General features: G+C 39.5%; 2 protein-coding genes across 2 annotated transcripts; both read right to left on the bottom strand.

Annotated features, from left to right (window-relative positions):
- Nucleotides 1–8818: 8818 nt before the first annotated feature.
- LOC139744935 (uncharacterized) lies at nucleotides 8819–10192 on the bottom strand. Its single transcript, XM_071655349.1, has one exon. The coding sequence runs from the start codon at nucleotides 10015–10017 to the stop codon at nucleotides 8905–8907; it is 1113 nt and encodes a 370-aa protein (XP_071511450.1). The 5' UTR covers nucleotides 10018–10192; the 3' UTR covers nucleotides 8819–8904.
- Nucleotides 10193–24310: 14118 nt separating this feature from the next.
- On the bottom strand, nucleotides 24311–71735 carry LOC139744917 (uncharacterized). The gene is made up of 11 exons (XM_071655333.1): nucleotides 71618–71735; nucleotides 68189–69862; nucleotides 67384–67558; nucleotides 66751–66965; nucleotides 65576–65846; nucleotides 62921–63079; nucleotides 60801–60870; nucleotides 49597–49728; nucleotides 48597–48766; nucleotides 41184–41413; nucleotides 24311–24378 (listed from the first exon to the last, which is right to left on the bottom strand). Exons 1-11 carry the CDS (start codon nucleotides 71733–71735, stop codon nucleotides 24311–24313), a joined length of 3282 nt encoding a protein of 1093 aa, XP_071511434.1.
- Between the last annotated feature and the right edge of the window lie 354 nt (nucleotides 71736–72089).

Here is a 72089-nt window from a genome sequence, read left to right as displayed (position 1 = left end):
GGAGCTAACCAGTTACAATTTCATCATTTCTACTGACCTTTGCTGTTTAGTGGTGGCATTATTCGATGATAACGGTAACATACAAAAAAAAAAGAAAAAGAAAATAAGCCCTCATTAACCTATCACTTCCAGTGATGTGTATCCCTTCAATGGTATCTATCTCTCTTGTTATCATTATTTCACTTTCCGTAAGTGATTATACGAAATGTGATTATAAAGAGGAAACACACACACAAACATAAACACACACACACACACATCCACACACACACACACACAAACACACACACACACACACACACACACACACATATATATATATATATATATATATATATATATATATATATATATATATATATTGATATATATTGCAGTTGTTCCGCGTATTGGCAGTACTAGAAATAGCAATAATAAAGTCACAACTGAGGAATGCAGGGAATGCATTAATAGCCAATCTTGATTTTAATGAATAATCCGAATTTTCGAGGATCCTTCCTCTTCATCAGGGATGAAGAGGAAGGATCATCCCTGATGATCATCCCTGATGAAGAGGAAGGATCCTCGAAAATTCGGATTATTCATTAAAATCAAGATTGGCTATTAACGCATTCCCTGCATTCCTCTGTTGTGACTTTATCATTGCTATATATATATATATATATATATATATATATATATATAATATATATAATATATCTACATTATATACATTTCACTTGTTTCTGTCACCACAATGATATTGTTCCCCTCCCGCATTTTTTTTCAAGTAAACCAAGCATGTATTCACTTTTTTTCCTGTAAATATTTTTTTCTTTTATTTTGTTCCTTTTGCTCTGATTTGATTCATATAATAGTATGTTTTATATATTTTATGTTTCATGTATCCACATGTGTATATGTTTTGAAATAACTTTATGTAATTTTTACCTCATGATGCACGGACATGAAGAAGAACAGCCGTCTGGCTGAATCATGTGCCGTGCTGAAATAAATAAATGAAATGGAATTTAATATAATTATAATGCATACATATATGTACCCGAGTATGACCCGTAGGAATTTGATTTAATACGCATGCATTAAATTGAATGTGCTGTTTCTTTCAAATTTAAATGTATTTCATATTCACTCTCACTTGTCTTTCCCTTGTTTCTACCTGTGCCAAATGATCTCTCCTCCTTTCTTTGTTTCTCACATCGTCTCTCTCTCCTTCTTCTCAAGTCACACTCTAGACCCTGTTGGCTACCACGAAACTTCTCAACAGACATCACGTGAGACGTTGATAAATGGATTACAGTTCACATCTGACAGTTAGGCATACATATGAAAATAAATTTTATTAACAATCCCAAAATACAAAACTCAATCCACGGACAGAATAGAAGAAGGCGGAATGAACTGGCAAAATTTTGACTGTACCTCCTTAAAAAAGTGAAAATGTCAAAAATAATCATCTGTATGCTTTGCTTCAATACTCTCATCCTAAAATATTGACATGACTACAAGATGGGCACACGAGGCATCTTTGCCATTTTTGTGATGTTGACCTTCATTGTTAAAAATACAACGTTTATACAGCACGTCATGATTCTCTACAGTGTTGGTACTTGGATCTTACAAATTAACATATTGTGGAAAACGCAGCAATAGGAAGACCTCATTATAGTATTTGACATGTTGACGTCATAAAATGCCATTCATGAAGAGTTTATTCTCGCATAACCGTTCCTGTTAGTGTCACATGGGCCTTCATAGTTTCAATATGGCGTCGTATGAGTTCAGAATATAGTCACGTAACTCCTCAAAGACATGCCTTGATTTCTCTTGCTTCCCTGCCCTACGTGCACACGGTTTGGGTCATGTTTGAATCAATGACAGGCCCGGGATTTATCTCATATCATGCCTAAGCCTATGCCATCGCCGACTGATACAGATTCTTTAACTGATTGCTGTATAACATGAAACCCTGCTGTTCAATTTGAGTACGGGGGCATGATGCCAAGACTGAGACATGTACAGCAAAAAAAAGGCACGGTTTGATTTAGAGGACAGGAGTGGAATTTCTAACGTCTGAAAACCACAAACCAGTCAAACACACATGTACCCAACGTGCACAGCAGACTGTTTTTGAGTCTGAGGAACATATTTCACATGGAATTAGAAAGTATACACAAACAAACAACAAGCTGTCACGTAAAGTTGCACACACGAGCGTGGAAGTAAGCCTAGTTTCGAGACAGAGCAAAATGCAACATTGAGCGGCGGGCCCACTCGCCACATTAATGTCGGAATGTTGGCTGACGGAAATAAAGAAAGGTAACATTAGCACGAAATCAACATGTTTGAAAGATTTTCGAGGCTGCAGCATTGACGACTATTCAAACAAAACCATAGCTTCATGACAAAACCAACCTAGCATGCCGAATGCTTCCTAGATATCGATGGAAATTTTGATGTAAATGAGTCTGGACAAACAGTAACGTCCTCAGACGACACGTGTTTTCCATTGTGCTACCAGATGACGTTTAGTGTTCTGTCTGAGGCACCTATAATATACGGTACACGTCTAGGAACATTCAGGCACAATCACGACAAGATACAGGAGGTAGGGAGACTACTCCTCCGTCTGTTGTTGAGATTTATACATTCCTTGTATCAACGTTCCTACAAAAGTTAACTGTACATGTAACCAAGCTTGCATAACAACCCCTGATCTTACAATGAGCGAAAACATTGTACGTAGTATAATGTTGGGGGGGGGGGGTGGGAGGTGTGAAGGGACATGTTCTGAAAGAAGTTCGAGAACGGAGACTATACCGAGGTTCGCACAGTAGTTGTTGGGACATACACACTTGAATTACTCTCTGAAACATCTCGGTGGACCTAGCATTCTTTGTTAACAGAACCTGCAAGCAACATCATTGTGTAATTGTCATCATTATGAATAAAGTTGTACACAGCTATGACGCACGAGGACGAAAATATCGAAATTTAATCTGTGCGAAGCGATCCCTTCCCTTTTCCAAGGCATTATGATAACCCTACATTCTTCCCTCTTTCTTCCGTCACAATAAACGAACGATCCAGCCATTACGAGTGCATCTCACAGAGATTTATCCGCTAACATTTTAACAACTTGAGCTACCATATTTGTGCATTATGATTGGCATTATTGTTTGAAAATAATCAAACACTGAGATAATGACAATACAATAAAAATGAAGAGAATGAGCAGAGATGTGATGTATCAGAAGTTGGATTCAAGACATGCTCATGACATGTCCTTGACCAAATGGCGCCACAGCCTGACTAACAACGCGACTGGACATGTGTCATTTGTATGCCGGTCCAGAAGGATTAGGCCTACCTCTATACCAATTACGTTTTGGTGTTTGTAAACATACTAGTATCATAATCAGACGAAGTGACATGAGATAGTATTGTACACCATTACTACAAATCATTACCAATTCAAAAAAAAGGGGGGGAGGGGTCTGCGAGTATGAATTTCTGTTAATACCGATCTGGACATTGTGAGAACAACAACATGTTTGCTTATTTTCAGTTTAAATTTTTGTTCATTTGTACGCCACATTGAAATAGGGTGCTCATGTAGGCCTATTTCAGAACCATATGGAAAGTAAAACTGTGTTGTAGGTCCATGGAAATATCACGCTTTTAACCTCAGAGAAACTCGTGGATGGATTACAGAAATATCGCTTGGTGATGAAATTTAAGTGCATATAGTGAGTCTTTCATGCATTTCATTAACAACGTACTTGGGTGAAAAAGTCACAGAAATACAATTTAAGACAAACTCTTACACTCCTCAGCCTCTAAATACATTGCACGAACTTATTTCTCCTTTTGATCAAAATATCAGCGCGGACTGGACTTCCCACGGAAAAAAATGCCTGTTAACTTCAACGAAGATCCCGCATGAACTCTACATGAATAAAATAATGCATTTTTTTTTTTTCTAGAAATCTTACCAATTTAGTCCTCGGCATTACCCTCAAACAATGATTTCCCTCCCCCACCCAAACAGAGGAACAGTTGGTTCATATTTCTCCGACACCAACGCCTTAATCTAATTTGTCAGAAGTTGGGGCGATGTGACCTCTCGTGGGAGGTCACGCGGTGTCGCCAGCCAATCAGAGCGCACGGCAGTTGCTCCAGCACAGCGGTGCGATGGGCGGAGTAAGTAGCCTCTGGTGGAAAGATGCATTTATCCCAGCTCATAGTGGAGGCCGCGAAGAGAACACACATCTGGGTTTGACGCTCGGATTCTCCCGACCGTTTTTGCATTTCTCTATACAACCTTATTCATGGCCAAAGATACGATGTAACGGTTAATTAGTCTAGTCATGTCCTCACCACACCTACGGTTTTCAGAACTTTTTATTCTTCAGAAATCAAGAACGTTTCATGTTCTCCTACGTAATAACATTCCTCTCCCTTCCCTGATTTATTAACGCCAACACCAGGTGACTGAAAGCAATTTCCACACATGTGCTTATAATTGGCTTCAGAATGCAGAGCAGCAGGCCCACCTCTCCGGCTTCTCGCCTCTCTCGATCCGTTGTTGACATTAACCGTCCTCTTTCGCTGGGCAGCCATCTTTTGTTGACGTCAAGAAACCAGTGGCATTTTGACTCGAGATTGAACTCGATACTTCCAGAAACACCTTCACATAATTACAGGCCAACATTCAAAACAAAAGCAGACATTTGGCTTCCCGTGATCCGTTTGGCAAGCCGACTTCCGAGCTAAATTCCCAAACAACCACTTGTAGTCAAGTGTACAATAGACCTGGAGGATCATTGTATTTTGACCGAGCACTGACGGAGGAACGTAATCACAGAAAACCGCGACATTTCTTTTTTTTTTTTCCTCCTTTCCTTCTCTCATGTGTATTCCTCGTGGGAACTAGAGCAAATTGAACCGGGAAGTAATAGAGGAAGTTCAACGGGACGCAACCACATAGTGTACACTCTCGGTTCTAATTTGGGGGAGGGCAAATAGTAGAATGATTTTTACCCAGTATATGCTTTGAATATTGACAGGAAGTCGAAAGGTTTAGCGCAGAATAGACTTACGTATTATTCAGCTAGGTATTTATTCACAACAGTGCACTGTATATCACATGTTATGCTCCATACCTAGTTTTGTAGCCATGCCTTTGGCAAACCAGGGAGGCGAGACGAAAACTTCTCACCTCCCTGGGCAAACTTTCAAAGCGTTTGTTTCCGGCAACCAACACAGTCCGTGCTGTTATCAATCGATAAAACAAGCACAGCGACCATCGTTTCCCCTTATTTCGCCAACAAAAGTTTTGCCAGGAAAGCGTTCGGTCAAGAGCGATAGATAGGCAGATCATCAGTAATCGGTAGAAATGTCACTCCATTTTTGTGACCAACACTCCGAATACTATGATGCCTGGTGAAACCAACAGCGATTTAAATCATGACACACCATGTCGTTAATCCCCCCCCCCCTTCTACTTTTCTCGTATTGCTACACTACCAGAACATAATAGGGTCGAAATACTATGCTGTCCAATTAGCTGATCACTTTGAATGCCTCGCCAAACGTTTGCTTCATTACCATTCAATGTAATACGAAACATCGCTCTGACACCGGATATCAGCTTTACAATTTTACATCTAAATATCCCTAATGACATGACCGTACTTTTAATTCTATGTTTCATTCTATTTAATCAGACTTCGGTGTAAAATACTCTCTCAGCCACAAGGGACTCGGGCACAGGATCAACTTATAAACAACGAAGGCACTAAAAGGTCAAAGGCGATGTTCTTAACTTTCAACTGAAAGAGTTATCACTTCACGAAACTGGAAGACTTTGATCTAAGAATTCAAATTGCTACTAACGTGAATGACAACCACTATGAACTGGAAATCCTTCTGTTGCATAGTGTTTTGACCTAACTCGTCATTTCTTAGTACTGATGAATCAAAAAGGGAAGATAATAGCGGCAGCTTCTCAAACGTATAGAATCATTCTTGACTAAAATTCCTTCTTCATATGATAATCGACTGATACAAGAAATACAGAAAATGAATGATAATGCAGACATCAAATCAAATCTCAACGACCACAGCGAAATAAACCTCTGCATTCATCTTGCAAAGACAACTCTTCTGATTAGCTTTCAATAACGAATTCTAAACAATCTGTCATAATTCAAAACTCATATCACGAACACACAAGACTCTATCTATCCTAGCTTAACACTGTCTTAGATTATTTTGAAGTTACTCACTACGCAACACTAAACTCTACTTCATTCTGAAAAGTACGGCTCAAAAGAAAAGTATATCAGAAAACACAAAGAAAACGTGGTTACTGTGGAATCTTAAATTCTGATACAATTGATAAAAACGCAAATCTCAATATCTACCTTCTGACAACAACTTTCTTTTTCTGCAAATAAATCTAGACTAAACATACTTTGCTTGCGTTGTTTTCTACTCTTGTGAGTCTGTCTGGTCATTGTTTATTGCTATTGTCAAGAAGGAGTAACTTATACAAGATGATGTAAAATTCGACGAGCTCACATTTCGAACCAGGCTAGTAATAAATACAAAGAGATAAACAGTATTTTCTTTCTTCCTCCATTTCTGCCCCCCCCCCCCCCCAAAAAAAGAAAGTTGTTTCTTTTGAGAAGACTCTGTGTATTAAACTCTATAGAACACTTCGTGATCTCTATGATTTCATATGGATTCGATTGATTCACAGATTTAAGACATGCGTGGTAAGTGTAACTGAATGAAGATTGTTTTCTTTGTCTTTTTTTTTCAATATAAAAATCTGGTAACCAATGCAGAACTTGGTTATGTCAAGATGAATTGACCAACATACACGACGTTGGGAGCTTACCCCTATCAGTGAAGATGTCCTGCCAGTTAACATTCATATCATTTTGACATTCCTGCCTCATGGTAAAATTTTGATATGAACTTCTGGGACCAGGACGAGGGAAGACACGTTAAGTAGGTCACTGAAACCTCACGCAGAGCACTGAAGTCTATGTATCAGACGACAGCAGACATTCACAACATAAGTATGTTCGTGCACACATACCTGAACTAATAAACAACATTTTTGGTGGGTTCTGTTTTAAGAGAAGTTCTTATGTTCGCTTGGCTTCTCACAATTCTACAGTGGGTGTGAGATGAGAGTCAAACCAGCCAGCTTTTAACAGTCCTTCACTGCGATGTGGCCTTGCCACCATCAAAATAAACCGTCGCATGTGAAAGTTGCACTATTCATTTCTTTTTTTAAAAAACTCGATGCAAGCTCTCCATCTCAGTGTGAAAACTGGTTTCTTCCCTCCCGATAAAGTTCAGATTGCGGGAAGACAGGGAAACACGGGAGGTGGTGGTGCGGACGTGACAAAGACAAGACGGGAAAGCCCCCTGCCCTCTTCGTGAAGATTGATTAACTCTTCGAGTGCCTCGTTTCGGTTTATTTCCTATCCTTAGGTTTGTGTGGAATTTGTGCACATTTGACTCACTGACACAAAAAAGGGTTGAAAACAGAAACGTCGCGCGGACTGTGAATTGGTTTAGACAGACTATGCACTGATTATCGGCGTACATTGACTTTCAGAAGTCTATTTCCTTTCCACCGGATGCAGTTTTGTGATTGCAATGTTGACGGGGGTGATACACTAAAGCGACATGTGATCAGAGGAGAGCGCAAACGACACAAGTACTATTGTTTTGGCAAATTTACCATCATGAGAATGTGTCTGTACGTGTGCCTGAAACATCCTTACTGTCTTTCGACCCGTCGGTGAAGGTTTCTCTCAAATATTTCTCTTTTGTGTGTGTGAAGATGAATGAATACGCATAACAGACGCCTCATAACCTCCTCACGCTAATCAATCATGAAAACGTCTGTACATAAATCCTTGCACCTTGGTCCCTTCTCTTCCTCCTCGTTTTGACAAGTACAGGACAGTTTAAGCCGGATTAAGGCAGGCAACGACCAAGGTTTTGTTTGCTTTCTCGCTCAGGTCGTAAAGTTACGAAGTCGCATCAGTATTTTCGTCTTTCTTCATGTCAATTTTGACCTTGCAAATGAACTGAACTCCTATATACATAGTATAATGGCTCGTTTAGAAATAAAAACAGTGATGAAACACATACTATACACCTCTAATGTTATGGCATTAAAAGTAAAAACACAACTCTTAAAAACAATAGAAGAGACAATCAGAACAATTCGTGCACAAGGGGTATTTCAAATCACCTTTCTGGACATTCATTGAGAAAATTCTCCACAAAGCAGCGCAAAACAAACCTCATTATTGACATCATAAAAAAACAACAACACATGAAATCAGTAGAGACGAGGCGAGATTGGTCTCTTCTTTGGAGTAAAACGTTCTGTAAACATTGCGTATCATTTCGCGTACATTCAATAACAAAAATCTTAACATGATCAAAATTTATCGCCACACGCAGTTGAAAATCAACTGAAAACTGAGAGGTGGAACAAATTAACTGAGAGCGTGTGGTGCTCCCTGACGCGGTTTGATTTCCCATGGATCACTGCTAAAAGTTAATTTGTAAGGGATGCTCTTGCGCTCTCACGCTGCAACTTCACAGCCATAGCGTTCCCCGGTAGGTGGGTGCGATTTTTCACGTCGGTCAGACGTGTTTACCGTTCAGCCATTTGCAGAGTCACTGCCTTTTGGCATCCTTAATTCGTTTGATCAATCATTCATGGGGAAATTTCAAACGAAGTTGTCGATGAACCACGCTACGCGCCGAAGAGGTCGCAGTACAACTTAAAGGATGCTGTCAAAGCTCTCTGGTGATGTCTCTCTGGTAGGCACGGTAACCATGTGTCGAGCGTGACGTCTGTCATCACAGGTAGAACTCCGCCGAGTCGGGGCTCTCCGGCACGACGACCCCCTGCATGCTCGCTCGAAAACTCTCCAGCTGACGACGGTAGTGGTCTCGCTCTTGGGTGGCGATGGATAGCTGGCTCTTGAGTCTGGCTAGCTCTGTTCTCAGGTAGAGTTGTTCGTTCTCCAGGTCCATGCGCTGCTTGAGGCGCTTGGTGCGACAGCTTTGAGCGTAACCTCGATTTTTCAGCGTGCGTCGCTTCTGCTTCAACCTGACCACATCCTCCTTTCTGTAGCCGCGAAGTCGCCGGTTGAGTTCGCGCACGCTTAGGTGAACGAGCTCTTCGTCGGAGAAAATCCCAAAAATGTCTTCCTTTGGCATGTCGAGCATGTCGGCGTCACCCGCCGTACTACTCCCGCTTGAACTACTGTCATCCCCGTCGTCACTATCGTCATCCTCATCGTCGTCATCCTCATCGCTGTCTTCGTCGTCTTGTTCTGATATGGTAGAATTCAACCGCAATTTTCGCGGTTCCCTTTTTCTTCTCTGGCTGGAAGTTTTCTTAGGGCTAGTTTTTTTCGAGATGGTTTTCGTGTTCGCGTTCGTTGGCACCCAGTGTATTTCTAGAGGTTTTAATTCGACGGGGCTGGCGGGCACGCTGCTGGCAAGACAGGGCGAAGCAGGTAGTGTCGATGTGGTGTTGGCAGTCGACACGGCGGCGCTGGGGCAAGGTGGTTGGACGAGCTCCCCCATGGGAGCCATGGTGTTGGTGTAGTTCTCTGGTGAACACAGACCCGACGACGGGAGCTTGGTATTACTCCAGTCATCACTGCTTGCACTACTTATGCTGCTGCTACTACTCATGCTGCGTGGGCCATGGCTGTGTTGCATGATGAAGTCCTGCTCGGCAGGGCCAAGCTCGGGGTAGGTGGAACCACGCTGCAGCTGGCCCTGAGCCTGAGCCAGGGCAAACACCTCACACATGGTTTGATCGCCATCGCAGTCGATGTCGGGCTCACGTTTCAGTGCGGCCCCAAGCTGCCATAGACTGAGATCAAAGTTTCTAATATACTCCATAGCAAGAGCATCGACATCGTTGAAGGTAGCCGAACCGTCGGCAGACTCCCCCATCGCGTTCCGGTAGCCTTGTGGCCAGATCACAGGTGTGAAGATGAAACAGTATCGAGTGAGGTCCACTTAATCACTTTCTTTGAAAAGTTTTAACATGAAGAACGGCGCTCGCAGCTAAACATGTCAGTTGACAGCTTGAATTCGAGGCGTAGGAATGGAAACAGTGAGATTTACGACGAATGTCAACATACAAAAAGAGTTTCCACTCTGACACTGAGATCACACGACCAGCTGGTGTCTGCTTGCTCACGATGAACGAAGTGCAAAGTTAACCATCTATGTTAATAAACTTGTAAGCGCTCAAGAGGCGGGCAACAGTGAGGCACGAAGAGCGTATAGCTTTAGTCCACCATCCTCACACGAGATGATACGCACACACTGGTGTCATCTCATCGCAACAGACTAGGGAGTAACAAGTGGATCCCGTCTCTTCTTCAGAGTGCGCTTTCGGAAGAGACGAATGAAGTTGTAATGTCATCACCCTGTGTTTTTAGTTACTCCAAGCCCAGATGTTGACTGCGTGTTGTGACGTGAAATACGCATGACCCTGGCATGCAGCGACTTCTATAGGCTCTCCTCCACCGGTCTCCTCACATCACAACGAGAGTACGCACCACCAGTGGGTGTACCATCCACCATCCACCACTCTCCAGATCACATTACTCTCACAGACTGGTATCTTTCCCAGAGGGTTAGAGCCATGGTCTGTATTGAACGGTCTAATGTAACGATTCTCCGCCGCGGCATGCCCGCCTACCGCGACCGGGACGAGCCACACACACACACACACACACACACACACACACACACAACCACACACACAACCATACACACGCCGCAGCGCAGTTACATATGCAACAGAACAGCTGGTAAAGGAATCGACCGCAGGCCACGCCTCCTTTTTAGTTCTTGATTAACCTTGGCATCTACTTTCAGCCAACCAGAGACCAGTGATGGTAATACAGTGGTGTCGTTATCGTGCTAAATGTATGACCCTGTTCACATAAGAGCTACCCTGGATGCGGTCAGTGTTACGTAACTACGTTTTCCTATCCCAGTCTGCCTCTGGCGTTGTGGAGCGTATATACTTTATACATGTGACGTCACTGCAAGTTTGGTAAATGAATAGGTCAAGATTGCAGGGGATAATTATTTTATTTTCAGTGCATGTTCGTCCAATCTCAGTGCTGAAACTTCATATTCACACAATTCTCGAATTGTTGGCCGGTAGTCGTGATAATGATTGCTTTCGTGGATATCACAGTGCGTGCTCTCCTCAATTTCCTCTCTTCCCTTAGCAACGGTAATCAAAACAACTGCCAAAACTGAAGTGAGTGAATGATTATGTTTGCAGTCTAATTTCGTGCGATGGAGACACAGCCTCATAGATATTGTCGCAGGATTGAGACCACCACGGACGGGGACCCCTTTGCCACTGACTCCTGTTTAAACACGCGACCGTAACCTGCGAGACATCCACACCCCTCTCTCACTTTTTTTTTTTTTTTTTTTTTTTTTTGGGGGGGGGGGTCCCTTTGCTGTACTTCTTTTGTATTTCTTTATTCATTTCATTCTCAGGTAAGTGTCACTGGTGGTGTGCGAGATGAGCACTGCGCGTACTGCGCGCTGAGTTAACGGAAGGTGGCGCTAGTGGTCTTATTCCTGCAGAATTCCAGTTCACACCACCATCCGTCTGGAAACTGACTCCTGAAGGCGCTCGACAATGTGATCGACGCTAACGTCTGGAAAAGATATCAGAAATATTTCATAATATCAGGAATCGTGACTAATATTGTCAAAGAGGGAGAATACGATAGATCATGAGAATGACCAGGAATCTTGTTTTTTATGTTTACTGTTTAGTATTTTGTTAGGTAGTTGACGTTTGTCTTTGTGGAGAATTGGACACTAGTATAGATTTATCAACGGAAGAAAGTTACTCAGTATCGACAACGAGCTTGCAAAATATCACCCATAACCTCATTTAGTTATGCAGCAGTGCTACGATTACCTGTAATTAGGATTGTATTCAGTATTAGTTTCCTAAATCCACCCTCTCTGCCCCTGACATTCTTTTTAAGTGACGCACAAAAAAAAACCCATGAAAATGTTATTTCAATTTTGTTCTAACTTAGAATGAGATAAAGTCGATGATTTACTTTATATTACAGAAAAATTAAGATAATCGTGTGAATTTCACATCGCTTGGTATTCGTTCTTATGAAGATAGGAGAAAGGGAAATCAGCCTTACTAGAAATCATTCCTGAAGAATTTAATGAATATGACAGCCACAGAGTAATAGTGTTGTGGTCACAATATCCTCTTCGAAATGGACGTTATGAACGTTTTAACAGTACGAGAGAAAGCCCTTTGGCCGCCAATCCATGTATGCATTTTCTCATAATTCGTACACTAAAGGGCAATCTTTTCGTATGTTTTCTTGTCGGAACTGGGGCTTGCTCTATTGCTTAGAATGTGATGGGAAAAAAAGACACACCATTGGGTAACTATGGGAAAAAACAGTGGTACTAAATTAATTTCAAGGAAATCTTTAATTTTTTACTTTTACCGCGAAAATAATAAAGCCAAATATTACTAAACTGACATGCGATCGATACGGCTACATGGCTGAGGTAAGCCTAACACGAATGAGATTTCCCCGAATATCAAGGAGTTGTTAAAGTTTTGTGATTCATGATTGGCATAATTCAGATACCCATTGCAGTGAAACGCCATTCCATTTTCAAATTGACATGGAAATTCAATTTAAAAACTGTTCCGGAGTTTGATTGATTAAATCAATCAAACCCCTTCTCCTTTCCAATCTTTCATAACCAAATTTTGGTCATGAAAGGTGAGCTTTATACAGTCGCTACATTGCCTGATATATATTGAAAAAGAGAGAAGATAAAAGTAAATCATTTCTAACAAGATATAGAGGTGCCTTTTTATTGTCATGTCGATTTTCCCCGTATCATATGGCGTGGCTGGTGTAATTTCGATTGAATCCAACTGAATTAAATACACTGATATTGCTGTGAGAATTATACTTTTGCTTCTGGGAAAGGATAGACTATAGGGCTCATTTAAAAACGAGGAGAAGCTCAAAGGAACTATCATAAGAAACTGGTGAGATGGAACGATCAACCGTGTCGATTACCAAAGAACATGCATGAAAGCAGATGTTTTCATAGACTAAATTCATAACGCATAACAAAAAATTTCTCCGCTCCGTTTTGTGTATTTGCCACATTTTCCTCGCAGTCAACATTTCTACCACACAAACGAAGTTTCCCCTATCTACACCTGTCAAACATCTCCGATCCAAACTATCACATCGCTTCCAATTCGGCTTCGCCCTTCATCATAATTTTTCCGCACTTGGCACTGGCAAATTTTTGAATAGGTTTACGAAAACTGCGATAGGGGACAAATGCCATGGAGCTGTTTAGCTCCATGCCCATTCTTATAGCTTGGGCAATAGCGCGACAGTACTTATCAGAGTCAAAGCGGGGAAGTGCTCAGCGGTCCATGTTGATCGCCCACGATAAGGCGAGCGAAGGATAGACCAGGTCTGAATCCTTGGGCTTGATGCGAGGGACTGGTCACAGAACATGAGGTGGACCACCTGTCAAACATCAATCAATCAGTTCATGTCACTTACGACTCACTGCTCGACCTCCCTTCGACAGCTGACATTTGTTGACACCAATTTTCACGTACTTTACTTGCCTGTCTCTGTGTAAAAAAGACCATTACCCACCGTAACTTTATCACTGAATTACCACTACCAACTCTCCTCTTGTGGTTGTGGTGGTGGTGGTGGTGGTGGTAGTAGTAGTAGTAGAAGTAGTAGTAGTGGTAGTAGTAGTCATAAAAGTAATTACATGTACACCCCCTCACAAAAAAGAAGTCCGAACAAACTAATAATGATAATGTACGTGTTGCCACCTCTAAACAGAACCGTCATGTCTAGGACCCTACCAAATTCTGCAAGAGGCTCCGAAGAAAAGAAAATGAATGGAAACTTAGATACCAGCTTCTCAATCTCATCCTGACAAAAGAACTAGAAAGTCTCCGTAATCTCGGCATGATGGCAGCTTTATTGAATCTCCCCGAGTTCGCCTACGATAATGTGGGAGATCGATTAGAGTGACAATTTCTCGGATGTAATAAATAATGGGGAGGGGGTAAATGGTAAGAAATGACATCATAAATCAAGTTCAAGTTCAGGTTTATTTAACCAATTCATTAAACATTTGACATTTTACAAAAGGATACAGCATTAAGAATAATGAATGGTTTGGGACCCCAAAAGAAGCAGAGCTTGTAAAAAAGGGGTCCCGGATAAACATATAAAACAAAACATACTAAAGTTTTTGAACATATTAACAAGAAGTATAATAGTAACATATTTACATAGGACAGATGCAACACAAGCACACACACACACACGCACACACACACACATTCGATCACACAAACACGTGTCACAAAAACGCTCATGCACATACATGTAGTTCACATGAAATTGCAGAAAGATACTTTCTATTTTACTATACTTTTAAATTCAGCTTCCCTGATCAATTCTTGTTTTACAAATTTCCCTCAAGATAGATGCGAAATGTACGTTTAAAGTTGGATAGTGTTGAGGCTGACCTAATTCTCCATTCTCTAATACAAACATATACAAATGAATTTTGGGCAGTTTGAGATCTTACACAGGGTTGATGAATTAGATTACTTTTACGCGTATTATAAGCATGAACGGTAGAATTTAACACAAACGCATCCTTCATGAAAGATTTCGGATCACCTTGTGTCTTAAACATAAAAATCAAGCAACTCAAGATAACTAATTTTTCAAATGGCAAAATATGAAGTTGAATAAACAATGGCAAACTTGGACTTCTATAATTTGAATTTGTAATATACCTGACAGCTTTTATCTGACGAACAATCAACTAATCTATATGAGTCTTATAAGTATTTCCCCAAGCTACATTACGGTACATTAAATGAGGCATAACTATGGCATTATACAGAGTAATTAAGGTTTCTTTTGGTAAATAGAGACGTAACTTGGATAAGATACCAACACTACGAGAAACTTTAATACAGACGTAACTGACGTGGTCTTTCCACGATCAACATTCATCGACTATAAAGCCTAGGAATCGTACATTATGGCTTCGATCAATCTGGTTACCGCCTATTACCAGTGGAACAATGTCATTTTGGATTCTTTTCCCTCTTAATCTAAATACAACATGTTGAGATTTACTAGCATTCAATAATAGTTTACTAGTATTACAACAAAACCATTCAAATATATTACCAATTATATATATAAATATATTTATATTATAAATGTCAGAAATATGATGGGGCCTACATAAAAGCAATGATGCTTGTAAAAACTGTAGGTTCCCGAATTTATAGGCGTGAAATTAAACGGAGAACGGACATAAATAAATATATTTATATTATAAATGGGCATAGATGTATGATAAGAGAGTGAGAGGTATCGTTTCTTGCTTTCTCCTTCATCAAAATCATTGCGATTACACTTTTGAACTCCGGCTAATCAAGGAGGGAGTACTACAGTTTGCAGGCACAAACCCTTGTTGGTCGTAAAGGAGTCTGTGCCAAGACAACTACATGCACCACTCCGTTACACTGCAAAAAGTCCGGTGTTAAAAAGTGTACACCGAGCTGGTGTTAAATTTTCGGTGCTCATTTATGGTGTTAAATTAACACCTCCGGGTGTCATTTCCGATTATAAAACTGTTTTTTGAAGAGTTTCTTAGTAACTGCACTTCTTGTTGATTTTTAATTTAAACAAGACGATCAGGAATTTTACATTAAAATACTAGATTTTTGAAAAAATGTGAAAATAAATTTACACCACAGTAACACCAGCTGGTGTGTTCTCTTATTGAAGCTAGACGGGTGTTAAACCATTGATATTAACACCAGCAATATCAAATCAACACCATGTGGTGTCATTTTTTAATTAACACCACTACAATGTCAAAACAACACCAGGTACAGTGTTAAATTAACACCACGAAGTGTCAGGTGAACACTTTTCAACACCATCACAGTGCATTTCAACACCTGTGGGTGTGGTCCTCTATTAACACTTGATCGGTGTTAAATTTAACACCCATGGTGTTAAATCTAACACCGATGTTTTTACAGTGTAGCTTCTGAGGGGCTGCAGTGCAGTGGTGCTTGTAATAGTCTTAGTGCATGCAGACTCCTTTACGACCAACAAGGGTTTGTGCCTGCAAACTAGGAGTACTAGGCCCTCCTTGGGCAAAATCCATACACTGCCAGTCCATGAACTGCCACAACGCCCTCATAGTCCCGTCTCTACTAATCGGTGGCGGTTCCAACCTGGCGCCACTCACATGCAGAAAATTGGATAGGCCCTCCCTGGCGACATGCACGCCGCATCGTAGTCTAGATCATGGACTGTTTCCCTATATCGTTTTTCCTTCGTAATATATAGCGCTGTAATAATAGTCATCATTGATTCACTTTTTAATAACGTTAAAAATCATACTGCAATGAGATTTTGGTGAAGACGGCGAAATTTTGTAAGGAAAATCTTACATATTTGGATGAATAAGCTTATAGATCGAAATGTCATTATGAATACAGTCAGATGACTGTATTATTACACACATTATCATTTACAGCTCATATCAAACAATGGAAATATCTAGATGAAGGTCTGCAGCATGGTATCAGGAAATTTTGTTTCTCGTATCAGGTTTATTTGTTTTTTTTGTTGATGTTGTTGTGTGTGTGTTTTTTTTGTTTTTTTTTTGTTTGTTTTTTGTTTGTTTGTTTGTTTGTTGTTGTTGTTGTTGTTGTTGTTGTTGTTTTTTTTTGGGGGGGGGGTTCTGCATTGGTAGGCCTAATTAATGCCTAGTAAAAAAAAACAATAGAAAATTACAGTAAATAATGTAGGCCTACGTACTGGTAGAATTTGCACTTTGTGGTCAAACCAAACAACCAAAAAACAACCAAAAAACAAAACAAAACAAAACAAAATCCCAAGCCCGAGGTATGTTAAAGGGATCGTATAGTTTTGGTTGAGACGTAATTTCAGGTTTCTAACATTTTTTGGTGAGATAATGAGAAACCTCTTATGAAATATGAAAGAGCATGTAATTCCATGAAGTATTCAACGTTTATTTGATGAAAATTGGTTTTGAAATGGCTGAGATATCCAAAGCAGAGCAATTCTAATAAGTGTGGGACCCACACTTTATATACAATCGCTTTGTTTTACATTAAACTTTGAATTCCTCTTAAAATGGTATGCTCTGTACTATTTCATGTTTTCTTGGTATCTCGCAAAAAGTTAAAAAGCTCAATTCTCACCTCCACCAATACAACTGTACTGTACCATCCCTTTAACTTGCTTGTGCCTAGTCTGTAGGCATACCACAGACACTTATTTTCAAGGGAAACGTAAGAATGCACTTGTTTATCCTTCACGAGAGCATGCACATTCCAATGCTACACAATTATTTCCAAGTCAACATCGACAAAATGACGAGTGTGTAATTAGGGTTTCTTTTCCAGACTAGCTAATACCCAAACAAAGCAGCTATACAGTTTCGGTTGAAATGGGGTTAGAGGTTTCCAACATTTTTTGATGATGATTTTTCAGATAAAAAGAAACCTCATAAGAAAAATGGTTGAAATATCCAAAACAAAGGGATCCTGATAGAAGGTGGGACCCACCTTTTATTAGGATCCCTTTGTTTTACTTGTTTGGGATATCTCAGCCATTTCAAAAGTGATTTTCATCATATAAACTTTAAAATCCTCTTGGGCTTGTAGGCTTCTTAATAATTTTCATAAAGTGGTTTCTAAATATCTCACAAAAAAAAAGTTATAAGCTACGGGGGTCGGAGGGGTGTGTCTGGATGGGAGGGGGAATGATTGGAAACTAAGGGGAAAAAACAACAAAAATTTACATCACTATGTTCAGAATCCTTTTCACAGGGAGAACTGGAGAAAATGCTTCTCGTGACCTTGGGTGACGATAAGCGACATGTGATTGTGATGTCACTGATCACCATGAGGATGAATGGGACCGTACAAGTGTCAAGATTGAATATTTTGGTAATGATGTTGGAAGTGATTATGATGAGGAATATGGCAAGGATTATTTCCTTTAGACATAACTTTCTATTTCTACTGTATTCGTTTTGAGAGTGATCGCCCTACTTACTCGTAGATCGTATCCAAGTCCTCTCCTTATCACACAATTAACAATTGGTCACATAAAAATGCTACACACACAACACAAACGCACATACGCGCACACAATATCATATGCATGAAAATCTTTTCCATTCTCTCTTCTTTGTAAAAAAAAAAAAAACCCAAAAAACATGGAACGCTGAATAAATGACTTGCTCCTAGATACCTTGGGGAAAAAACACAGCAACCAAACTTCTTCAACCTTTATATCATTCCTCATATCAGGGAGGTCTCCCACCTCCCTTCTCTGATCATCAGTGATCATGGAGGAATGCCAGTTGGCTGTTGGTCAAGGTGCTCTCTGAGGCACCCCCGACATTTCTATTCACAGTCAACCTTGCCGACGTCCATGTGAGGGATTAAATCAATCAAGAGAAGAGGACTTGAAAAGACCTTCAACTTAGGAGATTCTTCGACTTATGTGAGGTCGACTTCAGCATGGATGACTGTATTAGGAAAAGTGTTGACCATGGTCCCTGATAACATGGAATTGAAAATTGTAATTCTTGTAAATATTATGTACTGATTTGAATTTTATACTTCATTTGAATACTTCGTGTTCACTTGTTACTGTGCCTGGAGGAAACCTACAGAAAAAATGACCAAAATGAAACAAAGTTAAGAAACAGGTTTAAAGTTTTTAACATTCATGACAAAATCAAGAAGGAAACATGAAAAAAGTTTTTCATGTTCTCAGAAAACTGTGAGACTGGTCACAGCGAATGCAAACTGGAAGAGGTGACAACATCATTGCCTCACACATCTCAAACAGCTAGCAACCAAATGTTCACTACATCATGATCTTTTTTTTTTAAATTGCTTTAGCATGTAGGCCTAATTGATTGAAGAGAGGAAAATGTGACTTTTCCGATGATTCATGGATTTCAGTAAATAAGTAATGAAAACTATTACGGTGGGGTTAGTGTTCATAGGTTAAATCAGATGGAAAGTTGGCTTCTACACGATATTCTATATGTACACACCAAATTTAGAATGCAGACATCAAATTGTAAAAACCAGACTTCAGTACTACTTGAGCTTTTCCATTTCTGTGATTTTACTCTTTTAATGTCAAGAAAAACATAGACTGGAGTTCACTTGTCTATAAGGCCAGGGGCAATGTTAATAATAGCTTAAATACAACATGCTTGATGGCATACAAATAAAATACACAAGAAAAGAAAAATACCTTGGCAGGAGCAAATACCAACATTATCCGATTGATCTTGTTACCAGGTGGTGACATCAAATTTTAAAGACCAGACTTTAGTACTACTTGAGCTTTTCCTTTTCTGTGATTTTACTCTTTTGACCCGTTGCTTTGAGGATGGACTGATTTTGCTACAACACACATTTCCCATATAGTTTAATGTCGTTAATGTCGTTAATGTGGTTAATGTCGAGAGGGACATGGACTGGAGTTTGTCTATGAGGCTAGGGCTCAAGTTAATACTAGCTTCAATACAACACACTTGATGACATAGAAATAAAATACAACAGAAAATAAAAACCTTGGCAGGGAGCAAATAACAACACTATCCATTTGATCTCATTACCAGGTGGTGTCTTTATTTCTTATGACTTAACCAAACCTCATGATAAATCCTTGCTGTAATATACACTGTACACCCACTCTCTTTCTGGTATCAGCCCCCAGTCAGGATTGTTCACTCTCGCCCATTAACCCATCCAGGTCCACTGACTCAAAACACCATTGATATCATACACAATCTAGTTGCCATGGCAGTGACAGGGCTAAATCAGATCACAATGAGGCCCATCCCCTCTTACCAGCCTCCCCCAGCCCAGTCCCGCCCCACCTGTTCCCATCAAGAGAATTAAGACAGCATTAATGCCATTTCCAGTTGCACCGACTCCTTCGGTCACGTTCCCTTGGAATCACCATGGCGACAGAGGAAACTAGGAAAGGAATTCAGCAACACCCTTGGAATATGAATTTTCTCCCAATCTGTGGGAAAGGGGGGGGGGGGGCGGGGTTGCACATTGGGACCAGGGTGAAAGTCATAAAAGTATGACAAAAATATTTGTCAATATATTGCCACCGTGTAATCATTAAACATGCAATGAAATTTAAAAACTGATGCACAAATATGACAAAGTGAATCAAGATGTGAATACATGTTTATTTCTTCATCTCTTCTGGGTTTTTTTTCTCCACCAATAATCAGACTTCTCACAACCTTTGCTTTGAACATTTTCTCTGATGGCCTGCAAAATGTATCAGTCTACGGAACTGTGTGTGTACTAAAGCCTCAAGTCAAAATTTTCCCTACACTAATGATACCTTTATTTCCCCCCTGCAAAGGCCTTACAAGCTTTGGAGGACAATATGAAAATGAAGGCAGGTCTCTCTTTTCATAAGCCAACATTCATAAAAAGAGACATAACAGTTACATGGACTGTGTTCAGTCAGTATAATACAGAAATTGACACCCAGATCAGTCCTACATACTCATATCTACGCTGGCAGTTTCTGCATGTATGTCTGTACCCTGCCAGTGCTCGTATCTCAAAATATTCAAGTTCAAAAAATTGACCAATAAACTGCAAACCTTAGACATTTTCTCACAGGAATAAAGTAATCTTTTTGGTAATCATTTCAAGCAAATTTCATAACTGGGGCCATAATTAAAGATGCATTGTCAGAATGCAATTCACCATAAAGCACTACTAGTTCACCTGTAAAAGAAAAAAATTATGAAAAGTTTATAAAAGTAAGGGCTCTGCTTCAACTCTTTGATGCTAAATGGCAACTCAGCTGATATGCCCTAATCTGTATGCTGTTCCTCTCACTCCACTGTAAATAAACATCATGGGATATGTTGTGGGCAAAGGGTTAAGCAACTGTATGTATCAGACAAGATGGTACAAAGACAGGCTTGACATCATGTGACTAGCACTGCCCCAGCATTTGATCAATCAACATAGGTGGAATAGTCTAGCAAGTTGCTGAGTGTGTCAGTCTGGCAGAGTGGATTGGACTACCTGATCGGCAAGCATCATGGCTGGGATCGACATCGAGGGCAGCAAATAAACAGAGAGAGTCTCACAATGCAAGAAATGTTTGTTTAATGAAATAGAATGTAATACTTGAGTGGTACACCTGCTACCTCTTTGGTGCCATTGGCAACCTCTTGATAATTTCTATGATTCTGCTAATAAATCTATAATTCTACAAAGTAAAAACTATTGAACAAATGTGACATAAAAACAAAATATCATGTTTGATCAATTTACTGACTCTCAAATTATCAACACGCTCTCAAAACTCACAGTCACATGACCTTGCCTTAACTTCTCACGACATATTAATTACATTTCGTTGTTTGCAACATTTGCTACTTTCTTCCAATGGTATATAATCCTTTCAATACAAGATAACTTGAAAACTTAACATTCATCTAACAAAAACAAAACACAGAACAATAAAATCACTTTGGTAACTTTTCTGTTAGCTCAATTCAGGAATTATTCAGCCGAACGAAGATCTGTCAATTCAAAACCTGAGAATGATTCACTCGAAAGTTTGCTCTCATTATTTGTAGAGTACAAAGGAAAATACTTTGAACAGAACGGAGTTGTAGGTAGTGGATGAAATCCAGTACTGTAACTATGGCAACCAACTTGTCAACATTTGACTTAAATTTTACCTATTCCTCAGACTACGAGACAGCTTTGATATTTAAAAAAGGAGAAAAGAATATGCAATTCATGTTCATTCATTCTTTCTCTTCTTTTAGATATAAAATGTAGGGCCCATTCACATTGCCAATTGTCTTAGTCCAGACCATGCCTTGGCCTATGGGACCTCAAGACATGGTTGGCATGCAATGTGAAGGTAGACACAATAGTGTTGTCTCAAAGGATACTGTTGCTATGCACGACTGCATGAACACTGAATTCTATGACACTATTCCCACATTACACATCTTGGAAATTCCAGAATTCTACAAAATCAAACTTTGCCTTGCAGGATATGACAGTGCCCACTTGAACACAGGCTGAGCCCATGATTACAATGGACCATTGAAATCCACTCCAAAAATAAATAAGCTTTAAAAAATAGAAATATACCCTTCAGAATGATACAGAGATGACAAAAAATGGATAAGATATAAGGGAGATATGACATTTTGAGATTTCACTTTTTTTTCAGAAAACATGTGTTGACTAGTCCTTATGAATATTCAAATGAGGGAGTTGATGATGTCATACCCTCACAAATTCTTATGTATGTTATATATGAAATTTGGAAACAAAATTATTTTTAGCAAATACATGTAAAAGCATGTTCCCTTACCAGGACATATGTCATGTCTTCTTTATTTCTTATCTGATTTTTGTCATTTTTGTATCATTCTGTAGGAAATATTTTCATCTTTCTTTCGAAGTTTATTCATTTTTGGGGTGGATTTCCTCTTTAAAACTGGATGCTCTACCTCAGTTCAACTTGAGGATATTTTCCCCACTCAAAGATGGGAAAGGTAAGAGCACAGGATACTTTCTTGTTACATTGCAAAATCTTTTTTCCCCCATTTGGGGCAAAGCTTGATGTAAGCTATTTAGATAGACAAAGCCATTTTCTGACAAACATTGGATGAGTTTTTACCTGTTGAGGACAGGCTGATTTTGCTGCAATACGTATTTCAAATAGACACTTGCCTGAGTATACTCAGGATTTGTCCTCAACAGGTTAATGTAAAATGAGCTAAGTAAGTTCATCATCAGATAGAGCGAAATTAAATTTTCCAGTGATACCTCACTTGTGCCATAACAAGGAATATTCTAGAAGTTATGACTAAAAATATCCTGTATTTTCTTATCATTTTCAGCAGCTTTAATCATAACTATCTCAACTTAACAAGATTGGAGTTAGCTCATTTTGCGGTACAACTCTTCATCTGTAAGGAGTTTGTGGGCTTTGACAAGAGGTGTATTATACCTGAATTGCTTGATGTAACATCTCTGGTCTGATAAAACATCAGGTAGCCAGCCTCCAATAATTACAAAGCCATTCCACCAAATGCACTCTCATTGGGGCAAGTTCTCTCAAAATTAGGCAATTTCCTTCTCCTTTTTTTTTCTGAGCCTTCACCCAAAATTCACCCAGCGGGAGGCTTAATGTTTTCTCTGAAGAAAGTGACAAGGTTTTATTGATCTACAATGACACATTCAGAGTTGAAACACTGGCTGCAGACGCCAATCCTACTGCAGAAACTGCCTGAAATCTCATTTACATTATGAGCTCTCTTCTTGCCTGTCTCGCTGGTGCTCTAGTCTAACGGGAGTAAGCAGAGGTGACACTCCACTCCAGATCCCAAGCCTCTTTGGAGACCATTTGGTACCTTTTCAACATGGAACTGTTTTTGTCTTTAAAATGAAAAGCATTACAAGATCTGTGGTGCCTGAACTAACAGCCCCTGATTTAACATTCTCCCTGGCTAGAGGTGATGACAAAGCATACAAACAAACAAACAAACAAGCACAAATAGCACACATGTACAACAAAGTGACATTGAGGCCGATTATTGAAAGGAAAAAAAAATTGTTGCACGAGTTTTCAGCCAAACTAGAACTGCATCAAAGCTACCATCACACTTTGTGTAAGATTACCTTGAGATAACAACTATATTATCATCAAGTCTCTCATCAAATTTCTTTAAATACAGCATATTTTTGCACGAAAATAAATCATCAAGATCTAGTGAACTGGATACATCAGATAATGCACTGAGGAGAATGTAAAAAAAAAAAAAAAGCCTTGCCAGCAGACTAGTAGGCCACTGGAATCTTTGGCACATGGCATGGCTGAGGTCAGAGGTCACTCTCCATTCTCACAGATCAGGAGTTCCCTGGGTGATGCGTTCCTCTGGGAGGAAGGGAGGGAGAGTCACATGGATACACAAAGGTGATTGCCCTCTTCTCAGGCCCTGCATCCAGTTACCATGGCGACAGATGACAGGCCTGAGACCACTGCCTGGCTCAGGTTTGCTGGTCTCTGGCTGAAGATGAGGCGAAGAGGGGGCGAATCTTCAACGCTGGTTTACCATCTGTTACACATAAAAAAAAGAGGAAAATTTGACGGGAGAGGAAATGGAAAAGTACACATATTACAAGGGCTTATGACTAGTCAAGGGATCAAGCTGTTAGCCACACACCTCTTCGCTGCTTTGCATAAGATATTACAGAATACGTAATAAAACAACTAAGAAACAAACACTAACCTGCATCAATTTAGCAAGTTTCATAGATATAAATACTAGTAGCCACGGTATGTTGAGTATGATGTGCTTTGATATTAATTCCTACTTGATTGATTAGACAAGAATTCCAGCTGTGTCTAGAATCACATCTGACTAATAAGTGCATATCTCTATCCAGTATCGGAAAATGCATAGGTCCACATTTTTTTATCAAATAAAACAGACAAAAAGGCAGCCAAAGGCAAAATATTCATTTTAATTTACATAAAGTCTGTGGATGTTCACCCTCACCTCAGCTCAACATTATTTTTTTTTTTGCTAAGAATACAATTTACTACACAAAGGAAGGACTAATGGATGATAAATGCTGGAAAAACTGAAAGAAACAAGAGACCCGCGGGTCTAGCGCTCACCTGAGTATCGCAAGTTCACCTTTCACGCAGTCGCTAATCTAAATTATTCACAGCTCTACTAAGATTTGACCAGGCATTCTCAAGTAGAAGATGAAAATGTATTTGGACCCTATTTGGACCTTCCCAACCTCCCGCCCCCAAGAGGGGCACCCCTGGATCTGCTATGAACAAACTTGAAACTACAGTCATTAATGTACTCACTCATAGTATTATCTTAGCTCTATAACTTCTGATTCTAGAGAAGATTTTTAAAGATTCCTTCATTTTGGGGGCCCTCTGGGTGGGGCATGGTGCCCATTTTAATAAATTGAGTTCCTAACCCCCTAAGGATGCTACCTGCCAAGTTTGGTGAAAATGGGTCATGGGGTTCTCAAGAAGAAGATGAAAATGTACGATTTAGGCCCCATTAGGACCCCTCCCCACCCCCTCCCCTAGGTCCCAAGGGGGGGGGGCACCCCTGATTCTGCCATGAACAAACTTGAAACTACAATCATCAATGTACCAACTCATAGTATTAACTTAGCTCTATCACTTCTGGTTCTAGAAAAGAAGATTTTTACAGATTCCTTAATTTTGGGGGGTTTGGGCCCCCCTGGGGGCCTCCTGGGTGGGGCATGGTGCCCATTTTTACAAATTGAGTTCCTAACCCCCTAGGGATGCTACCTGCCAAGTTTGATGAAAATCGGTCTTGGGGTTTTCAAGAAGAAGATGAAAATGTAAAAAGTTTACGCACGACGCACGACGCACGACGCACGACAGACGCCGGACGAAGGGCGATCGCAATAGCTCACTTGAGCCTTTGGCTCAGGTGAGCTAATAAAAGGGAAAATGAAGCATATTTATAACACACAGTTCTTGTAATTCAGATGTTGGTACAACATCCAGGATGGCTGTAATTTGACTTGGTCATGTGACTGTGCAACTATCACAGCAATGGCATCACATTCCTAATTTACTTTCCGCTATGTATACACACACAAACACACACAATGGCCTAATGTGATTTGTTGAAAAGAATGTACTGCATAAAATTATCTACTACAAAGTAGTGCCAGAATACAGTCTTGACAAATCATTACAGACAAATAATATTTCATGAAAGGTATTAGAGATAGGATATAATGCAAATTGTCCACAGCTGATATATGAATTATGACATTTCTCCTCATTTCACACAAGTTTGATGTATTCATATTTTGTATGGTTCTCCTAAGGTGACAAACACTTAAAAAGATATAAGATTTAGATTTGTCTTTTTGTTTACCACAAAAATTTTATATTTGCAACTTTCACATGGGCATTGTAATAGAGTTATATATCTTGCTCTTGGTATTCATTCATACCTCCAACTCATCCTAGCATATTCAGTATTTTTCTTCTTTTGCTTAAGAGAATATTTAGAAATGAAATTTGCCAACTTATGTGAACCCGCAGTGGGGACATATGAGTGCCAGAAAGGGTTCACTTACATAAATTAAATTTTGAATTAGCTGCGACGGCATTTTTTTTTTTTATGTCTGCAGCTATATCCGTTTGTCGTGACTCTGTGGTCTGGGCATGCGTATATTTCCATTTGATTCTAATTCATTGTTTTCATGTTTGTGTCATATAAAGGGGGGGGGGGGAGCGCGATATGATCTTAGACATCGCTCTGAGCAATTATTTTTAGCTTGCCTTCTTATTATGGAGTGATGCAGTAATAGCAGATGGTATCTTGATGTGAAATATAATGCTGGAATAACACTTTCCCCCAGACTTCTGTAATATTTTTCTCTTTTTTTTTTTTTTTTTTGGGGGGGGGGGGGAGGGGTGGGCATTGATGGGGAGAAGATGGGTAAAGAAGAAAGTGTTTGGGTGGGTGGGGCTACCCAGATTTATTTTCTCTGTTTTCGATGGGACATTAATCACTTTCCCTGATGGTGTAAGCTACAAACAATATCTCCAGGATATGCATTTGTGGAGAATTCATCACAAGGTAACATATGTCTGTACATGACATCAAGCAGTAAACACACACAGCCAGCTGTCCCCTGAATACACTTCTGCCTATCATACCTGGGACTAGGAACCAAGACAGAATGAAAAAATGCTGAGAAAACTGAATGTTGGGATCTTCTAAACTACTGTCTGGAAAGCCTTTTCAAAGGACCCTTACACTAGCAGAGTTCACACTGACATGAATTAGCAGGCTACAAATATTGAAATTTGCATCTCAATCTAAATTTTGAGATTTTTGCCTATGTTGACATAAAGATCCCACTAAAAAGGGTTATCATAAAATAATCTAAATGCCAAGAAATCTTGCACTTATTTCATAATAATACCAATAATTTGAGATAGCATGATAATTTGCGCCACAGCATGTGTGTGAATGCTGTATTAGTCTTCTCATCAAGCGATGGCTGCACAGAAACTTTAGAACTTCTCAAAGGACTGTCTGTTTATCCTTAAAATTTTCACTGATATGTTCTACAAACAGTGCTGTATTCATTCAATCCACATGGGAGAGCTTGTCCTTTAACAAGCACAGCTTCAGTGGATTGAGTATGACTATTTTCATATCAAACTAAAATGTGAATAGAGCTTGAAAGGTGTCTCCTTCACATGACATAGACAAATTTTAAGTGCACTTTCTCTCCTTGTTTGTGTTCACTTTCATATATACAGTAAAAATCAGACAAACAGAATGATTGAAGTTGCATTAAAAACTTAAAGAAGTAAAGAAGTTGTAGGATTTTTGAAGTGTTACAGATCTCCAATGAAGATAGAGGAACAGGAGGAGGTGTTGATGTTGTCACCTCACTACTCAACCATTAGTAAATATGCTAAATTATTGTGAAAATTATGAATCTCATGAGACTGGCTGATAATTTAGGAACTACAACCTGTTTGCCATGTGAAAGTCATTGTTGCCAGGTTACTATCTGAGACAAAAATCATTCAGTGTGACGGAGACATCTTATCCTTTAAAGAAGAAATCCACTCCAGAATTCTATTAATTTCATAAGAAAGGGGGGGGGGGGGGGGGACATTCCCTGCAGAACAGTGCAAAAATGATCAAAATTTGTAAGACACAAGGAAGTTATTACATTCTAACATTTTTTTGGCAAACACTTCTTGACCAGTCTTTATGAATATTCAAATCAGGAAGTTGACAATGTCATGCTCTCAAAATTTCTTATTCATTTCATATACAGAAATGATAAAAATCTCATATTTCAACTGTATAAACATAAAACTTGCCTAAATATTAATCAAAATAAAAAAGAACAAATATTAACTCTGACATATTTCGGTATGGGAATATGCTTTCACCTGTATCAGCTAAAAATTACAATTTTTCCAAATTTTATTCATAACATACTTGAATTATTGTGAGGGCATGACATCATCAGCTCCCTCATTTGAATATTGATAATGACTGGTCAAGAAATGTTTTCAAAACAAAGATGTGAAATGTAAAAATGTCATATCTTCCTTATTTCTTATCTGATTTTTGGCATTTTTAGAACGTTCCTTAGGGAATTGTTTTCTCTTTCTTTTAGAGTGTGTGTATATATATATATATATATATATATATATATATGTATATATTTTTTTTTGGGGGGGGGTGGGGTAGATTTCCTCTTTGATATTGACTTTATGTCAGAAATGAAAATTTGATGAAGATTTCTGTGCATATAGTTCAGTGGGAGGCTTGTGAAGTATGATGGCATCATGAAATTTGCCAATTGGAGTACGCAGTTGTGACTATTATCACAGATATGAGAAAGCACTGAAAACTGTAAAATTTCATAAATTCTTTAATTTTAGTCCAATTTATGTAAAACTGCTACCATTTTATTTGTCTGATCTTTAATATTTTCTTGTCAACTTGACTATAGTGTGAAATTGCACTTTAGATGACTGTTATACAAGCAGTAACTAACAAAACCTTAAACTGAAACAAATTGAAAACCAGCAGGAAGGGGAAAAGGGGGAGAGGGAAAGAGACAAGTTTCACATTAATGACATGTACACAGAAATATACATATATCAGCATGTTTTTTTTTTTTGGAAAGACTATGTGGTTGCTTGCTAACAGGAAAGTAGGTGTTAATTACTTTATTAAACTTGGCACCACAACCAGTGTCAAATAGCACTGACATCTAATGGCTGCAGTAAAGGTGCCAACTGTAGACACAGAGTAATATGCCAGCAGATAACGGAAGCTGGTCAGAGGCATTGTTACAAATCTTCAGATTTTTACTTAGTAAACATAACAAAGAAATCACTGCACCATATCTACAGAAAAAAAATGAAAATGAGTAGGCCTAAACAACAATTACAATGTTACTGATTGAATGATTGATGTGATGTACATTATTGTGGCTAAATGAACAAGTAGAACTGATAAATAGTCAGACATATTCATTTTGGTTATGGGTTTTGCTTTTGATGCATTTTCAACAATTGGTTTTGATTTTGTTCACCTACAAGGTCTGGAAAAACATGAAATTTGCATCATCAAAAATTGCATGTGAGATTGCTGTCAGAACTCTAAGAAAAACAAGATACTTATAGTGTATGGTGAAGATGCTATGAATTGCTATGAAGTTCTTCTGTCATATGGAAAACTTTCGCACGATTTCGCGCATTTAGGGTTGACAGACCAGAGTGCACGTAGTCGCCGAGAGCCAACAGCCGAGTGCACTCGAGCATAATATGGGAAGGAGCGGACTCGTCCTTTGTACGGGAATCGGGAGAACCGTGCGTGTGCTTACTGGAGGGACAGAATGCATGAACATGGAAGCCATTTTTTTTTTATCTGACAGCTAATAATGAAATGATATTAGTATTTTTAGTACCGGGAATCTAGATTTCCTACAACGGCATTTCCATTTCACCACACAAGTTGATCATTCACGAGCACACACACCAACGCGTACAGTATCTACATAATGGGTTCACACACCCCTGTTGATTTAATGGGACTGAACCATGGTCTGTTCAAGCACGGCTTGTTGCAACCTCAAGTCATCTCTGCAGAGCAAAATACGCATGATGATCCTTGAATTTGGCAATATTTAGCTCTGAAAGAAGTGGTAATACACTCTGCAGGATTGTCAGAATATTGATAAAGACTAATCTGTTATAATGTGGACGAAAGACGATTCAAAAGGCATGATATCCAGCGAAAATTGTGAATAACTTGAACTCTCCCGCCTTCGTTTCACAGCACAAACACAATTGTTTGTTTACGCACACTCGTCCGTTGTCCGTAAGCATTAGGGAATTGTGTACAATGGACAGCACAAAAGCTCGCGCGCTTTAGCAAAGTCACAAGCAGTTTTGTAAAACATTCTTTGATTTGACAAGAAAAGTGCCCTAATTTCTCTCTGACCAATCAAAGCAAGTTATACATCACTGAAGAGCCCGAACATTCTACTTCATTTTGAAGTGCGAGGGTAAACAATTCCACTAAGCTTCCGTGGTACAGCCTGTGATTTATATGGGCATGTCCGAAAATTATGGCTTATTTTGGGTACTCCGCCATAGACAAACTCAAGATTTGGTGATTTGAAGCAGAATTTCAGGGGAAAAGTGCCCTAGTTTCCCCAAACCTATTTTTGGGGAAATACACGGAGTAGAAAGAGGGTACATTCTAGTTTCATTTGGAGGGTGAGGGTTTTGAATTCATAGCCATGTTTTTTGTGCAGAGCTATTTTTGTCCCAAAGGAGGGGGATATGACGCGTCTTTTCACGTGTTATAAGCACCGGTGCTCTCGCTCCAGAGCAAATGCGCGCAAGTTTTCCATATGTACTAAAGGAATCACCGTTTTGAGCACTGATAACAAACTGTAAACAGTAATGTTCCTTTAAGAACGATCTTGTGTTTTTAGACACATCCTAATTTGACAAGCTGTGAATGGGAATTCAGTCCCTGAAGGGGGTCAGGAGAGGGTCACCTGGTAGGGAGGGGATAATCAAGTAGAGATACAATTATATAACCCATCAATCCCAATTACCCATCTCAAGGTCAGCCTCCTGCCTACGATCCCCTCTGCCCACAAGTAGCCAGCTGCCGGGACCTAGTCTTGGCATTTCAGACTTCTCACGGTCAGAGAAGAACCACCCCATCCTAGAATTTGAGGAAACATTCATTCCACAATCACGTGGCATCCAGACATCTGCCTCTCATTGTACACCAGCACAAGGGCCACTCTCATTAGGCCTAAAAACTCGAGAAGTTAGAGAACTTGTGAAGTTAGGGTTAACTTTGCCGAGCAACAGTACCAAAATCCACCAGAAAGCTCGCAGGAAAACTTGCAAGTCAGAGAGTATAAAGTTGGTAAGTGCTTTGTCAGGAGAACCCATATTGCAGAAAAATCATAACTTTCCTCAGATGACTTATGCATTCCCTTGGTGCAGGTTGAATTAGTAAACTGGTCACGTGCACTTCTTCCAGAAACTCTGTGATCTATTGGTCAGACCTAGCATCGAGAGGTGTTGGAGCAGAGCAAAATTCCAGGAGCATTGATAAACTCACCAAATGACTTTTAGGGAGATTTGGGCATGTGATGAATGCACAGCTGTTTTTATTATGGGGTTAGAATCGCTTTTCTCAAATGTAAAGAAAAAAAGTGCAATCTAAAACAAAGCAAATTATGAGGTTGGTTGCGAATACATTTTCTTCTGCAAATACCTCTTATATTTCTTTCCAATGTCATGATTTTGGCATTATAAAAGTCTTCATTATGATACTGATGAGATAAATAGGAGCTGCATTTTGATTGTCACCAACAAGCCCCCACGACAGAGAGAGAGAGACAGGCAGACAGACAGAGGAGGAAAAACAGAGTAAAGGGCTTTTTACACTTGCAAATTTTTGCTTAGTCCAGTACCAACGGTGGGGCTAAGGGGGGGGGGGGGGTGGCTTAGCCACGAAAGTGAGAAGTAGGACTTGGAAGTTAGGACTGGTATTTTATCAGGCGACAGCAAGAACTCACACTTGTTACGTACTCCTATATTCCACAAACAATGTATATCGAGAGCAGTACGGGCACTCCCACAATCTGAATCAACGCATTTTCTGGGAGAACATAATTTTGTTAAGTCGTCATGGGGTGATGATACGTGGTTGGAGAACTTCAAGTTTGCTATGTAGTAGTTTTCACGTACTAGTTTCATCAGGGAGAGGGAGGTGAGAGACCACAAGCCGATCGAGGATCGGCCGTTTAGACCTGTACACAGCTGTCTATACCGTGTGTACTACTAGTAGTACTCTGGCCAGTGACCGACGTACTCTCTACACGTTCCAAAGAGAGAAGCGCGCGTAAACTCCCGGTGCAATCCGATACCGAAAGTCACGTGATGAAAAATCGCGATATTTCTGCGGCTTGGGTTTACACTCGCTAACTTCGCGAAGTTTCAAAAACTCGCACTCCGGCTGGCGATTTTTCTGGCGATGTTTCGAGGGCGTTTGGGTGTAGTTGCTTAGCAACTTACACCCAAATGTCACGATTTTAGAAAAATCGCGATTTTTCCAAGCAAGTGTAAATGGGCCTAATGTGGCCCCCAGCAAATTAAATGTTGTGGTATTGTGACCATGAGTCATAAATTCTGGTTGCAAAGAGGCAGAATCCACTTGAGATCTCCTAACTCAACGTGAATGATGGCTTTACTACCGGTCGTTCAAGCAAAAGTCACTCGTCATAACATTTGAATTTTTAAAAACTGCATTGATGGTAGAGAACATAAGCCTACCCCTCCCCCCAATTTTGATCTTACCCCTCCCTTACATCACAGCTATATAACCTCACTCAACATGAAAGTTTATTCTTTCCTTCTTTTATTTTTCTTCATTTCCAACTGGCCACTTGTCTATTTGGTTCATTACAGTTTTGGCTTGTCACAACAACAACAACAAATCAGAAAAAAAAATTGGGACAAAAATGTCAGAGGGGTTTTTAATTCTTTTTTTAAGCTCGAGTTTCATCCATTATTGCTAACAAACAATGCCATTACAGAGATGCCAAGTTCAAAAAACTTTTATGAGTGAGATTTTTATGACTCGGCGTCTCGGCGCTCGCGCGCATGCGCACGCGAACGAGGAGGGTGTCCCCCTCCCATGGTAGGGAGCTTTTTCAAATTATTAGCTCTTAATGATGCGATCTGGTGCATACTTAAGTGACTATTTTTTACTAATTTTGAAAGGTAAAAGGGAAATATCTTCAATTGCAACAATCACTTTAATCCTTTGAGCTATGCTCCTTATTTTTGGCCCAAATTGCAGACTTCACCAGATGCATGAGAAAAATGGGTGCCATGCGTCAGATCGTGAGACAGACCCTAAATGCTTGAGTCTCACGCAGAATGCGTGAGACTTGGTAGCTCTGCCATAATTAGATCATGAAAATTCTGTGAAAACTGAATGAGCTACACTATACTCCTGTTTCTCAGTCTTCAAAGAGAGCATGCGTAATTCAGAATTCAGCATGCTTTGATCAATTAGAAAACAAAACTTTGTAGACATACAATAGAGAGGACTCATAGAAGAAGGTTACTACTGTGAAGATATTAAAATGAGAATACTGTAGATTATAAGCACTTTTTGGCATTAGAGTGCATGGTGCAGTCTTACAAATTGCGAATTGTACAGCCTCAATGATGAGGCACAATAATGAGGCTTATTCAACCATAAGATGATATATATGAAACTTCTGGCACAATTGCAGACATCAAGAAATCGGAAACCTGGAACATCTCAGTGTGTCGCATTGACACTGGGTCATGGGATCAGTTTGTAGGAACGGGTCTTTGAACGAAACATCCGGTCCATGAAAAGAAATTAATTTGAAAAAAGGGGGAAAAAATAGAACACCCATACACTCTTTATGACAGGAGGAAGGAGGTAAATAAAATGTAAAAAAAAAAAAAAATAGAAGTCACAAACTGATCCAAGGAAGAAAGCAAAGTGAAAAGAAAGGAAAAGGCTAACGCCAATGTCGTCCACCTGTCCGCCAGAAAAGAAATTTTTCTCCAGAGATTTCCAAGCCAGACACCACCTGCCCTCCCTCACTCACTGGGTGGAGGGCAGCCAAATCCAGTCATGAAATCAAAGGCTCTGATATATAGACTCTCTTCAGATTGTGGTTCTCCTTGGCAAACCTTCACAGAAGAGCAGTTTCTTGATTCCAGTATGGAGCTACAAGAAACACGACTCCAGCTTGTTTCTCGCCCGATTGCCTACAGATCAGCTTGTGACACTTCATGGCAGCCATGCTTTGTATCGTCAACTGAAAACCAGAATGGCATGCTATCGTGTTCTAAGATTTGAGCGTAAATAAACACGATATAATCAATTTTCATAAAATACAAGGTGTATTCAATCAAAAGTGGGTAGATTTAGCATTGTTCAAAACATCAGGTAAAAATAGCAACCGAAAGGGTTTTGATTTTTAAACATTTCACTGAAAATGGAATTGATGTATATGTGGCATGGTTTTAGGTCAGGTAAACCTTATGCAAGCCATGTGCATGCTTAGCACTTAACCATAACACAGGTAGCAAGCATACAAATGCACGTATCAATTGTAATACAGTGTACAAAATTTGCAAGCAGTCATAAACTGATCTGTCATACATAATCCACGTTCAGAATTAAAGGCATTTCTCAAATCTTCCCTCTTCTCTGCCTTTCAACTTTCGCGGTGGCTTTCACACAAATTCTCAAGATGCATAATCAAAAGAACAACAAATTAAGTAAATCTGCCCTATCAATAATTCGGCAATGGTGACTCACTGTTTCTAAATTACACCAAAAATGTATCATTCTTACACATTTAAAAAAAAAAATAACCAACCAATATGACAGCTATGAGGAACTGACATCTTTACTTCCTCTAACAATGAGCGTGTTTCTACTGAGAGCACCTCACATCCCTGGCATCGCCACGAATTTTGTCCAACGCAGCACCTCGTATTTTATGACCACTCGAGCTGTTTCTACTGAGCGATAAAATACGAGGTGATGCAAAGGTGACGTGCAAATGCAGCGATTCCGGAAGTCAGGTATTTTTAAGTCAAATACTGGGTCACGCGCGATCGAGGGGGCTGTTGAGATTTTCTCAAGGCTGCGACATACTAATGTGGTACTCTCGCGATTCGAGACAATATAAAATCAAATAACGCGGTGTTAAATCAAAGCAAATCAAAGTAAGTGATGAGGGCTTAGTAATGCAATAAGTTAGGCTGTTAATCACGCGAACAATAGACGATGAATGCCACAATTCACATGTAACGTAACGTATAGGGCCTATAACACGTACACAAGCGAGTTGGTACAAACAAAGCATGATGCGAACACGGTCGCTGTGTGTACACATGTATTTTGTACACGTGTCGAAGGAGTGTGTGCGATGAACCGATTGAAAAGCGCGGGGAGAAATTCTAGACGTCCGATACACCACGAATTTCGCTACCCGGTGTGTTTCTACTGAGAATCGTCCTTCGCGTCACCACGCATCGACCACCTCAATAGGTGGTTGACGGAGCACCTCGCATCACCCGGCATCGGCCACTACCCGATCTGTTTCTACTGAGGAAAAATTCGAGGTGTCACCACGCATCGGCCGGTATCGGCCGGCATCGGCCGGTATCGGCCGGCATCGGCCAGTATCACCACACATCGGCTGGTATCACCTCGAATTTTCGTCGCTCAGTAGAAACACGCTCTATATGTACATGTATACTGGTAATTGAGGCCATCTTTTTAGACTCCATCCCTTTTTCTGCATTCTGGACCTATTCACAGTTGTAACTTGCTGTACTCAATGATTACAACAGCAATAGGCTATATGCATAGTATTTATTAGGTGCTTAAAATGGATGTTTCTATTGAAAATAAGCACAAGGTTTACAGGAAAGTTAAGATTTTATCCTAGATTGAAGATTTAATGTGATTTAAGATTTATTGTAGAAAGACTGGAAGTGGAGGACGGCAAACAACATGGAAACTATAAAATGCTTCCTGCTCCTACAAACTCTGTGAGCAAGATTGACGGAACAGGTTTCCAATTGTGCCAATATATTTATTGAAAAGCATTGTGAATATTCGGTTCATTGTCGTTACCATTGGCATCACAGAATATCACAGAATGGAAAGATTCCAGCAGCACCTAAAGCAGTTGCTACAGATGCTAAAATACAATCTCTGAATGCTTCACCTCTTCAAAAAGCTCAACCAATCATTGGTTTTGACATCTGGTGTATTATTGAAAGGAACATTGAATGACCTTTTCGAAGAGGAAGGAACTGAAATGAAAGAAAACAAATGGTAATCTCTTGGGGCTTGACCAGTCCTATACTTGACCTCTCCTTGAACACACATTTCAAGCATTTATGAGCCCATTTTGAATACCACAATAAGTCCTGAAGGTTTGTTCACGAAGGTACCTGGATGAGATCGTTGGTTTGTGTATCCTTTGCCACAAATGAGTTACACACCATCAGTCTAAACCTTCTGCTACAAATGTCATGCCACAACACCTAAAGAGCTTTAATATCACATCCTGAGGGTTATGCCTGAAAAGCATAGTTTACTGAAAAAAATGGTGTTTTCTCTCCATGTATCACCACAAGCGAGCTGACTAGCCAATCAGAGTAGATCACTGGGTCAACCTGCTTTAGTTCATTCAATCAACAGTAGATTGAATTACTTAGCTGCTTTTAATTGACTCTGCAGCTTTTTGGAGTCCCCCTGCCCCCAACATCTTATTGGGCATGGATGCCATGTTATTTTCTGTTTCTAATGTGCATTACCTGCCCCCCCCCCCCCCTATAATATTTGCACTGAAATGATTTGTGTGTGTGTGTGTGTGCAAACATGCATTACACTGCACTGGCATCTGTGCATCTATCTACAGAGGTCAAATGAGAAATGATCACTGGAAATGTGTTGTTTTGTAAACTGAATGGCTTAATATTGAATAGAAAATACATAATTGACATAATGTTTCATACCATTCCTAGACTTAGTGGTGAACATACATTATTTGAACTGACAAAACTATATTTTTGCTTTGTCTGTGATGGAACATCTATTTTATAACTTTTGGGACATGATATTCATGCACTTTGGAGTGTTGTTATTAGGCAAGGCATCTTGATAACCTAGTGATCTATCCTTCCATTCTAGCAATTCTCCATAACCACCTGTTCCAGCATCAACAAAAACTGATACCAGTTTATAGCCAGAGTTATTTGCTTTAGCATGACCCCATGAGAAAAAGAGAGGCAATCAGGGATGAGTGGTATAAGCTTTACAGAGACTTCAGATTCCAATCTGGGCCCCAGATGCAATTTTTCAGTCTGTGAGTAGTCACTGGATTTATTTTCTGTTGATAAGACCAACAAGGTGCCTGAGTACTACTACTACAGCTTTGCTTAGACCAGGGAGTTGGGACCCACCTCCCTGCTTAGACCATGGAGCTACATCCCAATGCATGTATAAACTTGCCTCTTTCAAAAGGCAGGTGGAATAATACCCTACTAAGTACCAGATGTCAGTAACAAGTTGAGGGAAAGTGTGTCTTTAAAAAGAAAGAAAAAAAGGAGAAAAAAAAAGATGTCTACAGGAGGGTGCATTTATAAACTCACTTCTGGGGCAGAATTAGGGTTTCCGAACAACGTTTAAGGGGTTTTGAACGGATGATTCGAATTCAAAGCTGCTCTGATTACGGGGTTAAAAAAGAAACTGAAAGGCCAAAAATGTGATCGCAAATGCGTTTCTGTAGAGTTGATATTTACAGTGCGAAGTCATTTTGAGACATGCTTTATAGCTCGGCTAAGGTTCAGCAAAGCTTCTTCTCCAGTATGCAGCTGAGAAATGACCAAAAAAACAGCAAATAGCTCAAAGACAGCATGGAGCAAAGACTACTGCAGCTCAAGGGTTTTCCTAGAAATCAACTCCTCTTATCTCCCACCCAACATTGCACAACATTCCTGAGTGCCGTGGCTCTCTGAGAAAATAAACAAGTCTATTAAAAAAAAAAAAAAAAGCAGCAACCACTTGCTTAATTGACCAACTCAGTCCAGAATCTCCACTGAAAAAACAAACAAACAATAATGGCTCAGAACATCCAAGGCCTTGAAATTTTGTGACTGCTCTTCCAAATTAAAAGGTGTGTACAGTTCTGGTCTAGGTGAGGATTTAGCTTTTAACGTTCTGCGAGATATTCAGAAACCACTCTATGCGATGTCAAAGAGCATGCAATTCTAAGGGGTACTGGGGGTATCAAAAGTTTATTTGATGAAAATCAGATTTGAAATGGCTGAGATATCCCAAAACAAGGTGAAACAAAGAGATCCTCATAAAAGGCGTGGCCTGTCGCCTTTTATTATTATCACTTTTTTGGATATCTCAGCCATTTGAAAACCAATTTTCATCAAATAAATGTTGAATCCTTCTTAAAATTACATGCTCTTTCATATTTCATAACAGGTTTCTCATTATCTCATTTAGGAATGTTCAAAACATGAATCCCCACCTCAACAAGTACTGTACACGTCCCTTTAAACTAGGGTGTGTACAGTTCTGGGTGAGGTGAGGATTTAGCTTTTAACGTTTTGCGAGGTATTCAGAAACCACTCTATGAGATGTCAAAGAGCATGCAATTCTAAGGGGTATCAAAAGTTTATTTGATGAAAATTGGTTTTGAAATGGCTGAGATAGCCGAAAACAATGTGAAACAAAGAGATCCTAATAAAAGGCGTGGCCTGTAGTCTTTTATTATTATCACTTTTTTGGATATCTCAGCCATTTGAAAACCAATGTTCATCAAATAAACCTGTCTTCCTTAAAATTACATGCTCTTTCATATTTCATAAGAGGTTTCTCGTTATCTCACTTAGGAATGTAAAAAACGTGAATCCCCACCTCAACCAGTACTGTACAGCCCCTTTAAGACTGCTCTTCTGAAGTAAGAAGTGAAGTTGGAATATGCTGTGGAAATGTCTTTGTAAGTGTTTATCTACTATTGAAGACAGCTTGTGTGTGCCAAGCAAAGAAATTCTATTTCTCATGAAAACAAACAAAATACTATCAACCGTAGTCTAACTGCATAAGACAAGCTACCATTCAAAGACCTGGTAGCATGGAGATACCATACAATGGGTAGGTTTGACCGATTCGGATGTACTCAGGAATCCCAAAAACAAATTCTGCATACCTTAATCATCAATCTCTTTACAAACAGAAAGGCAGACAGACAGACAGACACCCACACACACACACACACACACACAAATTAAGCCGAAGAATCTCAAATGTTACTGCACAATACAGAGACTCCAACCCCAAGCACCTTCTGATCTGGAGATTCTCCCGCCTGAAACCCCTAGCAAACGGGAGACTCCAACTTTATGTGCCCGAAGGGCGAAGTTCCTTGCTGTCGTGGTCCAACTGTAGGGTTCTAGATGTTATCTCGTGCTATCTAAGGCTTATTTTTCTGCATACGATGACACTGAGTAAGAAATCATTTCAAGCGGGAGAAATTAAATCTGAAGCGGGAGAGCAGGAGATTTTGCAAAAACCGGGACTTTCGGCGGGAGAGTTGGAGTCTCTGACAATACTTCAATGCACCTACATTTGTATTTCTCCATGGGCAATTCTCTAGCAAGCCTGTGCCACTACATTTCTGGCTTTCAAATGTACCCTAATGGGCAGCAAATGGAAATCCAGATATATCATGCATTTTCCTTACTTGTCATGGACAAAAGAGCTTATTCAAGATGATATTTCAGTTGTATGCCACACTTTCTACCTTTACAGTGTATATTGACTTGATGAAGGAAATAACTAGAAATGTCGCTATGGCGACTGGTATGCTTCCGCCATAACGCACGATTCTCCAAATTGGAGTATAGTACAATGTCTTCACAATGTGTGATGACAGTTTCACATAACTGGCAAAATATTGCAATGACAGGTTTGCCAGAAATGTCTTGAATGTTTACTTTCCTTGAACTATTTGATGGAATTGAGATTCTATCCCCCTAGGGATGCTACCTGCCAAGTTTGGTGAAAATTTGTGATCTTATAGAGTTTTCCAGAAAAAGATAAAATTTACAATTTTGGTCCAAATTTAGGCCCCCTGGGCCCCCCAGGTGAGGCATGGTGCCCATTTGATGGAATTGAGATTCTATCCCCCTAGGGATGCTACTTGCCAACTTTGGTGAAAATTCATAATGGCATTTGCAAGAAAAAGATAAAAATGTAAAAAAAATATATAATAAAAAATGCATTGTTGCAATGCAATAGATTTGTACTTCATCTTGCAAAATTCTTTCAATACTGTCAACTCTGTTGTACTATGTGACATCACATATTGTAGAGTTCTCATCTATGAAGAGCTGGACACAGAAAACTTTAACTATAACTATAACTTTTGCACATAATGTCTGTTTTTCTTCATACTTCACTTGCCATTTCACTGATCTTACAGCATTCATCAAATCCAGATATATGTGACCCGCTACAACATAAGGATCCGAAAGTCAGGGGAGGACAATTCTGAAAATGACATAACCTTATTCCCTTACTCTTCCACTTTATTTTCATATATAACATGACTCCTAAAAGTTTTCAGTCGCGGACATATCAATAAATTTCTTAGCCCATGTCGAGTGGTCTAGGAAATCATCGTTTCGAGAAAATCGCCTTCAAAGTTCTCCTTCCGACGCTAAATCATGATCAAGGGGAGGCAAGACAGTTTTCACCTCTTGACAATAGAAGGTATGCTCCTAGCAACCTCTGCAATGTTCATTCAAGCTTAGCACCAGCGGTCTGGGCACGACCAATCAGTAAGCAGCATGCTATGCACTGACCATTAAGATCACTCCCCTCGTTGTTAGGGGCGGAGTCTTACTGCTGACAGTGCTAAATCCAAATCTTCGGACACATTTCTTTTCCGTTGGAAGTCGGAAAACGATGGCCCAGAAAAATGTTAATTTCTTGCTTATCCTTTGATCATTTAGCTTCAAAATTTCGGCAGATGATAGACGATACACTTGGCTACAAAATCATACCACAAACAGAAATCCGATAGTTTTGACCAATTTTGATGATCTGACTTCAAACTCGATTTTCTCGGTTCAGCCATCAGAAACTTTAGGATCCTTTTGTTGTGGCGGGTCACATATGATAGATCTTTGGGGGATATATACATCCCCTTTATATGATAAAACTCTGACACTCACCTTCATCCGTTGGAGATTTCTTAGTATTCTCCTCAGGTGAAAAGGGACTGAAGTCACTGTCTAAGGCAATGAAGGATGGAAGACTACCAGTGCTTCCACCATCAGCAGCATTACCACCATCATTGGTGCCCTCATTCAGTGAACGGTTTCCATGGTTACCATCATTAAGTGCATCACTTCCAAGTGTCATCCCTTTCTGTTTATGTCTTGGTTTCTTTGGATGAGTGTATCTGAGAAAAACAAGCGAGAATTGGATCCAATAACAACCGAACTTTAAATCACAAACAATGAATTTGACCTGAATCACTGCACCATTGTTAAAAGCACCACATCTTTCCATGTTTATTTTGTTATTTCATCTTTCGAATGCAGTCATTCTCTCTCATTCTCTTCTACATTCTTTTTGAGGGACATGATATTCCTCCAATGAGGAATTTATCCTAAATATTCGTACAGATCTATTCGTTGGTTGAGTGAAGGGCAGAAATATTAGTCCAACACATCAGTAAAGTTAGAGGAAAATTGGATGATCTGTTCAGAAGTTAGCGATTACACAAGTTTTGGTGAAAACCAACTGTGGGCCATTATAGCCGGTTAAAAAGACTATAAAAAGCATGTAATGCCACAGGAAGGGGGCAAAATAGAGGAGATATACAGAGAACTCCACATATTTTCATTTTTCTAGTATAATGGAAGAGTTCATGACCAACTTCCTTCAAAAAGCAGGGGGAATGATATCACCCTAACATATACCAGTAACAAACTGAGAGAAGGTGTACTTTTATAGAATAAGAAATTTTGTGGAATTCTCTATTTCTTTTGCAGGATTTCCTTACTTTGACATTACAGACTGTCATTGCCTTCTTATCCAACAACAACACATACAGCAGATTCTACCAAAACTGGGAAAATTCTGAACTTTTGCATGGATTGTCTCATTTCCTTCAAATTTCACTAATGAGTTCTACTATTTGCTACATTCACTGAATTCACTATTGTATGTTTGGGGTAGATACCACTTTAAAGGGAACGCAAACCCAAAAATCAATGTGGATTGAGTGAAAGCAGCAACATTAGCAGAACACATCAGTGAAAGTTTGAAGAAAATTTGACAAACGATGCAAAAGTTATGAATTTTTAAAGTTTTGGTGTTGGAACCGCTGGATGAGGAGACTACTAGAGGTTATAACGTATGAGTGGACGACAATACAAAGAAAATATAAAGGAAATTCAACAAAAATTTACTTTTTAATGAAAATTACAAACTCCATTAACTTGATACTGACATATGTTAAGGGTAGCAATTATTCCCCCTGCTTTCTGAAAGCGGTTAGTCAAGTGCTCTTTCATAATGCCAGAAAAGTGAATTTTTGTTTGATTTCCTTTATATTTTCTTTGTATTGTTGTCCACTCATACGTCATAACATCTACTAGTCTCCTTGTCCAACGGTTCCAACACCAAAACTTTAAAAATTCATAACTTTTGCATCGATTGTCCGATTTTCCTCAAACTTTCACTGATGTGTTCTACCCATGTTGCTGCTTTCACTCATTCCACATTGCTCTTTGGGTTTGCGTTCCCTTTAAATCAACAAACACTGTAACGAATTGAACACTAGAGGGGGTAAATCTTTAATTAGGCACACACACCCTGAAGAAAAGTTTCCCCATAACATGGCAATGTAAGACACACTTTCACACACCTCACACATGCACACAGAGTAAATGATACACAAATCTACATTGTGGTGCAATGATTAGTCCATTTCTAATCTTAGTATGAAACCATTACAATAATTTGCCTCAAACATTGACTGATTGACTGAATCGGTTTATTTCTACACAGTGCAAATCCCTTGTGTGCCACAATATTCTGAGACTGCAATTTAGGCATGCTATTGGGAAAACATTCTGTTTTTCAGATTCACAGAACTTTTCATAGATTTTTGTTATGCTGGTCACGCAATGAGTAAAAATGCAGAGAAACTGCCGAAATTTATTATGATATATAAAATCTTATGACAAAGCTATGCTTATTTTCTTTCAAATGACCAGTACCATGGTAGCTACTATAATGTCCAGGCATGACTTCTGCACACAAAAACAATGACAGAAACTTGGAATTTACTCACAAATCCACTAGGGAACAGAGTTTGATATTCGATCACCACATAATGCAAGCTACATGTGACAGGAAAGGAAATGGGAGTGAAGCTGTCATTGCACTGCCGTATTAAGCGATTTATCAAATCGGTTTTGGCGGTTTTGTACACTTGATCAGAATATGCGAACTTGGCACGCTGTCGACTTAACCTAGGCATGTGAATGTGGCACTTAAAGAGTTAAGGAAGCATTGGATGCTTGTAATTTAAGCAAGGAAGCAGGAATGATGGCTTGAAGTCCGTATCCAAGGACAAGGCCATGGCGATTCAAAGTGTATTTGCCAAGGGGCACAGCTACTGCAGCCAGGGGATTTGAACCAGGAATATCCTGATAGATGGTCATAGGTCCCATCCACTGGGCCGCACCATAGCACTGTGTGTGATAAGCATGCACAAAACCTGGAAGAGGGAGCTCTAGGTCATTTCTTTATCATTGTGTAGCTATACATGGATTTACATTTGCTAATACTTGTATCCAAGTTTTGTTGCTGATGTGGGAGTGGCATTTTTTAACCCGTTGAGGAGGGGTTGATTTTGCTACAACACGCATTTCCCATAGATGCTTGCCCGAGTATACTCAGGACTCGTCCTCCTTCTTCTTCTTCTTCCAAGTCAGTGCATCTCTCTTGCAGAGTATTGTCGGCACTGGAGTACAAAATGGTAGTGCTGTCACGGAAACACGCATGTGGAGGTGGGGAAATTAACATAAAAACCAGCGTTATTGTGGATTATCGTAAGCTGATGGAGGCGAGGCAGCTCTTGAAGGCTTCAACAGAGGACGCCGTTACTGCTGCAGCTGGTAGGCTGTTCCATAGCGGGCCCACACTTGGGAAGAAGCTATGCTGGTAGGTTTGGATATGGCAGTGGTGCCGTCTCAGTTAGAACTCATGACCTCTGGTACCTGATGTAGGATACATGTAGGAAGGTGCAGCTGGAATGGCTACAAAACCATTCATGATCTTGTAGAGCATCAGAACTTTGTTTTGAGCTCGTCGCTCAAAGAGGGATCTCCACTGCAGTTGTTGAAGCATGAGGGCAACACTGCTTTGTTGTGAGTAGTTTGAGGTAACAAAACGGGCTGCGCGTCGTTGTACCATCTCGATTTGGATAAAGCCCAATGGGATAAAGCCCATTTTTGCATCACGATACCAAAATGCATAATCTTTGTTAGTACATGTAGATGGGCCTACCATATGTGTAGTTTGTTAGTATTCGCCTCGTGCATGTTTCACAATTGTAAATACCCTCGAGTGCACTACACGCCTACACTAACGCCACGAAATAATCCTGTGCATCATTTGTTTTATAAAATGGGTCGAAAATTCGAAAATTAACAGCATTTTTCAGCGTTTTTCACGTACCTTTGTGGGTCAAGACGTCCGAAGATGTTCGTCCCAAACATTTACGCACGTCGCACTCGGAAATCCCGCACATACAGTATAAGTATGATGGGGGGTTGGGTTTCCGGACACTTAAGTTCCAGCATGAAAACTTACTTATTTTACATAGAATATGCACCCTTTACCTTAAAGACTTGATATAGACTCCTCGTATAGGCCTACTAGACAACATACTCTGAAAACGGCGTGAGAATTAACCTGCTAAATCGCTGGATTTGCCCTTCAAAGTGACTCCATGTATGCGTCCGGTCCCACAACGCTTGGTCTACTGTACACTGTACGTATGATAGGTACGCCACACATGTTATGCACAAGGGAAGAAAGGCCGGACTAGAAGTTGTTTACAGGATTGACAGCGCGTATGCATGCAATTCAAAGGAGCCGCCGTGCGCACAGACGATCGGCAATAGGATTTAACACGCAGTGCAATGGGACTGAGTAACGAAAGCACAGGTGACTCATTTCAGCGCTTCCTATTGGCTACATCCTTGAACCCATTTTATAAAGAGTATGATAACAAATGAAATATGGTATGTATGAGCATCAATCTCTCAAGAGTGTTTGCACACAAGAGCAATCTTCATATTGTATCAGGTTAGTGCTTTGAGGAATGACAGGAACCTTTCTCCAAAGTACAAAATAACTGGGACTAAATCCCTGTCACAACCATTTTTTCTTTCACACAGTGCCACCTTGTACTGCAAAACGAAGATTGTTCACATGCATTTTAATTTTGCGAATTTCACGAGAACCAAGATTCACGAAATTAAAATGCACACGAAAGTTCTTGTCAACACTATATGCATTGAATGCCAGTGGCAATTCGCGAAAATTTCATGCCGCTAAAATATCGTTTTACAGTAAAAGGGCCCTGCTGAAAATATATTAAACATTACGTTGGGTTCTAATTAATAAAGGCCCATTTACTGGTATGTAGCTCTTTTCTGATGTTACGTATTTTGTTACTGTTTACAATATACTTGCAAAAGGGGAACATGAAGGCCCAGACCCCACCTTTTGCTGATGCAGAAAGAGAAGAGCAGCATGAAAATCACCCTCACAGACTGACCCAGCACAACTGCCAAGAGATAGGGACAAGGCATGATGACCTAAAAAGCCTCATCCAGTGAGCTGCAGTCTCGATGTTTGGTTCGGCTCTCGGTCGGAAGTGGGCTCTTGGACTGAGTTTGATCGATCAGCTGTCTAGACCGTGGGACAATGATCCTTGACTGACAAGCTACAACAGACAATAACAAGCATTGTTTGGGTTCCCTCCGTTTGGTGCCCCGGGCTTACACAATTTTGTAATTATGGAATCTGAAGGTGATGTGCCGGAATGAAAATTGATTCGCATTGCCATACAGCGCATTAAATAGTTTTTGAGGGATACACCAGCAATTATAACTTCCTCTCACAGTCATGAATACAAGTTAATGAGATTTGCAGGCCACAATATTGACAAATATCACATGCACATGATGTTAACTTGATAGATTGCAGCAAATGCCTTCATCTAATGACATAGAACAGAGATATGTTGCACTTGTTCATCTAAGTTAAACTCAAAGCATGATATCATTTTTTTTTAGTCATTAGCATAACTTCACAGATTTATTAATGAGGCGTGGCTTTTGTGCTCAATGACAAAAAGATTACTATACTAGTTTCGATTTCATTATTCCTTCATGTACAATTTTTACGAAATAGATACTATTTTCCCCATCACGACATAAAGAAGAGAGAAGAAATCCAAAAATGTTATGAGTTGCAATGCTTAAAAAGTGGTAAACATTAAAGAACATAACTATACCGAATGATAATCTTCGTTTTGCTGCCTGTAATCTAGATGGAAATGTCTGTCTGAATGACACCTGTAGAAAGAACCTACAGCACACTCTCCTTGCATGACTGCCTTAGGAGAGTACACACGGCAGGAAAACCCAAACAGAAACTGTTTTTATATTTTATGTAGTTCAGTACCACCAGGGTCAATGCCATAGAAAATGGCTGCCGGCAAAATACAGGAAGGAAGTTATCGCTTGCAATGCGTAGTATTAACCTACATCGCTAATTGCCACCATGCTATTGTTTCAGTCATCACTCAATCTATCCTACCCCTCTGCTTCCAATTCATGGTTCTCAGAATGCTAAGGACAGTGGTTTGTGGTTCTGCGATTTTGTTCATGGGTTAAAGTGTTTGCTGCATGTGCTAAAATTTACCCTTCATGGTACACCAAAAGTTTTGATGGTGTAATTTTGAGGGCTTCCACACTTGTTTGTAATCACGATTATGAAAAGCATAATTTCTACAATTGTTAGGGTCACCACATGTTCCGAAACAAGGACTCTCCTTGCTGTTTGCAAACTACACACTCATAGACATTCTAAGCAAGTACTTCACAAGTGTGGATGCCCTGCATGACCAAGCGCAACTTTGACATCCCTTGAAAATACTCTTGCAAACCAAGAATGCTGCAAATATCACATCCAGATTTTGTGATGATATAAATTGGAGGGGGAAATCTGAGCAAGAGAGCTTGTGAGCCAAAAAAACGCATATGTATCATGCATGCAAGTGCTGCACTGTTGTGCTTTTGTGCACGATATTCTGCATAGCACTGCAAAGTTCCATGAATAGGCTGCAAAAATTAAGAAAATGCTTTGGGTGTGGCACGCACACAGTCTGTATACTTACATCGTGTGTGCAAATACACACATGATTTGGGTGGACATTTTTATAATTTTTTTTACAGACTGCTAATGTTTGGGCGCACATGACACAAAAGTGGGCCATACACACAGAACTCGACTGTATATCGAGCCCTAACAAACTTATTTGTGTTTCTCGTCACGCTGATGCCAGTACACAAGTGCCAGGATTAAAGGGACTGTACAGTAGTGGTTGAGGTGAGGATTCATGTTTTGAACATTCCTAAGTGAGATAATGAGAAACCTCTTATGAAATATGAAAGAGCATGTGATTTTAAGAAGGATTCAACGTTTATTTGATGAAAATTGGTTTTCAAATGGCTGAGATATCCCCAAAAGTGATAATAATAAAAGGCGACATGCCCCACCTTTATTGGGATCTCTTTGTTTCACCTTGTTTTTTGATATCTCAGCCATTTCAAAACCGATTTTCATCAAACAAACTTTTGATACTTCTTAGAATTGCATGCTCTTTGACATCTCATAGAGTGGTTTCTGAGTTTCTCACAAAACGTTAAAAGCTAAATCCTCACCCCGACCAGAACTGTACACCCCTTAAAGGACAAGTCCACCTTCATATACATAAGGATTGAGAAAATGGAGCAGTATTTGTAGAACACATCAGTGAAAGTTTGAGGAAAATCGGACAATCCGTTCAAAAGTTACGAATATTTTAAGTATTTGCGCAGTCACTGCTGGAAGAGAAGACTACTACAGTGTATGATGTCACATGCGTACAACTATACAAGGTAAATAAAAAGAGAATTTCACAAAACTTTACTTTTTGAATAAAGTGCACATTTCTCCGACTTGCTACTGACGTATGTTAATGGTAATATTATTCCCCCTGCCTTCTGAAAGAGAGAAGTCGAGTATTCTTTTGTTGTGCGAGAAAAATTGAAATATGTTGAATTTTCTTTATTCTTTCTTTATATCGTTGTACTCATGTGACATCACAAGCTAAAGTAGTCTTTCCATCCAGCCGTGACTGAGCAGAAACTTCAAAAATTCATAACTTTTGAACGGATGGTCCGATTTTGCTCAAACCCTCACTGATGTGTCCTACTAATATTGCTGCATTCACTCAACCCACATGTCTATGAAGGTGAACTTGTCCTTTAAACATTCTACCATCTTCTCACCTCTTTCTTGAGGAGGAGGAGTCTCCATCGCTGCTCCGCCTCTTTGCTCCTTTCCTCCCGTCGCGCGACGGTCTCCTGGCCTTGCGGTGCCAAAGTGGACATTTGTTACCACGCTTGCACTGTCCTGTTTCGTTGAACTCAGCACACTCCAGCGTATGTTTCTTCTTGCACTGCAAACAAATTGGTGGGTGCAGAATCTATGAATATTGATATCATATCACAATCAGCTCATTATGTTCATTAACTGATTCAGTCCCATGGGTAATATATTCATATACAACGTCATTAGGATTTTAAGATAGTGGTTCATGTAGTTATACAACTGATGTCAAGACTTTGAGTGCACTGTTTTCATTCACTTTGACTGCATCAAGGCAAATTCCTCCATTTTGTGCAAACAAAAGTAACCAACCTTGTCACACCAGTGCACAAGAGCAGCTGACATTGTTTCTATCTATTTCAATTTGTCATTGATGGATTACCTTGCTCATGCCTACCTTACTAAAATACATTTATAAGAATAATTAAACAATCAAATAGTGCATTACAAAGGTTATTTCCTCTTTTTTGTATCAATAGATAATGCTGCTTGTTATCGCTACTTCACTTTCACTCGTCTTACCAGTCTCTCTGTCTGTATTTTGCTTTTGCCATATACTGTACGGAATTGCTTCATTTTTAGACAGCATACTGTCCTTTATGTCAAGGCTGTGTTTTACATAGCACTGCATGTGAAACACTGACATTTTTGTAATCAGTCTAGATGTTACCATAGCAACAACACTATTATAGTTTGCAAAATTTTAAATATCTCCTTTAGATGGACATAGAGGTCTGACAAAATTTCTGATGGGGCTCACTATAAATTGCACTCCCAATACGATTTTGATCAATTCAAATTACATCATTTGAAATTGATTTACTCTCGAGCAGTATAACATCATTCAAGGTACTGGAGTCTTGAAAAACATGAACAGCGACTGGCACACTCTGCACTCACTTTCTCCCCACGAGGGCAGTATCCCTGCAGAAACTCCTGGCAGACCTCCGCTCGCTTGCTGACCTTGACATGAGAGTAGGGGCAGTTGTCGCGGTTACAGACTCCTTTCAGGAAGTATACACATACCGGCATCTACAAAAATATCACGAGATGGATGAAGGATAGAAGACTGATTATTTAGTGTGAAATTTCCTTGAAAAGAGCATGGTTGATAGGTGAGATATTAAAGTGTGCATGTACAACTTTTTCCTCACAGAATATGAGCTTCAGACATTTGGTTCTACTACGTACTAGTATTGGTAGTTTGCACTATATATGCCTGGTAGCTTCATGCATACAATTGTATCTGGGTAAATTGTTCAGATTGTCACCTGATTTTCAGAACCACATATTGTAATGCTTAGTTTCTCTTTTCTTTTTTTTTCAAGTTCATCTATCAAAGTTGGTCTTCTTCGTGTCGTATCGTACAGTCTCTTAACTGGAATTTCCATTTATGAGGTATCATTATTACTTCTTCTTTTTTTTTTTGGGGGGGGGGGGTTAGTGGGTGTTCATTGTGTATTGTGTATCACATTAACATACACATGTGAATAGTCTGTTCACTACATTTTGTCAATATGTTCTTATGCTTTTACTGATTATGTGTTGCCAGTCACTAGAATTGAAGAGATTAAAAAAAACATGTCATGTGTTAGAGGGAAAAATAGTTGTATGCAATTTTTGTTTTCACAAGATTTGATGAGATTAGCCAGTTTTCATTACATCATAGTGTTCTAAAATCACTCATGTTTACCTCTTTTGATGTCTAAGTCAGACAGCAATTAAGAAGTGAGGGTTACAGGACGACATGAAATCCTACGCTGCTTTGAGGAGAGCGTAGACTACTACAACAACAACAGCAAACTAATGAGAGCCACTACCTTCAGAAATAACTCACTCATCTCCTGAAACACATCACATTCAACTCATTATCAAATTACATTTCATGCGAGGAAGTAAATGTTGTGAGTGAAGGCAACTAGCACGTGCCAAACACGCTCATCAAATTCAGCACTCAAGGATATGTCCTCTCTTTAATTACTTCACGCATTTGAAGATAAGGAGTGTCGTTAGACCAATAACTGGATCCATGCTAGTGTAACACTTTGTGGAGATGGAATTCGGCTGAAATCAACTAGTTTCACTAAATACAAGGATGGTATTTTGGAGGTGGATTGTGTTCGGATTTATCCACAGTAACCACTGAGAAAGCACTTGAATTCTTTTGAGCAAGCTACCCTAGGACCCAAGGATTGAAGTTCTCCCCAGAGGACTTGGCAATGACCATGAAATGCCTTGCCTAAGGGCATACTCACTGCTGCCGGTGAACTAGGGACTTTGTTCATGATTGAGAATCCATGGTCTTATCCAGTTACCCATAATGGCTCCTCATAATGCATACTTCCCACCAAAGAAAAACAACTACATACAAACAAACAAATTAGCTATGAGGTTGGGGTTGGGGTTGGCACTGATCAATGGCAACCCCATAGTCTGGCGAAGGCTTGCCTGACATGACAACAAATTCTACTCATCAAAATAGATACATGTATGAAAGCAATTCAAACAATAAATACCTTATCATAAGGTATGAAATGTAAGACACACAACTGATTTGAATACACTGGAAAGCCAATTTACCACCAATGACATGTTTACAGAAAATGTCTAATGACTGGCCTTTCAATTTTTGCTGTGTGGCAACAAGAGTACAGCTTTCAACCGCACTGGGTATTTTTCGAGACTTACTCTTTCATGGGAAAGAGGGAAAACTAGCCTCATTTTCAGAAGTTTACACAGGAACTCACTCGATGGAAAACTTGTTTGAATGTAAAGCAGTGTCAGAAAAGCATCCACATAATTATTGAAATAAACAGAGAATTAATAAACCAAAGGTACGTAGGACCATATGAAACTCAATGGACTTCACCCATTAATACTGACTAATGATTAGTGCCAGGTCCTTGTGATAGAACTCTGACTTCTATCCCACAAACAATTCAAACAGACACTTTAAGCAGACAAAAGTTACTAATCATCTGTTTTTGATACAATGCATGCTTGTCTCAAGGCAAAATAAGAAATAAAAATTGTCAGTATTGCAGGGGCGGATCCAGGGAGGACCGCAACCGGCGCACGCCCCCCCCCCCTTTATTTTTGTGTTGAAACAAAAGAAATAAAAGAAAAAAAATGGGGGGAGGGGTGCATGCGCCCCCCCCCCCATTAATTTTGTAAACGCGCCCCCTCTTTACGGAATTCCTGGATCCACCCCTGGTATTGTATCCTTGTCTGGAGACGCATGGGACACATGACATTGTGTACACAAACAGCATTTAAACATTCCATGATTAGAAAAACACAAACAAACACATCTGTCACATGATCAATGAAAATTGTCATGTGTCTATGATAATTGCATAAAGTCTTCAAAAATCAAAACATCATTAAAAGAAGGAAACCAGGGGGGCATTTCATGAAGCATTTTGGTAGGATATTTTCCTGACAAACTGTTACAAGCTACTGAAATCCTTGCATCTGATTGGCTGAGAGCAAGTTTGTCCGACAACTTTGTCGGACATAATGCCTCATGAAATGCCCCCCAGGAATGTACTTGAATCTATGGGAATTATTTCCTCGGAAAACACAGCATGCATGTGCAGACAATTTGACATATTTCATCGTTGGAATACAGCAACTCCTTCTTTGTTATACAATCCTTGCCACTACGAAAATAAGTCTATTTTTGGAAACAATGGGATTAGCCCATCAACCCTGAACTTGACACGGTAATGTGCTGCGATCATCGCACTTGACACGGCGTTTGGTTTCCCAATTTCTGACGACGGTCGAACAGAACATCTGCTCCACGCATCAGGACATTAAGCCACGCAGCAGCGAAACTATGAACCGTATGTTGTGGGAACCACTGTCCTGCTAATCATCGGCAATGAATTGAATTAACTTTGCTTTCTCTCCCAGGTGGGGCCCCTTCATTACAAAGAAATTACAAAGGAGAAAGAAATCAATCTTGTTGAAGGGACTGATTATACTTGAAATATGCCCCATGATAAAAGGGCCAGTCTGATGAATCTAACATATGAAAACCTTGATACTATGAAGTCGATCCAAGGAGGGTATACAATTGTAATTCCTGATGCTGTTGCTGTTGCATCTTATCCAACTTTACTTGAAAGGCAATGATGAATTACTAGCACTCTAATTATTGACATCTAAACTTCTGGTAGTCATTTTACCTTCAGTTGACTTCATCTCACACATCACACAAACTGGCAGAGCTACGACAAAAAAAAGTACAGTAGTCTGATCAAAGTATGTCTCAAGAAGTCCCAAGTATACTCAGGCAGGTGTCCAAGGGAAATATGTGCTAAAGCAAAATCAGCTCGTCCTCAAGTGGTCAAGGAGTAATTCTATAATTCTTTCTCAACTACAATATCAATCAAAATACTGATTTCACTTTTCATCTTAATTTTTCATTATTGAGACTAAAATGACTACCGAGAAGTTCTAATTCTATGACTTTGTTTACAATATAAGGATCAAAGCTTTAGTCTTACACTATCTTATCTTTTACATAAAAATCTAGTCCCCCTAGATGAAGCAGGGGGAAAAAAAGAAGACAGAGGACATTTGAAAAAACAACAACAACACTTTGCAGATTAAACAAAAAAGATTGTGCTGATGTCGGTGTTCAGATCAAATATATATTTCCGGTTTTTGTTTTTTTTAACAACTCCCTATCCTTGCAACTAACATTTAAAGAAATAATCAATAATTCTTGCATGAATTTGTTTGATGACTCAAATGAGATGTCAAAACATTCTCTTCTTTGTTTACTTGTTGCTGTTATCATGACTGCTTCTCCACTACCACAGCTTGCACAACATCTTGGGTGTGGCATTTTATGCAGTTTTTTACTCTTAAGGAGCACTACCATGGTATTTGTCCCTCTTTAATATTAACTGGATAACATCTGGACAAACCTGTACGTTTCTTTCCATGTTTCTTTCTGTATTTCTTGTTTGGCATTATCTGTCCTTTATTGTTCAACTGAATTTGAAACATCAAAAATAAAAATCATCTATTAAGGAAATATCTGTAATGATTTCTTCACTGTAAGAAAAGCAAGAACTTTCTTATGATCAAGTGAGTTCCATTTCCTTGTGGTTCTGCCCAGACTAGATCCGAAATGTACACTTGGAGCGATGTTGCACATTTCACAGCTGTAATACAAAAAAAATAATAATAAAATGGTATCACCGTGATAATATTTACTTTAAATAATCAACGAGGCTCCAGTACGCTGACCTTCAAAGAAAAGAGTAAGCCAAAGAAATCACACAGATGTGGGGAAATATTTCTTTATTCCATCCAAAACCTGTAGGCAGTGATTAGCTACTAATTGAGATCAATGCATTCGCCACCTGCTCGCAAAGAAGTCAGAAATGTAGGGCGAGGCTTTAATACCACCGTGACCCGTGAAGTACACCCTCAGTCATCCAAAGTAGACATGGGAGCGAATGAGAAACCAATGATGGCGTGTCTATTGAGGTTCCTAAACTGTCACATCCACGTCGGCTGTCTTCCACATCCTGGGAACTGGGGACTTGGGAATGTCGTCAGGAAAACATAGCACATCCGCTGGCAAATTGATCAACTTTCGACTGGAAGAGGACACATGATAACATTCACAGACTGCACTCACCAGGCTCCCCGAACATGAGTACACGTACTTTGTACGGTGGAGTTCATGTACGTGTTATCTTGTCGGGCAAAAAAAACCAAACAAACCAAACAAACAAAAACAAAACAAACAACATCCATCATCCATCCAACAACATCACTTGTTCGATGTTACACTTTCGTATTAAGAATTAGATATGTCGCTATGGTGATTTGTGCCTCTGCTATGTTATATTATTCTCCCTAAAGGTCTGTAGTACATCTTAACAATGTGAGATGACGTTCACATGATTGGTAAAGTAATGAGTGCTGAGCCAATGAATAACAAAATTATTGTTCATATGATTTTGACATTCCTAAATTTTGTACAAATCTGGCAAATAATGCCATACATTTTATAGTGAGTTACTGCATAGATGATTAGATATATTGCAGGGCTCGACACTAACTTTTTTGTTTGGTGGCCCGATGGGGCCACCAAAATCCTCAATTTCAAATTTTTGGTGGCCTGAGAGAAAAATTTGGTGGCCCCGAAAAAAAACAATAAAAAAACATTAAAGTCCTGTTTTTTGAATGAGTCAGATATCTAAGTTTTATCCAGTCATAGTAAGAATTGGAAGTTGGACATATCTACTCATAAACAAGCCTCAACAAACTCGCAACACTCACTCTCAGGCACTCATTTAGTCCTTTTCATGCATCCTTTAAACAATATAACTGCTAATTTCCGGCGCAAAAAGTTACAAATTAATTGACGTACGTACTTTTCAAAATATTTTGGTGGCCCGAGACGGGCCACGCAATTTGCCTTTTTTTTAAATTTGGTGGCCCGACTTTCATTTTTGGTGGCCCTGGGCCACCGGGCCACCGTTAGTGTCGAGCCCTGTATATTATCACAATTTGACTTTGACCTTTGATCCTCGCTGTCATGACATTTTCTTGTAAAGAAACATACACCCTGTAGCACATTTGAAGTAAAGAACAATCTCAGTTATTGGCTGGTCCAACAACTGAATAGATGGATAGACAATGTTTTTCAACCACCCTATGCAGAGGTATGAACATGAATGCTTCAATATGGCAGTGATAGACACTGATTTCACGAAACAAAATCATACAAGGAAAGGGGTGTAGAAAACAGTATTTTTTTCAATTACAATTTTGCTGCTATCTATCTCATTCATCCTTGTATAACGAGGATGTCCATGAATGCTTTTTGTCACATTCTTGAAAGGAAACCAAAACCCAAATATAGATGTATGGATTGAGTGAAAGCAGCAATATTAGTAGAACACATCAGTGAAAGTTTGAGGAAAATAGGACAAGCGATTCAAAAGTGATGAATTTTTAAAGTTTTGGTGCTTACTACAGACTACTAGAATTAATAGCATCAATGTGGACAACAATATAAAGAAAATAAGAAGAAATTTCAACTTGTTTTCACTTTTCTAGCATAATGCAAATGCACTCGACTTTAATAGGCCTTCCTCTTTCAGAAAGTAGGGAGAATAATACTACCCTTAACATATGTCTGCACAAGTTGATGGAATGTGTACTACTCAACGAAACATGAAATATCAAATTGCCATTCATACATAACGTCATGAACTGTAGCAGACTTGTTATCCAGCAAAAATGATGGCACCAAAATTCTGACATTAGACATTTGACATTTCACGCAACATCTCGTCATCTTGGACCAAAAATTGCTCAAAAACATGAATTCATGCACGTTCAATGCAAATTGTGCTCTCAGTCAAATTTCATAAAGCATGCTTATTTTTGCTTTTTATTGATTAAAATCAATAACCAACAAATTTTCATGCTCAGAACAGTGTCGCTGAAAAATCTCATTTAAAAAAATGAAAAACAATAAGTCAAAAAAACAAATATATACATAAGAAATTTTAAAACACAATAAAATACTGAAGAAATTCTTTTTGATGGCACAATCTTTTTCACTTACATTCTGTCGCTGGGGTGAAAAGACCTACATCTCAAATTTTGGTGTAAATTACCTTTTTGGATTAAGGGTCAGATAATCAGTCAAGTGATGTCCTGTCCAAACCTAGATGTCTTACCCCTAAAATGAAGCCACCATGGCATGTCAAAGGAAAGGCCATCCAATTTGTGATAGTGCTTTGGCTTTCATGTTTTGTTTTGTTTTGTTTTTTTGCTCTCCTGAACATTTGACATTTTGTTGATATGAGGTCTTGTTGCCCCAGCGACAAAGAGCACTAGAAAGAATATTTACACCAAAAATAGGTCTTTTGGAGCTTTATTTAGTGATACATAGCAAAGAGTCTGATTTCACACATATATGTATATCATGCAAAATTAGCATATATATATATTTTTAAAATCAACTCCACAGTCATATAGATAACAATGCAGGCAATGTGTGTGCTGATTACAATTGTGTGGTCGATGGTCCCGAAGGCCCTCTCCAGCTTTATCATCTAATAAAATAGCCCGGCCTAGTTACAAGGGTTAAGGACCACAAACATATTATGGTGCCACCACAAACCTCTTTATCATCCTCATTCACATCACCATAGAAACCTTCAACAATACATAAAGTAAGATTTATTTTCTGGTCTTTAATCAAAGAAGAGAAGAATAAGACATCACAACAAATTGATTTGGTTGCAAGGATTTTTCCCTCTCTCTTTCTCCATTGGTCTCTGTTTGTCTCTCTCTCTCACACACACACACACACATGGACACACAACAGTACAGTAAAAAGTCACTGATGGGACAACAAGGCAAGTGCCATTATGTGTCTTGCCCATTCGCGTACAAGAAATTGTACGCAAATGGGATATAACAGATTTTTAAAAAAAGACATAACAGATAAAAAGAGATATAAAAGGGTAAAAATTTATGGCAAAAAAGAAACATGCCATAATTACTCAAGTTATCGCGTAAACGAAAGCGGGCGGACGGACAACCCGAAAACATAATGCCTCCGGCACCACCTCGTGGCGGAGGCATAAAAACTTAACATTGGGCCCTTAAAGTTCGTTGACCCCTGCCTGTGACCTTTGACCTTGTGGTGATCATCCACTCCCCAAGGGACATCTACCATCCAAGTTTGGTCACAAACAGACCTATGGAACAAAAGTTATGACCCATAATAGAAACGCGCCATAAAAACTTAACATTGGGCTCTAAAAGTTCGTTGACTCATGCTTGTGACCATTGACCTTGTGGTGACCATACACTCCCCAAGGGACATCTACCATCCAAGTTTAGTCACAAATGGAGTTATGGATCAAAAGTTATGACCCATAATAGAAACGCGCCATAAAAACTTAACATTGGGCTCTAAAAGTTCATTGACCCCTGCTTGTGACCTTTGACCTTGTGGTGATCATCCACTCCCTAAGGGACAACTACCATCCAAGTTTGGTCACAAACAGACCTATGGATCAAAATTTATGACCAATAATAGAAACGCGCCATAAAAACTGAACATTGGGCTCCAAAAGTTTGTTGACCCATGCTTGTGACCATTGACCTTGTGGTGACCATCCACTCCCCAAAGGACATCTATCATCCAAGTTTGGTCACAAATGGAGTTATGGATCAAAAGCTATGACCCATAATAGAAACGCGCCATAAAAACTTAACATTGGGCTCTAAAAGTTCATTGACCCCTGCCTGTGAGCTTTGACCTTGAGGTGACCTTCATATATAGTAAAATGTGAAACTTTGTATGACCCCTCTTCCCTCGAAGTTTGATTGCAATTGAAGCCCAGAGTAAAGAGTTATTGAAGTTTTTGTAGCATTACGGACAGACGACGGACAGACGGACGGACGGACGGACGATGGACAGACAGACGCCGCAGGCGATCCCTTAGTCTTCCCTCACCTCCGGTGGGCTCGACAAAAACAAAAAGAGGTTTAGCAAGACTAAAGAGTGCAGGATTAGTCTATGATGAAGGAAAGGGAATTACATGTGATGTAAACCTTACATATGATGCTATATTTGATACTCTGGTGTACCAAATGAAAATTCACCATTTTGTTGGATTTTTTTTTTTTCAGCACTGTACCCTGGGTTACCGAAAAATGTCTACATTTTTTTTTAGTACTATCATGCACGAAAATGATTTCTTGTCTCTGATTATGTAACAATTAATGCAGGCAAATATTAACTTTTTTTTCTCATTTACATGCTCTGTTGTAATCCTCACTGTTTGATTTTATTGTACATGTTATTGTAAGTACTGATTTTATTATGTTGACTTTGAATGGGATTGGAAATTAATTTTTGTTTATTATGCAAGACAGTGTCAGTTTCTTTCATCAATGTTCTTGCATTGAGTGAATGAATGATCAAGTGTGTGTTTACTGATAGCATACATCATCTTACATGCAAAAAAAACAAGGAAAAGTAGAAATTACGCGGTGCGTAAAATATGTCCCCGCCGGAAGTAGCATTTAGTAGCAAAATGTACAATATCGGTAAAAAATCAAGGTCAAAGGTCAAAGAAGTCAAAGGTCAAAATTCTGTGTAGAAGTTTTGAAGCCCTCACCTAGTGCCATCACAAAAAGCAAACGGAATCGAAATCGGGTTAGAAATGGCGAAGGAGTAGCATTTTGTAGCCAATGTACAATATAGGTCAAAAATCAAGGTCAAAGGTCAAAGAAGTCAAAGGTCAAAATTCTGTGTAGAAGTTTTGAAGCCCTCACCTAGTGCCATCACATAAAGCAAACGGAATCGAAATCGGGTTAGAAATGGCGAAGGAGTAGCATTTTGTAGCCAATGTACATAGGTCAAAAATCAAGGTCAAAGGTCAAAGAAGTCAAAGGTCAAAATTCTGTGTAGAAGTTTTGAAGCCCTCACCTAGTGCCATCACATAAAGCAAACGGAATCGAAATCGGGTCAGAAATGGCGAAGGAGTAGCATTTTGTAGCCAATGTACAATATAGGTCAAAAATCAAGGTCAAAGGTCAAAGAAGTCAAAGGTCAAAATTCTGTGTAGAAGTTTTGAAGCCCTCACCTAGTGCCATCACATAAAGCAAACGGAATCGAAATCGGGTCAGAAATGGCGAAGGAGTAGCATTTTGTAGCCAATGTACAATATAGGTCAAAAATCAAGGTCAAAGGTCAAAGAAGTCAAAGGTCAAAATTCTGTGTAGAAGTTTTGAAGCCCTCACCTAGTGCCATCACATAAAGCAAACGGAATCGAAATCGGGTTAGAAATGGCGAAGGAGTAGCATTTTGTAGCCAATTTACAATATAGGTCAAAAATCAAGGTCAAAGGTCAAAGAAGTCAAAGGTCAAAATTCTGTGTAGAAGTTTTGAAGCCCTCACCTAGTGCCATCACATAAAGCAAACGGAATCGAAATCGGGTTAGAAATGGCGAAGGAGTAGCATTTTGTAGCCAATTTACAATATAGGTCAAAAATCAAGGTCAAAGGTCAAAGAAGTCAAAGGTCAAAATTCTGTGTAGAAGTTTTGAAGCCCTCACCTAGTGCCATCACATAAAGCAAACGGAATCGAAATCGGGTTAGAAATGGCGAAGGAGTAGCATTTTGAAGCAAAATGTACAATATAGGTCAAAGGTCAAGGTCAAAGGTCACAACTGAAATTCTGTGTAGAAGTTTCAAAGCTCCCATGTAGTGCTATCATATAAAGCAAACAGAATTAAAATTGGCTCATAAATGACAGAGAAGTAGCAAATTGAACATTTTGATCACACACGGACGCACAGACAGACAGACAGACGGACGGACAGACACACGGACACACACACGTACGGAGCCCGTTTCATAGTCCCCTGCTCGAACTCGTTCGGCGGGGACAAAAAGAAACACAATCCTCAGACTGATTTCAAATAAAGCAATGTGAAAATAGTGGCCATGACAACATTGCAAAACTGTCTGATAATAAACAAGATGGCACTACACAATGCCGTACCCTGGGTTACGATGAATCATATCATGGTGAATATCGGTTTGTCTTTCATTGCTAACTGAGAGGGAAAAAAAATCCATCTGGTCTGTGAATGAGGAAAACATTTACTCTTGAGTTCCTGTTAATGACTGACATGGTACTCAGAAGCATGCCAGACCTTTCAATCAGAATTTCAAATCAATCTCCCTCTACTTCTAAGACCTATCACATGTGCATAAGTTTTGGTGAATCTTGTCCGTGGGAGTGACACTGTGATGGCAATTTGGCTGCCATGTGAAACCTATGTGGGTTACAGCAAAGAAATTATCGAGGAAGATAGAGCAATAGAGTCACATAATGGAGACACTTCAGTGTGCAGCGGACTGAACGAAATGGCCTGCTTTATCATGTCGATCTCAGGTGATAAAATTCCTCTGTGTGTCCCAAAGGTGATGAGGTAAAAGAGAAAGACGACAAAAAAGAAGAAGAGGAAAATAACAAAAAGAAAACCACACTTCCAGAGCAATTTTCCGGGGCTTAGAGAGGATTGGGAACTCACCTTGTCCTTGGAGACTTTGTGAGAGAAGGGACAGGTGCCATCCGTCCTTTGACAGGTTCCCCTCAGAAATCTAGATTTCAAAGAAAATCATAACAGGACACAAGGTTTTAGAATGTACCAAGACAGCACTGGACAGGTAGATACTGCATTGGCCTTCTCTCCTCACCTGGTGGTCAGACTAGCAAAGCCTTGACTGTCAATAATTTGAAACAAGTACGCATTATCTCCTCCCCTTCCTCCTCCTACCTCCCCCCCCCACCCCCCCACCCCCCCCCCTCCCAACGGAAAGTATACTGGTTACGACACTAGTAGTGGTCCTTATTCTATTCACACACATAATCAGCACTGTAGAGATTCATATATTAACTCATTGAGGACAGGTCCAAAGTATACTCGCGCAGGTGTCTATGGGAAATGCGTGTTGTAGCAAAATCAGTCTGTCCTCAACGGGTTAACAGCTCACATAACCACTGATACATTCACACAGGACTGGTCTCATCACACAGATCAATTTCACGAAAAAAGTACCAGTATCTCAGGATGGTCATCCTTCCTTTTTTCTACACATTCCTTAAAAGTACACGCCACTTGACAAGATTTAGGTACCGTAAATGATGCAAAAGTGAATATGAAAACAAATGTTCACACTAGAAATATGTGGTGAGATAGTTTGGAACATGCTCTCAAATATCATGGAAAATTTTGTCAGATTGTTGTTTTCATAAAGCAAGCAGCATGAAAACAAAAAGGTTAAGTCACACTGTACAATCTTTTTTTTTTTTCACATGAGATAAAGATTATAAAATGAAGCTTATCATAAGCAAGGACAATATTTATTTCTTCAAGTGGCTTTTTCAACAAAAGGAATCCCATTGCACAAGGTTTATGTACTTACGTGTACATACGGATACACATTATTATAATTCTGCCCAGTTTGCCACATCTTTGCTTAACAGTCAAACCTGCTCAAATAAACACCTATAATGACCACTCATCCACAGCAATGAGGTGGAAATCCCCTGCATAGAAAGTGTGTCATTAACAACCTGTGTATGAGCGAACAACTGCCTAATTCTACCAGTGAGCACAAATTTTGGTTTCTACTGGACGACTGACAACTGTGCACAAAAACCATTTGTCTGTGTGTGGTGCTGAGTGAGTAGCACACTGGCAATTTTGTTGCCCATTCCAATGATGTATACCTGAAAGACAACCACTGAATGTTTAAAGGGGCATAGAGATTAGCTGACACAAGCATCTTCATAATAACTTATAGTATACAAAGCATAGTAATATCGTGGTGTACATGAAATCATACGAGATACGGAAAACATTTATCACAGTGACTAGTACATCACACTTGTTATGGTGGCACACATTTGCTCCAGTGACAATTGCTCGGGTCTCATTTTCTCTAAGGATTTAGGCTTACAGTTAGGGTTGCGAGTCTGTGCGCACTGGATCTTATCCAGCACGGTGAAAGACAACTCAGAATCCTGCAAATGTTGTGTTCCTTCTACAGGATCTTCATTGGTTTATTGTCACTTTGTCCAATATCAGATGGTCTACTTCCCAGTTCGTCTAACACCACTACGGCTATACTCATTTGGTCTACTATCAATTTCGTTTAGTGCCTGTTAGGTCTAATCCTCAATTGGTCTAATACCCAGTTTGGCTAATCATCATTTCGTCTAATGACAAGATTGTCTAATCGCAATTTTGTCTCCTTGGATTTTTCCCATTTTGTCTAATAAACTGTGGGTATTAGACAAAATGGGCATAGCCCATCTGGAAGTAGACCAACTGGAAATGAGGCTAAGTGACAATTGGACTAAATGGTCATTAGATGAACTGGTTGTATGTAGCTGAAATAGGATTAGATCATGTGGGTTTAGACTAAACGGGTATTACAAGAATTGGGAGTAGACCAAGTGATAGATCACCATCTTCATTCTCTCAAGGAAGCCAATTGATCAATTGATAATCGATAAAATGTTGCTTCAAGTTAGTTAATTCCCAGTTCTTTGATTTAAATATACATCATTCCTCTACTAAAATAGCCTCCTACAGCCTCTACAAGTCCCCCCACACCCACGCTTACAGAACATTTGAGTACTTACTGAGTGCAGACAGCCACCTTATCAGGATCGTGGATGTAGGGGCACTTGTTACCACGGTGACACCTTCCATACCTATTGTAGAACTTACAGTAAGGCTGGGTCTTCAGACTCCTACTGTCACGGTTGATCTTGGATTGGATGGTTCTGCGCAAGACTCGGCTGCAATGGAATATAAAACATTTCCATTGTGACAAGCAACTGTCAATACTTTGCTTAATACTAAAGGTAACGCATACTTTGACAGCTCATATCTCTAAAAGTGAGGCCCCTTCGCTTTCCTACCCTCCCTCCCCTCCCCCCTTCTCTTGTAAGAGTAGATTTAATCTGATGCTGCATTCTGTGTGAGCTTAACTCATGAAAAATATACCCATGACCTTTCAACACTAGTAATTTATCATGATGGTGTTCTGATGAGCATCAGGGAAACAATTTGACTGGCATACCAGGGGTAGTCTCCTTATAAAATACTCCGCCTGGCTTTTACTCAAAACTGTATCATATACAGTGAAGGCAAAACATACTAATATTTGAAGTTTAATAAGAGAATCCTATGGTGAATCACTGAAGATGTTTCAAAATGTTTATCATGTACGGATGGGGGGGGGGGGAATGTTACTTATCGGTATCCATTTCATAGAATTCTCTATTTGGCAAACAGTTACCTATGAATCAGTAGGGGGCGCACTACCAGTAATGCCTCATTTGGCTTTGATTAGCAGTCAATCATACTTCCTAGCTATAAACGCACATGTACACATATGTACATGCTTTGCCGACCATCAGGTCATTATTTTCACTGCTACTCTGCTCCATAATTTTTTTATTCTGCTAACAGCATTTCAATTTTTACAAATTATCAGTATGTCATTTTTTTTTTTTTTTTGGGGGGGGGGGGGGGTGAAGCTGTCAAGAACTGGTCATATGATGCAAAACTGAAAAATCCCATACAGATATCCATGGATGAAGGAGGTAACTTGGGTCAAGTTCTCTAAAGATCAGAGAAGGCAGGTGACTTGAAAAAAGCTGCTGTGTCATAAAGATGAATTTGAGCTGAATAGAAACTTGCATTTGTGTTCAAGACATCTTGATTCTGAACAGCTTAATGACAATAGAACTGCAACCAACTGGCAACCCAAAATATATCTTATTGAATCATTTTGGATTAGCAAATGCAAAACGGAAATTAACGATAGACATTTTTAACAAACAGGAATAAATAACAAGGTATACGCATCAGGCCCCCCCCCCCCCCGATTCTGGGGCCCTCTTCACTGGCTCGAAGTCCAAGCAAGCACCAGTTGTCACCCGCTGTAAGGAACATCCTTTTCACCTACAAATTTCTTCAGTTGTGGCACTGTCAATTTCTCCAAACTTTTGCTATCACCCATGGTAATAGAGTTTGGAAATATCATAGTTGAACTTATAAACGTAACGTGTATATTGTGTGTAACGTGAATATAGTGGGACTAGCTGCACATTCACATGTACAATCGTGTATGTCACACTTGACCGGAATTTCAGTTGACTGTAACAGATCCTGGAGACTGATGACATAAAGACTAACAGCAACAGTGGTTTCAATGCTTATTTCCAGGTTTGAGTAAAAATATAAAAAGTTAATTGCTTACGTTTTCTAATACTCCTCTGAGTTTCGTAACTAGTTCACATGTAATGACTTAATGTAATTTCAAGGCAGTCAAAGACTACTGCTGAATTGATGGTAATAGATTTGCAGAATTTGAAAAAACAAGATCATATTTTTTTATTAACTCGTACTATTGAACATCTCTAAAATTAAAAGTCATGAAGAAGATGTGAATTTCTAATGCCATATAGAACATAACCAGTATCAGTTGAGAAGCTAACACAAGGCATACAAATATGATTACAAATAACTTCTAAGGGTGAAGATGATGACAGAATTATAAACTAAAAGATTTTAACTCATCAGTTTTGCAGTCACTTTCCTTAAGAATCTTCAACATCAATTCATTTTCCAACAGGCTTCTGTCATCATACCGTGAAATGTTCAGACTGTTTGACAATTTTGACAGGAACCTGTAGCTTTAGTGATATAACTTACCAAAGTCCAAAACATCAAACACTTTCAATTAATGATCAAATCCATGAATGCATTCCTGACCATGTGACCTAAGACTTGGCACTCTTTACAATGTCTTTGCACAGGAGCAGCCGATGTACCACTTTCAGGGTGTTCAGACACAAAAAAATTTAAACTAGAATGGTATAGCTATACCAAAACGGTATAGCCATACAATGAATTCATATGTCTGAACGCTGACTAACGAAACGATGTATAACAGAACGACGGTCAGAGCATCATTTCGAACAAGAACTTGATGATGAATCAGTATTCCATCATGTCCATTGTGCGTCTGAACGTATGGCAACCATAGAACGGAATAACTGGACGGAGCTTAATGGGAGCGTGCACTAAAAGTGACCCCATAGCTGTCACTCATGACAATAACAGCATGCGCAATGGAAAACTGCACATCTATACAACGTTTTCCAGAATGGTCGAGATTAGCATCTGAACGGTCTGTCGGCTATATAACGATTCTTTATACGCTGTTTCTTTATCGAGTTTTGGTATAAACTGGCTTGCATCTGAACAGGGGGCAGTAAACTTACTTTGCCATCCACTGGGTGCTGGACACCCTTGGGGTGCTTTGCTGGTGCAACTTGTGGGCACTAGATGTCCAGACCCTGGAGAATGAAGGACGCCTCCCGCCTCCAGCCCGCTGGGAGACTGGGGATGGAGACAAGGATGGTGTCACTGGGAGAGGCTGGCTAGAAATCCTGCGAAGGCTTTTCCCCGAGCTGCTGCGATGATAGCGGACTCCTTTGACACTGACCACGCCATGACTGTAAGCTTTGTCCTGAGACTGACCACTGCTGTGACCTGCAGGTGGGAGATAGACATAAAGGAAAGGAGTGGCACTGGAAAGAACAAATGTGGCAAGGCATCCAACTGACACTTTTCTTTTCTTACCACAACTTGAGTGTTTGTGCGTAAAGACATTAAATACACATATAATGCCATAAGGTGAAGTTGGCATAGATTATGGCAAAAAGTGTAATCCTGCACAAACCAGATGCTGCACTGTTATCAAATATACATCAAAATTTCCTCAAGCACGAGCACAAATTTTAAGTTTTGTCTGCATTATAAAGAGATTGATTTCCACTGATAATCATGTGGGTGAACCAACATAAGTAACATGTGGGAAAGGAAAGTGTATGTTCAACACAAAGGAGATAAACCCAGAGGTAGGACTGTGACAAAATATAGACAGCCACTTACGACATAGTATAATTCAAAACTTTATTCTTTTAATGACTGCTGATAAAAGTGTGCCTCCCAAACATAAAATTCTTATCTCAATCTGAAAAATAATTTTCCTTTTTACAACAGGATTTGTTATTCATCAACTTTGAGTGGGCATATACAATGACTTTGATGTTTGTTTGTTTGTTTTTTCAGCAAAGTTCTCACACAGCTTACAATATACACAAGCAAATATAAACAGTCACTTTTCATTTGTTCAGAAAGATTTATGTGCAGATAAAGAAAGTTTCATGAGTGATAACACACTTGCCGAGTCTATCTTGCATAACTATTATTGCAACCAGTATTTTACTTTTCTGTGAAAGCTAGTCTTTCTAAATATACAATAGCTTGACCTAGAGTCCTAGTCTATTGAAACTTTTCCTCTTTACAAACCAGTTCAATTTTTCTGTGCTCACTGAAATTAATTTGAAAATCAAAGTGGAGTTTTCTCATGAATTCATTGACAGTGGCATACCTGCTGCTTTCCTGACAATCTTGGTCTTTGTTTTCTTCAGGAGTGGCTGCTGTAGGCTCTTACTCGTCTTGGAGGCAGATGAGCTGTTGTCATGGCGATAATGAAGACTCGTCCAGGCAGTCTCTGGGAAGACTTTGGCTGTTTGGGAAGATCTCACCAGGCGGAAGCGAGAGCGTAGCAACACTGGAGTGTGAGCCAAGACATATTTCATTCGCCTGCACAAAGAGAAAATGATGAACAGACAAGGGGCTGGAAATTTAGTACTTTATAATTATGCACACAATTAATGAGTGGTAGAAAATTACACACACACTGGTGTCAGACAATAAATTATAATGAATAAATCATTATATTTCATATATCTTTGTTAACTTCTGTACTTCATGGCACACAAAATTAATGCATGCTTTATCATTTGGACAAGAAAAACTGTTGAAAATAGTGATTATCACTCAATCTGGGTTGCATCCCTTTGCGTCATTTATGATTAGAGCATACTTGTCAGAATCATTACCCTGGGTCATTGTGATTCATAAAATATTCAAAATATATGCCATATGCACTCTTGACTTCAGAGAAATCAATTTTGTCATCCCAGGACAAAAAGTCACAGCTGGAATCTGCATACTGTACCTCTGCATGAATGATTCTCTCGTACTCTGGCTGATAGGTGTGGACATCTGGGCCTTCCACTTGTACGGCGAAGAGTTGTGAGCTTGTTTGGATCTGACTTTCTGGGGGGTCTGAAGGTTGACTTTTCTCATTTTGTACCGGCTCCTTATGACTGGAGTGGCCTTGGTGCGATTGACTGCATGCGATTGACAATGTTTTCATGGAGATATGAAATGGCAAAAGAAAAAAGTACACACAGAAAAACAACAACAATGTATTCAACTTGAGTGAAAACCACTCACCAAGAAATTGGAGCACTAAATCAGAAAGTTTATTTCTGACTTCTTACCTATGTGTTTCATACAACACAACAAAAACAAAGCACATGACTGCATTTACACTTTGAATGGCTGAATAGTCACATTCATAGCAAGTGGAAGACAAATTAGATTTCAATTATCAGTCACTAGTGCATTTAGTAAAAGAAGTAATATCATTACCTACACAAGGTAGTTTTGCGAGGCAATTGCAGTTGGTATTTTGCAGGGTCGTGGAGTTCAGCAGGCGACATTAGAGCATATCACGAGCATCCGGGGTTTTACATATATACAGTGGACTCCTGTTATAAAGAAGTCCTCGGGACCGGCAGTTTTCTTTCGTTATATCGGAATTTCGTTATAACCGAACAATAAACAATAGAAATACATAGAGAGGATGACACTATTGCATTTGTATACAGATATTGCCATTAGCACTCATGACAATATATGCAAAGAATTCAAATTACTTCAATTTCATCTAAAAATGACAATGCTACAAATCTTACCCGAATTATGGAAAGTCTGTCGTGTAGTTGTGAAGTGAGGTGTGTGTTTTCTGACTTTGAGCTGTGGAGATTTTCCCTTGACCTTGACCAACTTCAGTTGCGATCGATGTGGGATGATGACATGTTTTCTGTGCTTCACGCGACTAGCTGACTGCCCTTTGATCTTCTTGTATCTTGAGTTGAGGATCACTGGCGTTTTCTTCACAAGGTAGTTAGATGATGCAAATTTTGTTGAAGGTGATGGTCGTGGCAAGGGAAGACCAGTTGATGACGGTTCAGTTGATGACCTGACTAGTTTGTATCTACCTCTCCGTTGAAAGCCTGGTTGACATCTGCTTTTGACAGCCAGCACACTAGGACTGTGTTTACTGCGGCCAACTTTGGCTCGATGACAGGGAAGAGATGGCAGCTTCTTCACCTTGTATTTCGTTCGGATTACATTCGTTGGAGACGTCTCCTGCACTACCGGTCTTAGGGATGAAATCTTTGTTGTTGATGCTTTTGTCCCTTGTGAAAGAGATTGACTCTGTGTAGAAACTACTGACTTATCAATCTGACTTTGAGTTGTGAAGACTTTTCTCTGACCCTCATCAACTTGCTTTAGAATGGGCTGCTGCTGTGAAATCTGGTTAGACGTCCATGTATAGTTTGACTTTGAAGTTGATGGGCGCTGGCTGGTACCGGACACATTTAAAACCACTCTGTTTCCACTTCTGTGTTTCCGCTTAATCGTAGACTTGACTAGTTGGCTGATGGCTATTGGCCCATTCCCTTCTGGAAGTAACTCTTGTTTAGGTGTGGTGGGTATTTTAAACTTTGCCTTGGTATTGGCTGCTTTTAATTTGGCTATGTCTCCAAGACACTTATCAAGTTCTTTGGCAAGATGGGCTAACTTCTGTGAGTTCAGTTTATCCGGGACTGCATTTTGGTTTGGCGTTTTAGAGCACACTTTTCTTAAACTGGTTTTGTCTGTTCCTGGCACTAAGTCCTTGGAAGGCTTTCTGAGCAGTACTGTCCTTGCTGGAGCAGCACCTTGTCTGGTTTTCTGTATTGTCCTGCAAGTTGGCTGACCAGTTGGTGAATTTGATGAAGGAGTTGACATACTTGACCCATGTTCAGCAGGAGAAATTGGCTTATTGAACAGGACTGGCTTCCTGTCACATGGCATAAATGTTTTGTCTGTTGCACTTGCATTGCACTTCGAGCTTGTTAAATGTTGCACCTGTGCATTGCTCTCTTTGCATACAGAATGTTTCTTGCGTCTTTCGGATTCTCTTTGATGGCTTGTTTCTGACACACTTGCATCAGCTCTGGTGTCAGAATGACTGGGAAGAGCCTCATTGTGCAACAAAATGTCCTTCTTTGTCAATTTGGCAAGACTGGGGTTGGTGAAGTTTTGATGGACTTTAACTTTTGCTAGCCATTGTTTGCTTGAATGACCAGCACTTGGAGGCACTTTGCTTGAAGGCTGCCATTTCATTCTTTGCTCTGGTCTCGTGTGATAGGACAATGAACTGGAAGCTTGACTGTATCTTGCCACGGAGGTTGCCGACTTTGCCAAGGCTGCATGATGCGTCTCATTCTTGGTCCATGAAAATTTTGTCTGGGCATTTCTAACAGTTTCCTCATTGGCAAGCGACCCTGACTGCTTCTTCTTGTGCTGATGCAGAAGATCTGTCGGGAATGATGAGGGAAAGAAAAGCATGGTTTTCATCAACATTATGAATATCCCCCAGACAGAGTGTGTTCCTCTTACAACAGAGCTCTCATACTACATGCATTTTACCAACTAAAGACTCTCATGCTGATGAGTGACACACACGTAGTGGTACACCAATTGACTGTTCTAACACTTCATTGATCAGTACCTAGCCAAATATACTCTCATTCTCAAGCAGCATTTTGTGCACTTTAAACTTGGAAATGTGATATATATACAAATATATCACTGAATCTCGCTCTCTCTCCATCTTGAGGTTTACATATATTTACCAACAATCGCATTGCCATATTTTCCCTTCACCCTTCACGTGGCCTCACCAAAAGAAAAGAAAAAAAAAACAATGAAAATGCTTAAACAGGTACATTAACAGTATCCCATAGACTTATTAGATACTGTGGTAAACTTAACAAAGCTAGAAGCCGACTGAATGGGCTCAGGTCTTTGTTTTAATCTACTCTTGATCTATTTCGCATAAGTATTATGAGGAACTTTTATGAGTACAAACTTGAACATTTCTGGATGGAGCAGTGGTGAAGACCAAAGTACAAATTACATTTCTGGTATTGATATATTTATTAGGGGGATGAACAAATGAGAAAAAGACTTTGCACGACTACGGTACAGTATTGGTCTTACACTTAAAGTAAACTAGCCCAAGCTCCATCACTCTTTTTGTACTACACAAGTAAGATGAAAATGAATAGGCAATAAACTAGTCTCTTAAAAAATGTGAGTACATTGTAGGTGTGGTTGATGATAGGGATTCCCTCGACAAAATACACATCATCTCATTTGGAGGCTGGACATATTTTCTTTTGAAAATTAGGGAGAATACATTTAACTGGTAAAACCATACTCCATAGCCTTTCTTACAGAACGATCTCTGAGTGGAGTTTTACTTTAGTAGCAAGCAGAACCCACTCCCTCCCCCCCCCCCCCATGCAAATTACATGAATTGAGTGCAATAAGTTGGTCTAATTAGACACATGTATATATGAAATATACATTATAACATGATACATGAAAGGCACTTCTGACTAGATCTTTTATTTGAGTCTTCTACATTATAATCAGTTCAATAGTTGGTTTTTTTTTTTTCAATTAATTTTTAATATCATTTACAGACCAGTGACAGTGTGTAAAAAAAACAAAACATGCCATTGGGCATTTCAAATAGATCTACACATGTATTTTGTACTTTTTAAAAAAAAGTGTTAATTTTATACTTAGGTTTAACTTGTTAGACCTAAAACAGTTTGACCATTTTGGTATTGAAATTGTACAAGCACATCCAAACATTATTTAGGGTGAAGCAGTGTCGCAGTGTGTCATTGACTAGACTATCTCTGCTAGTCTATGATTATGAAGTTGGAACTGTGTACACAATAGGTGTGGTAAGACTAAGAGTCAGCTAGAATTCAAGTAGGACCAGTGATTTTTTACTGTAGGCCCATAAATTGTTAGATACCACTTCACTTGACTAGACAGGTTCGTTCTCGTACTGTATTGTACTAGTTACGTATCTATCTTGATAGATCTAACCCATGCTAAAAATTACAGTGAGTTGATGTCTTACTTCACCTGTGTTTGAGTCACAAATTATTACACGTATGGGACTAACGACTTTGCGGCATCCAATTTTCGACTTCACATCATAATGATTCATTGCCAAAAGTCTAAAAACTTTATCAATCAATACAACTTACTCGTGAGAAATGATAGCTCGTCAACGAGTTGCTTTCTTTCCTTTGAGTTGTCTACGTCTGCGTTGACGTGTTTCTTTTTCTGCGGATTTCGTACACGTTCTGCTGCGTTGTTGACCATTTTAAATTGGTTGAGCGGCATACGCAGTGAGTGCGAATGAAATTTGTTTACACACACCCGATCGAGATGAGTCGAGTCAGCTCACGAGCTCTCGGATGAAGTACGACCACACAACGTAAACAGCGGTGTAAACTGCCAACACTCTTTGCCTATGCCAAATGCCTTCACTTCACTTCGGAATGAACCAACAACCCCTATTTTTTGAAGTTGTCCTCTTTTTGTTTTGTTGTTGCTTTTTTTTCTGTTGCATTCATATTTCCCCTGTCTATATAGCTCTCTCTCCCTTTGTCACGCACCTAGTTTCTTTCCTGCCCTGAAGATACTTTGCTTTAGCAGTCGAATTTTGCATCTTTC

Source organism: Diadema antillarum, unplaced genomic scaffold (assembly GCF_040938485.1).
Source record: "Diadema antillarum isolate AM-2024a unplaced genomic scaffold, OU_Dant_1.0 seq00001221_RagTag, whole genome shotgun sequence".
Lineage (NCBI taxonomy): Eukaryota > Metazoa > Echinodermata > Echinoidea > Diadematoida > Diadematidae > Diadema > Diadema antillarum.
Note: the sequence above shows the minus strand (reverse complement) of the source record. Positions and strands in the feature narration are given on the sequence as shown.

What these genes read in the sequence shown, in the direction of transcription:
- LOC139744935 (XM_071655349.1), bottom strand. Translation starts at nt 10,017, where the DNA reads ATGGGGGAGTCTGCCGACGGTTCGGCTACCTTCAACGATGTCGATGCT.
- LOC139744917 (XM_071655333.1), bottom strand. Translation starts at nt 71,735, where the DNA reads ATGGTCAACAACGCAGCAGAACGTGTACGAAATCCGCAGAAAAAGAAA. An exon ending in ACTGCCCTCGTGGGGAGAAA is followed by an intron (nt 48,767 to 49,596) that starts GTGAGTGCAGAG and finishes ATTTGTTTGCAG; the next exon opens with TGCAAGAAGAAACATACGCT. An exon ending in GAAATCTCCAACGGATGAAG is followed by an intron (nt 24,379 to 41,183) that starts GTGAGTGTCAGA and finishes TATGTGTAACAG; the next exon opens with ATGGTAAACCAGCGTTGAAG.